General features: G+C 38.3%; 6 non-coding genes across 6 annotated transcripts; all 6 read left to right on the top strand.

Annotated features, from left to right (window-relative positions):
• The first annotated feature begins 16,794 nt into the window (after positions 1 to 16,794).
• Positions 16,795 to 16,866, top strand: Trnae-uuc. Its single transcript has one exon. It is a non-coding gene; the product is annotated as a tRNA-Glu (tRNA).
• Positions 16,867 to 18,425: 1,559 nt separating this feature from the next.
• Trnaf-gaa lies at positions 18,426 to 18,498 on the top strand. Its single transcript has one exon. It is a non-coding gene; the product is annotated as a tRNA-Phe (tRNA).
• Positions 18,499 to 19,116: 618 nt separating this feature from the next.
• Trnae-uuc lies at positions 19,117 to 19,188 on the top strand. Its single transcript has one exon. It is a non-coding gene; the product is annotated as a tRNA-Glu (tRNA).
• A 2,577-nt stretch (positions 19,189 to 21,765) lies between these two features.
• Trnae-uuc lies at positions 21,766 to 21,837 on the top strand. Its single transcript has one exon. It is a non-coding gene; the product is annotated as a tRNA-Glu (tRNA).
• Positions 21,838 to 25,175: 3,338 nt separating this feature from the next.
• On the top strand, positions 25,176 to 25,247 carry Trnae-uuc. Its single transcript has one exon. It is a non-coding gene; the product is annotated as a tRNA-Glu (tRNA).
• Positions 25,248 to 25,908: 661 nt separating this feature from the next.
• Positions 25,909 to 25,980, top strand: Trnae-uuc. Its single transcript has one exon. It is a non-coding gene; the product is annotated as a tRNA-Glu (tRNA).
• The last annotated feature ends 46,109 nt before the right edge of the window (positions 25,981 to 72,089 follow it).

Genomic DNA, 72,089 nt, shown 5'->3' on the forward strand with positions numbered 1-72,089 from the left:
TTTTTGATCCTTTTCGTTGCAATTAGTAAATACTGAGTGCAGGAGTCTAACTATGCAGGTGTCATTATCGTTTTGCCGATGGAAAAAATCTTTCTTTTGCGGTAAAAAGATCGATTTTATTCCAGCGGAATTAAGAGATATTGAATTGTATCACTTCTAGAGTTACTGTGCACGTGCTGTAGCCTTAGGTGCAGGAGCCTCATTGCTTGTAAGCGCACGGGAGCGCTGTACATCGTGAGACCTTTTTTGGTGCGCCTCATTTTTCTTGAGATGTGTCTCACTGCGGTCTCATGCGCTCCGTCACATGTGCTGTTTAAAATTCAGCGCAATAATTGAAGTGATTACAAAAGTTTTCAACGAGGATCGAAATTGTAACTTTTGAATCGCGAGTCTTCGATCATATCATGTAGGCCATCTAGACACCTGCATAGGCGAAAATAGCTGTAGAGGCTCTTCGTTACTAAGCAGTTGTTTCACAACTTCGATACCGATGGCGAGCCATAGCGCCGAGCAGCGCATGTGACGAGTCTCCCCGAGAGCACATCACCTAGCGCGCGCTTTTAGAATTTTCGTGAGCCTCCATCTAGCGCAGCACACTAGGATTCCGATGAGCTGAGAGACGGTTTGGTTGGAGGCTCGTCAGTACATTTATGTGCTCCTGAGAAATATGTAACTCTAATCACTTCCATTGAAAATAGGGTAAAATGACCATTAATAGGCCAAAACCATACGAAAAAATAACGTGCAGTGAATTCTCACCTCACTATCGTTTAGCCTATGAAAAAATCTTTCTTTTGCGATAAATACATCGGTTTTATTCCAGCGGAATCCAGAGATATTGATTTATGAATACATCATTTCCATTGAAAATAGGGTAAAATGACCTTCAATTGACCAAAACCATAAGAAAAAATATCGTGCAGTGAACACTTACCTCACTATCGTTTTGTCCATGAAAAAATCCTTCTTTTACGGTAAAAAGATCGATTCTATCCCAGAGTAATCCAGAGATATTGATTAATGAATACATCATTTCCATTGAAAACAGGGTAAAATGACCTTCAATTGGCCAAAACCAAAAGAAAAAATATCGTGCAGTGAACACTTACCTCACTATCGTTTTGTCCATGAAAAAAATCTTTCTTTTGCGGTAAAAAGATCGATTCTCTCCCAGAGGAATCCAGAGATATTGATTTATGAATACATAATTTATATTGAAAATAGGGTAAAATGACCTTCAATTGATCAAAAGCATATGAAAAAATATCGTGCCGAAAACACTCACCTCACTATCGTTTAGCCTATTCTTTTGCGGTAAAATGATCGATTTTATTCCAGCGGAATCCAGAGATATTGAATTATGAATATTTCATTTCCATTGAAAATAGGGTAAAATGACCTTTAATAGGTCAAAACCGTACGTAACAATAACGTGCAGTGAACACTTACCTCACTATCGTTAAGCCCATGAAAAATTCTTTCTTTTGCGGTAAAAAGATCGATTTTATTCCAGCGGCATCCAGAGATATTGAATTATGAATGTATCATTTCCAATGAAAATAGGGTAAAATGACCTTTAATAGGTCAAAACCGTACGAAACAATAACGTGCAGTGAACACTCACCTCACTATCGTTAAGCCCATGAAAAATTCTTTCTTTTGCGGTAAAAAGATCGATTTTATTCCAGCGGCATCCAGAGATATTGAATTATGAATGTATCACTTCCATTGAAAATAGGGTAAAATGATCTTTAATAGGCCAAAACCGTAAGAAAAAATAACGTGCAGTGAACACTCACCTCACTATCGTTTAGCCTATGAAAAAACCTTTCTTTTGCGGTAAAAAGATCGGTTTTATTCCAGCGGAATCCAGAGATATTGAATTATGAATATTTCATTTCCATTGAAAATAGGGTAAAATGACCTTTAATAGGTCAAAATCGTACGAAAAAATAACGTTAAGCCCATGAAAAAATCTTTCTTTTGCGGTAAAAAGATCGATTTTATTCCAGCGGCATCCAGAGATATTGAATTTCAAGACATTTTTTTGCAGAAAAGTCCACTGTGCAGTGGTGTTACTGGGGTTGTTGGTTTCGGAAGGTATGCGGAAAACAAAATACACCCAAAAATTGAGTATAAACCAATGGGTGTAACCAAATCTCAGAAATCGAAAATAGTAGTTTACGGAACAAGTAGCAGAATGATGATGTTTACAAGACAAGTCGTAAATTAAAATAGTTGCGTAATAGGAAAGAGTTGCGTAATGAATCATTACAGCACTTGTTTCAGTTGCGTAATGACTATTCCCGCACTGCATACTTCAGTACAGGAAACTAGGCCGTTCCATGACAGATTGGCGTGATAAAAAACAGCCTATTACGATGAGAAATTGCAAAAAAATGTTTTTGAACATAAACAAACGAAAAATATTTTAAAATTTGAATAAACATGAGTTTATGGCCTAAATTTAAGCATTTGGTACTAAAATTGAGACAGGGCTTTACCTAGGACCCTATTCCTTTAAAAATACCTGCAAAAATCTTTGAGGACCTTCTGAAAAAATCAATATACCGTTTAGATTCATATTCCGAACACTTAAGGCCAATAGTGCCTTCAAATGCATCTGATGAGCATAAATTATCTGATATTTGTGAAAATTTGAATTTCTACGCAAGGTCTAACTGTTAGCTGTTTGGTGAGCCGATAAAAATGTTTATTTAAACTTGTTTGGTACTGTTTTTACGTTAACGAATGGAACAACATTTTGACTCAAATACCGAACACTGTGTTCAATTTGTCTCATATTACGAACACCTTAATTCAAATTCCGAACAGCACGAATGATAAATGACCTCAAACTAGAGAATCATCATTTTTCCCGAGGTATTAAATAGATTGGAAGACTTTAAATTTAATTAGAAGTGACTGCAATTTTCTGGTAATTTGGTGACATATTTCAGTGAAACACTTCAACCAAATCATCATATAAATACCGAGTGTTCGGAATATGAGTCTGTTTGGAATTTGAGACAAAACGGTATCTCCCGACAAAACAGAAAAAAACCTCCTGAAATAATGCACAGACAATGACATTCTGCATGACCTACTTCTTGGTAGAATTCTTAATTCTAATTTTTGACATATTCCTTGCGGATTAGCGACGAAGATCTTAACCCCTCTACCGGCAACTTCATTTTTTACCGCTAAAAAAATATTCAAATCGCGATTACTTTTTTTTTCTCGATATTTTTGCACCATTTTTTTACAGGATCTCAAAAAACTATTCTAGTTTAAGAATCCGTGTCGATATTAATCATTGCTAGTCTAGTTTTTAAAATATTCCAATGTTCCTTGGGGGACCTACTTTCTCATATAAAATGTCTTTGGCGGCCATTTTGTTTTCGGCCAATTTATCAAAAAAATAAAATGTGTACTATACAATGGCAGGTAATAAGTAGCTACCCTGAAAAAATCATACAAATCTGTTCAGATTTCTTGGAAAAATCTGAAAATCACAAAATGAGGGTTTTTAGAGTTTCCATGATTTTTATTTGTCCAGCTCGGTACCAAAAACATAAATGCTCATTACTCAAAGACGGCTGCACCAATATGCTTCATTTTTTTTCACAACATACTCTCATTAATGTATCATTTCGTGGAGTGAATATCTGAATACGATAAAAAATCTGGTGCCTGAGATATTAAAGTGAATTATGACTACGCGTCGGTCTTCCAAGGAATTTTGGAATATCTCCGGATCCTGAAGACCAATTATCAATATCGACACATATCAGAAAGAAGCACAACAATCACGAAATTAAACTAGAAGAGTTTTTTGAGGGCTTGTGAAAAACTGGTGCAAAAATATCGAGAAACAAAAAAGTTATCGCGATTTGAATATGTTTTTAGTGGTAAAAAAATGAAACTACCGGTAGAGACGTTAAGCAGAAACATGATTTTTGAATGGACACCGAGAAATTGGTTATGACGTAATTTTAATGAATATAAACGCTTTGAACAGTTCAAACAAAATACTAACTACTCCCATGTGATCCGGTATTTGCCACCGCCTGGACATGGAACAATGGGCACGTTTTTCGCGAAACTTACCGAGCTTCTATCCTTTGACTTAACAACTAAGCCCATCGAGCACAAAACAGAGCATCCTTTTCCACGGCGATCGAGGATCTGGAAGAGCATATGAAAATCACAATAAGGCATAACCTCAGCAAATCATAATGTGTATTACTCTTTGAACTTGGAAATTATATGTACACCGTATAGCAATTTTCCTGGGCGCGACCGCATGAATACCGAGAGACAAAGACGATTGACGACGACGAAGACGACGACGCTTTACCGAAAGGGGCTTCTGTGACGGGCTTCCGACCATGCACTGCAACAGGGGTGACGACGAAAACAATCGACGATGGATGATCCTCGGCCTTGCTCGGGCGGCGGCGATTCGGAACGGTGGTGGTCCCCCTGTTCTACACCAGACCAGCCAATCGTGCGCGACCAAACCTCAGGTTCGTTAGGTTCAATGATGGGGATCTTGCTCCGGTATGGCAACGGTTATAGAGTGCTCTGCATTATCCAGAAGTCATATTGCATGCATTTCGTTGCAAGGACGGGACGGAATCGTGAGAAAACGGTGAACCGATGTGTATGGTTAATTTCGCGATCTGCATTGTACAAAAGAACACTGGATGACGATGACGACGACGGCCGAGAAAGAAGCACAACAATCACGCAGCTTCTGTGAATTGCTTTTTTGTGAGAAAAAGTGGGAAATGTTTAGAACTTTACTGGACAATTAGACTGAAGTAGTTATTGAGTTTTTGTTAGGTTGGGTTAAAGGATATGTTGTACCAAAAAGAGGGATTATTATTATCCGCACATTGTGTTACAATTTGTAGCATAATTGATAAGTGCACTCTAAAATAAATTAACGTAGTCGATATGCAAGTATCACACATCGATCGTAAATTCTTTCTCACATTTTTACTAATAATTGAACCAACACAATTTATTTCTGTAATAGTTACATTTCAGTTCTAATCAAACGATTTTTCTTACATTTGAATAGTTTAAATACTGTTTTTGAGATGAAATATTTGTAATTACATATGGCATCATAATCAACTTCAAAAATTATAATTATTATCTTTATTATCAAGACTTTTAGCCTGTAGCTGGTTTGTCTCTATCATTGTCAGACCCGATTTTTCTAGTATTGCGAACCAGTAGCGTAGCTAGAGGGCTGTGGTAGGTGCGATCCGCACCGGGCCCCGAGCTCATGGGGAGAGGGCAAGGGGTGGATCACTTTTGATGCATCTGTTAAATTTCAATGCATTTAAATGCACACTCAGCAAATTGGCAATTCATGGCTTGCTCCAATGTTTATTTTCTATCCTTGTCAAATTGTCAAAGTCATTGAGCGTTTCGGGGCGCTCAGGAAAAGCTACTGCTCTAAAAAAAACACTACCTGTGTTACCTCGTATTGTAACCGGTCTTGTCCTCGGTCCCGACTGTTCTAGCGACTGATTGAGGGTGATACCACCCGCTTACTCTACTCGTAGCCAGTGCGAAGGTGCTCGTAGAAGAGAAGTCTCAATAACTTACTGCGAACTGGCTGCTGTGTAATCGCTCCAACGATGCTTCAGACCAGCTCCCACTATTGTTTTTGCTGGCCGCAGTGAGGAAAATTCTAAAAACTTCACTTTCGGTCAGCTAAGAAATAAGTGCCTTGAAGAAGCCTCGGCCTAGCTACTTGTGCCACTCCCCGGACCCATTGGAGTATCGAATATGGAATCAATATAATTCTAATCATTCTTCCGCTTGAATATTCAGAACCCATATCTCCCGTCAGTCTGTAAGTTAGACAGTGTAGTCGCAGGGTATCCAGAAACGGATTTTGGAGTTTCTGTTATTTCAACGACTTTCAGACACCAGTTCTTTATCGTCTTCCTTCATGTAATCCAAATACAGCGGTGATTAAACGCTCCGACGTAGAAATGTACATTCTGCAAGGAAAGCAATACAGGAAGCAATACTTGAGAGAGAGAATATCAATTTAAAGAGCTCATCGTTCTGTCTCCAAGATCCACAACCGACATTGTAGGAGATAAAATAAGATGTTTGGACACAAGACTGTAATTCTAATCATCAATTTGCGAATCTATGCAGATTTCTATTTTCCGCTGGTAAGCTAGATTTCTTAGGAAGAAGTTTCAATCTACTAGGTACTTTTGATTAGTCCTCAGAACGTGCGACAATATATTCCTGTCAACCATTTATCCTTTCTCCACTATGTATGCATAGACTGTTCTTGACGGAAAAGTCCTCAAGTAATTTGATGCTTGATCTTAATGTTTCGAAGTTAAGCATCGGTCAGGATTTTAGACTTATTATATATTCCGGTTTCCAAAAAGCTTGATTATCTGAAACGAATAAAATTTGTGATTAGGTAGGGTAAGTGTACCAGTTATGGACTTAGTGGTTCCCTATTTCGCCATACGTGATAACTTTAATGTCTCCAAATTTTGGAAACTTTTGTGTGTTGCAGTAGTTAGATTTAAGATATATCTTGATGTTAAATCATTCAAAAATATTTAAAATGTGAAAGTTATCAAAATTTGACGTATGGCCAAATAGGGAACCACTATGGCCATAACTGGTACACTTTCCCTAGTTGAAGAAAATCATTGTAGAGTACTAATTACAACAATTTCATAACAATCACAACAAACAATGGCGTGTTGCTATAGCATTATACGATGGTGTGGGTCAGTGCTAAGCTGATGGGAATACCAAAAAATGCATTTGATGCAAATTGATGCACATCTGATGTGCACTGAATAAGTGATCCACCCCTTGGGAGAGGGGCATGTTACTGGGTAATCGGAAGGGCTTCGCGAACAACGTATGAAAACCAAGAATATTCACATTTTAAACATTTATTGAGCCCTTTCTGTGGCGTGTGGGTGTGGGTTGAACAGATTTGTATGGCGTGTAAGCGAGATAGGGAATTGCTAGTACTCACAACTGCAACTCGGTGACATCTCCTCAGTCGCGTTGGCCCACACGACTGCTCCTACACTACCGTGTGGCCAGAAACTCGCAACGAGGCTGCTCGGGATTGGTGAATTGGCTTCATCCAACGCAACGGGCCTTGCTGGAATGGTTTCAGTGGGCAGGCGTCTTCCTTCATTGGCGTAATAAGCACGGCCCAGGACGATACCGGAATGACCGACTTCCGAGATTTGTGCGACCTTCCGACGGCCATCTTGACTTCCGAGCCGCTGTGTGTTGACCGTTCTATTCAACGGATCAAGGTACTAAAGTGTATGGATATTTTCTGTCAGGGTTGTCAGTATTCTATTTCGGAACTAATTACCTGAACAGAGGCAGGCGAACATAACAAGATTCCACACACTTAAATTATTTCACCGACCTCAGTAAAATTTTTCGCCGAGAACCCAACAGCTGAGAGCTCGGTAAATTTTAACGCCGAATCTCGGTACTTATTTTACCGAGATTTCGGCAATCCGAATTTTTTGCCGAGATCTCGGCGAACGTTACCGAGATTCGGTAAACGTTTACCGAGATCTCGGTAAAAGTTTTACCGAGAATCGTCAAATTATTACCGAGATATCAGCTGTTGGGTTCTCGGCGAAACCATTTAAGTGTGCACCCTTTTAGGGGGATGGGGGGTTATAGCTAATTGCACTGCTTTTCACTACTTGACAATCTAAACACACGGAGGCCGGATATTACTCTGACCAATCTCCCTATTTTGAAGATGGCAGCGTCCAGCGATTTCTGTTTCATTTCGGCTATACCTTTAGCACCATTTTTGTGCGAGTTTACATAATTCCCTTCAGCAACATTCTTGTTTTTATTTACAGCGGTACAGGTTCTTCACTTCGATGTAGTCTACTGTTAGTATTTTTTTTCAACGTGAATTTTCTCAACTACATAATATCATACAAACACAAAAATTTAAAAATTGGAACCAACCGGTTACGAAGAAAAATGAGCATTGTAAGCATAATTTTTGGAGGAGACTTTGATCAGCAATGTACATGTTGATTATCCTTTATTTTTAATTATTTAAGGCTAAGTTTGAAACGGGCCGATAGGCCCGGAGAACCATACCTTTGTGCCCCCTCATATTAGGGGCCTGCACAGATATTTGTTTTATAATATATGTTCCTTATTGTTGTTAAACCAATTGCATGCATGAGAGAACTGAACTTTCTTATATTCAATCGACTATTTAGGCTATGAATTCCTAAATATTTACTTCATGAATTCTTATTTCCAATCAAATCTAGCCAAGTTTGTAGTCTTCCAAAAATCTGAAGCAGTTTTCTTTAAGTTTTCTTAATATACGATACAAGTTAATTTTACATATTTTTCTTTTGAACAGTGACAAAAAAAACATTGTTTCGCTCTCCATGTTTTTCGGTTGTTAACCCTTTGGGGCCGGCGCGGTCATATATGACCGCAGTACAAAAAAGGCTGTAAAAAAAGAACCAATGAACAAATGTATATACTGTCTTCGGCAAAGTTGTCCAAAATATACTCTTTTATCAGAGAAAAATATGAAGTATATGCCTTTATGACCTAATTGACAACCTAGAACATCCTGAACATCCTGAAGTTTGGAAAATTGAACTATAAGTACATACTAAGCGTGAAATTCTGTTTGTGAACATAAATGATGTTCAGGCTAGATAATACAGAATTACTCTTTTAACAAAAACACTATTTCACTTGCTTTGCTATGTCCTGGGATGTTCTAGGACGTCCAAACTGTCCTGAAGCACACTCTTTGAAATCTACAACCGTAACAGTAATTGTTTGGGTTAAAAACAATAACATTACAAATTCAAATAGAATCTACCAACCTCTGAGAATCTCAAGAGCTATTTCGAGGAACGTTTGGGATATTTCAGGCCCTCCAAATTACCCTACAGTTCAGAACTTCAGGTCTACACTTGTTCCAGTTGTTATTCTCGCTAAACTGAGTGAAGTTATATAATCTACAATGTTTACTGAACCTTGTCACGGATCAAAAGGCTACTTCAAGAAACGTTTGAGGTATTCCAGGCCCTCCAAATTACCCTGGAAATCTGAATTTCATGTCTACATTTATTCCAGTAGTATTTCTTGCTAAACTGGGTGAAGTTATATAATCTACCATGTTCACTGAACTTTCGCACGTATCAATAGGATGTTTTAAAGAACGTTTGGAGTATTCCAGCCCCTCCAAATTACCCTGGAGTTCAGAACTTCAGGGCTACACTTATTCCAGAAATTTATCTCGCTAAACTGAGTGAATTTATAAAATCTTTCCTGTTCACTAAACCTTCTCATACATCGATAGGCTGTTTCAAGGAACGTTTGGGATATTATAGGTGCTCCAAATTACCCTGGAGTTCAGAACTTCAGGTCTACACTTATTCCAGTATTTTTTCTTGCTAAACTGAGTAAAGATATATAACTTACCAAGTTTACTGAACCTTATCACGGATCAATAGGCTAATTCAAGGAACGTTTGGGGTATTCTAGGCCCTCCAAATTACGCTGAAGTTCAGAACTTCAGGTCTGCACTTGTTCAAGTAATTTATCTCGCTAAACTGAGTGAAGTTATAAAATCTAACATGTTCACTGAATTTTCTCACGGATCAATGAGCTGTTTCAAGGAACGTTTGGGGTATTCCGAGCCACTCAGATTACCCCGGAATTCAGAAATTCAGATCTACAATTGTTCTAGTAATTTTTCTTACTAAACGATGAAGTTTTTTAATGTTCACTGAGCTTTCTCACGAATCAAAAAGATATTTCAAGGAACGTTTGGAGTATTCCAGGCCCTCCAAATTACCCTGGAGTTCAGAACTACAGGTCTTCCCTTGTTCCAGTAATTTTTCTTTCTAAACTGAGTGAAGTTATATAATCTACTATGTTGACTGAACCTTCTCATGGATCAATATGCTGTTTCAAGGAACGATTGAGGTATTGCAGATCCTTCAAAATTTCCCCAGGACTTCAGAACTTCAGCTCTACTATTTTTCCAGTAATATTTCCTTCTAAACCGAGTGAAGTTATATAATCTACCATGTTCACTGAACCTTCTCCCAGACCAATTGGCTATTTCAAGGAACGTTGGTGATATTCCAGGCCCTCCAATTTACCCTGGAGTTCAGAACTTCAGGACTACCCTTGTTCCAGTAACTTTTCTCGCTAAAATGATCAAAGTTTTCCCTTTGGGGCCGGCACGGTCATTTATGACCGTAGTCGGAAAATGGCTGTATAAAAAGAACCAATGAATAAAATTTACTGTCTTCGGAAAAGTCTTTGCAAATATACTTCCCTGTCAGGGAAAAATTTTAGATGTATGCCTTAATATCCTACTTGGCAACCTAGAACATCCTGAACATGCAGAAGTCTGACAAATAGAATAATTAGTATAAAAGTAGCTTAAAATGCCTTGTGTAAATACAATTGATGTTCGTACTTGGTAATACATACCTATTATGTCAAGAAAAACGCTGCTTCACATGCCTTTTCATGTCATGGCAAAGAGTTTACCAAGTGCTTAACTGACAATAAGGCAATCCATGAGACAGCTGTGATCAGCTAATTTTTTTTGTTTACCATGATTTTTTGACAATCATCGCTTGGGGAACAAAGGAGATTGGTAAGCACTGATGACGCTTAACGAAATTTCGGTAAGTTTAGTGTTCACTGTGCTTGCACTTTGAGCTGTCAACCCAATCGCGAAGTGTCCTCATGGATAGTCTTATAGTCCACACTGCCATCTGTTGCAAGAACCGCGCGAAGCACTGTCTGCCATGATGGATTTTTAGTTGACGTTTGCCTAACACGCACACTACTACACGAATTGCCTGTAAGTTTTGTTCGCATCATTCAGCAACGTGTACACTATCAAAAGTCAAAGCGGTTGAACACTAGCGCCTCTGGTGGAACGATCGCGTCGGTCAAATGAAATTCAAATTCATCGTTAAACGCATGTACCTACAGCTTCTCAAGAGTGTTACGTCTGTTTGTCTGTGACAGTACAGTAGTGACGCTTCTACACGGATAGTCGTGTTGCACGATTGCAAAAAAGGAGTAGAGCTCGAGATTTGTATGACGATTACCGGATCTTTTCGTAAAGGAAAGAGTCTTGACTTCCTTGGGCACAGAGTATGGGCGCATGCCTGCCACACGATATACCCATGCAAAAAGGTCATTAGCTGAGAAAGATCTCAGATAATAAATGTGGAAGTGCTAAACTAACACTAAGCTGAGAAGCCAGCTTCCTCCCAGTGGGAACGATATGCCAAAAAAAAAGAAGAAGATTCGTCGACAAACACATATATTCAAAACGTGTTTCTACTCGTTTACGCATTTAGACTCTACTGACGTTTTCACAAATTGTTCTCAAACAAAAGGTGAAAAGCAGGGGGGTTGAAAATAATATATTTTTACGTGCTTTTATGGATGCTTCCTAATAGATGTCGCTAATTATGACTGGAAACTTTGTTGAATACACCATGTTTCGGAAGTGCTTCGTTTCGTGGTTATTAATTTATTACCACTAAATCCTGACTCTCATCGCGTTGTAGATCTTATGTACTGAACATCCCGACAAGTTAGATAATCTAGAACATTCGAAATGATCTGATAATATTTGCTGAACACTCAGAAGGTTCAGAATATACGGTAGATTACAGTTCATCACCTTGTATGATGAACAAGGTTGTTAAATATTACAAGCATAGACTTCAAGTTATGAACTCAAGAGCAGTTTGGAAGACCTAGCACCTCCCAAAAAATATTTGTCATCATTTCTTGTTATGTTAAGCATTTTGAGCACCAAAACTATTGAAAGGCGTTCAAAAAACTGTATAATAGTTCTTGGAAAAAATCAGGCCCCAAAGGGTTAAGGTTGGGTTTCTTGAATTTGAAAACCCTGATAGGGTTAACGAAAAATTATTGTTTCTCCATCCAAATTTTTGAATTTTTGAAGGACATGATGACATAAAAAGAAAAAAAATGCATCAACCTTACCTCAAAATCAATCATCTAGAGATAAATACAGGTATTTCTCCAGCGTTTCTGCTATAAAGTGAACCAATGGTTTGCTAAAATTGTATAAAAAAGTGTTTTGATGATTCCTCGACCGGTTTTACTGAGTTATCCCCAATGACTCCTCCATGAAATCTATTGTATATCAAAATTCCGTCATGTATCATTTTTTAGGTCCTTTAAAAATACCTCCAGAAAATCATCTTAATTTATTCTCGAGTAACTTTAAATAATGCATCAGGATATGTTTTTAAATAAGCAAAATATTTCATTATACGTATCCACCATTTCGTTGAAAAAACGCGAAAATAATTCCAAGAATTCCAAGCAATTCTAACAGGATTTCTTCAGAAACAACATTAGCAACAAATCCAGGGTTTTTTTTCTGCGGTTCCATGTAGAAACTTTACAGAATATTTGGAACCACTAATTGTTCCAGCAATTTGTGAAAGTATTGCTTGTATTTGTGTGTATTGTAATATTGTAAGTTCGGCCAATCTTCAGAAATGACAGGTATCCATGCAAGATACTCTACTTCGAAAGTAAGGCGCATTAAAGCGGATTCGAATCAAATGCACCACCTCCGAAGTTGCGTATCTCTCATAGATACTGAGATGAATCCAACTTCGACAAGAATGCATTCCTACCTTTTTTGACTAGTAGTAACAATCCAATCGTTCCTAAAAATTCAACAAGAAGTCTTCTAAATATTCTTGCAAGATTTCTTTTAAGGATTCTCAAAAACAATCCGAGAGTTTGAAGATTTTCAAGTTTTATGAAAAACTGTTTACTTCAAAAGAATCTGTACATGTGTTTTTTTAAGCTATATGCCAACATTTTCATTAAGTTTGCCTCTATGAGTATAGCTGGAATTTCTCATAAAATAACATTTTATTTTGACTGTCTCCTAGATCTGCATCAAAAAGCACAACAAAGAATGTTTAGGTGATTTGCGGATTACTAGAATCTCTGGAAATTATCCAGCGATTTCACAATATATTTCCCTAAAAGTTGTTCCAAGATTCTTTTTCACGAGTCGTCAATGAGTTCAACTAGGAGTATCCGTAATCATACTACTAAATACCATACAACTTACGACATATAGTTATCCAAATATAGCTTTAAAGATCCTTTTAAACAGAAACATACAGAAACTTTTGAATTGAAAAAAGTGATGGCTACCTTTTTTTTTTGATTACATAAGACATATGTCTATATAGCTATGTATCATTAAAAATTACTCCTGGTGGATATCCTGGCTAAGCCCTCGTATAGGTTAATGTTTGTACCGCCAGAATATTTTTTGACCTTTTAATCACGAAATTTTTTTTACAAATGTTCGAAAAACTTTTTGAAAAAAAAACAAAAAATTAAGGTAAGTTTGAGCTTGACATACAGTCAACTCTTCACAACTCGATGAGCCCCTCAAGTTTCTACACAACGTGTTTTTCATAAGTCGATATTTCCATAACACGATATTTCCACTAGTCGATGTCACGTGGGAGGTAAACTTCTCTCCATAACTGGATTGATTCACAAATTTCATTACGCCGAAAATAGTCATTTGTGACAAACCAACAAAGTCAACCGCCTCGTAATGATTTTTGTATAAACTAATTTTTATTAGCTGTTACATCTTAAGGACACCCACCTATGTCCATCAGCGTTATAACCGTAGCCTTATGTTACATGAATAAAACTGAATAAATAAATACAGGTCGGACTCGATTATCCGGAGATTCGATTATCCGGAATTTCTTTTTTGATGTTTTTCAATTTTTATGCATAAACCTGAGATAATTTGGCATTGCAATATACAATATGAATAGTTTTGCAGTTTTGAACGTATTTGAGAAAACGAAGGTTTGAAAAAGTGTTTTTTGTGTATGCTGGTCAACATTTTTTTTTCTTGTAGAGACCTACACCACCGCATCATATGAATAAAACAACGAAAAAAGATAATATTTAAGTTCTTTTATCGAAGATTTCAATTATTTTCCCAGTGATTCGATTATCCGGAGGGAATAAAAATCGATACTCCGGATAAACGAGTCCGACCTGTATATAGTTAGGAGCGGTGGGTGCCAGTGCTTGTCTTAAAAAGATGAAACTTATTACATTTGTATTGTGAATTTTTTTGTGAATTGAAAAATTTAAGAAATACTCAAAAAATGATCAATGTTACATCGGATTACGGTCCCTAGTTTTTGAACGCAAGCTGATTTTGTGTAAAATTTAAGCGATATATGCGACGAAAAAGTTTTGCAAAGGCGATGCATTTTAAAACAGTTTTTGAAGACAGATTGTGATTTCTCATAATTAATTTTCTCAAAACCGTATGAAAGTTACTTACGTCGATTTGAAAAAGTAATCTAGATTTGGTCGATTTCGTGCGCTTTCTGAATACAGTTAACTCTCCCTTACTCGATATTCCGTATCTCGATATCGAGTTAGAGAACCATAGTAAAAATTGATTTTCATGGCTACCTCGATGGTCCCTTGGATCGCATTTGCACTGGTTTTGTGTTCTATAACTCGATACCTCCCTAACTCGATGGTCCCTTCAATATCGAGTAAGGGAGAGTTGACAGTATCAACTATATGAAACCGAAATTCATCGATGACTTCTTTATTTGAAGAGATAGAGGATATTCAGCAAAATACGTGTTTTAGAATATCTAGCAACTTTGTTGAAAGCAAAAAAAATAAAGCAAAAGTAAGAAAACTTCCGGAATAAACATCATAAAAAGTCCACACGTCCACACAGTCTTCACCCATCATTCGAAAGGTGAGTGGAATCGTACTGAACTATTTATTTTATTTGCATTTTGATGGATTGTACTTCACTGAGGCCTTAAGGATCCATAGTATGAATCAAAATAGTATAATCCAAATAAACTATACCGCCAGAATCAGCGGTTTGGGTGATAATCAAAAAGTGCACGAAATTGACAACATAAATCACAGTGGGATCAAAGTATGCTAGATTTAAGCGACCACGTATTCCATCGAGTTAGGGAAAATATCGAGTTTCACAAATAATCATTTTTACTTAAAAGAATAAAAAATGGCTAAGACAGGTGTTCTCAACTTGTTAAAAAAAAACAACAAACCACAAAATCCTTTTCCAAGGAATTTAAAGCGGTTCTTCTGGGACCTTGGCAAATCATATCGGTTTCCAATGGGTTTTCAGCGGTTCTCGAAAAGGTGCAAGGGTTTTTTTTGTGTAACCAGTGGATACCCTATGGTGGTTTCAGTGATTCTCAAGATGTTTCTGAACCTCTTGAAAAATCATTTAAATTTATATGAACCCCTTCAAGAGGCAATTAGGAATCTTTTTGAACCTTGGAAGTCCTGAACATTTCTTGGAAACTCTTGGAAAAAACTTAAACACTTTCAGAACCCTTAGTGGGTTCATGGAAGCCTCTTGAGAAACTTAAAATATATTGACAAATGTTCACCTATATTATGAAGTTATTTGATATGAATTATTATCAAAATTTAGTAGGCAACACAGGCAAAACATTTAAAAAATAATTATCTTCTACTGACAACAGCGTTAGTAATTTTGGTACGTCTCCAAAGACTAAAACATCTGCAAATCCTACACGCAAGAACCCAAACAAAAGTCGAAAATTACAGCAACGCAAAAGATTTGTGGTCTCCAGAATTCATTGTTCGGTAAACTACCGAGCACCAGACACCATCATTTGCGCGAACTTTGGGCTTCCAACCACCAGCTCAACGCCACCGTAGATGATTAAAGGGTTGCTCCTTTGGGTCCAACGAAACGATTCCATGTAGCGAGTAGAGGCAGCAGAAAAAGTTTTGAAAAAATAATCAATTCAATGCGAGTCTACCTACATAGGGTAAACCCTCTTTTAGTGGAAGTAGCATCAATAGTCGAGGTTTTGTGTTTGGACTGGTTTCACTAATTAATTGCAGTCAACTCACCATAACTCGATGTTTAAGGGACCATCGAGTTAGGGAGGTATCGAGTTTTAGAACACAAAATCAGTGCAAATGGGATCCAAGAGACCATCGAGGTAATCATGAAAACCAACTTTACTATGGTTTTCTTACTTGATATCGAGATACGAAATATCGAGTAACGGAGTGTTGGCTATAGTACCCATAGTGGTCCAATAAAAGTTCAACGGGTTGCGCTAGCGAAAGAACAATGCTAAAATATACCTGCGCTATAAGATCAGTGTTCCTAATATTGGTGCAAGGATTTGTATTTTCATAGAAATTATACAAAAAGTGTTATTTTCTTACACTTCAATGATAAAAAGAGTTTAGATCTATAGACTGATTCGCTAAAATTACGTATTCTGTTAGTCTATCGGCATATTATAACTGTTTTTCCTTAGCTGCTCAACTATTGGTATACTTTCCCTATTGGCTTAGCCGGGCGAAACGAGCGATAAATTACTTACTCTATCCCGAGCGTACCAGTGCAGTGTACCGAGAGAAGTATGTAGGTATCAACAGAATGAAAAAAGGGAGGCTGGCAACAAACTTCTAGGAACACGATTATCGTTAATTGAATCATGATGTATTGAGTGGAATGATCGATGTACAATCGCCGTGCGGAGGTTTGACGATGTATTGTAGATAGCAAGTTGCGGCAGTTGTTCGATCGATGGCGATCGATTACAGGATCAGGTAAAATTGTAGTTAATTTGACCATCCCATATGGTCTAGTGGCTAGGATATCTGGCTTTCACCCAGAAGGCCCGGGTTCGATTCCCGGTATGGGAAGAAGTTTTTTATGAATAGGCTTTTCTACAATGAGAAGATGATCTGAATTGATGATTGACAGACGAGACTGGACTGTGACTTTTGACCATTTCTGCATTAGGACTTCATTTAGAACTTTGTAGTAGGACTTCGAAAATTTTGAAGTAGGGCTTCGAAAACCTTGAAGCAGGACTTACAAATCCTTAAAGTAGGCCCTAAAAAATCATGAAATAGGGCTTTGAAAACCTTGAAGTAGGATTTCAAAAACCTCAAATTTATGATAGTAGGAAATATGTAATAATAGTTTTAAAACAAGAAAATTGTGTTCAGAAAAAATGTCAAAGTCAGACCTTATTATAAATAATAATTAAAAATCTTCTGATAAGTGCATCAGATTACCTAAGAGATAATCACGATTGACTTTTGCAGACATTGGTTTAAATGTTATCGCGTTTTCAATGAGTGTTCTAATTATGGATTTGCATGATGCAATAAATAGAATTTCAACCATCCTTCGTTTGTACTTTACCATAGATTGTCAACCGTGAATGACCTTACGAATCAGAACGAAACATCAACACGAAACACACCTCTCATAGCGAACCGCGTGTTTTCAAATTCTGTTTTAATCGCTAGCCCTACCAAAACCAACCAGCTGATACGTTTGATATTCCTTTCGCTTGGTTATACACATTCTGCGCTGTACCACACACAAGTGAAACGCCAGCGAGAAACGCCACTCAATGGTGCGTTATCTGTTGTAGCAATAAGCATGTCTGTAGAAGGCACGTACAGTAGTGTTCAAAATAATAGTGGTGATAGATGATTTTCATACAAAATGTTTATCTTTGACATGCTGTAACCTTAATTTCTTATGAAAAATTGGCGTCAAATTTTTGACAGGGACCAACAAATATGCTCAATTTCATTATCAACATTTTCACATTTTCGAAGCTTCTATTAGAAAGCACCAGGAGGAATCGCTCAAAATAATAATAGTTTTATTAATTGCATTTTTGCTACATCAAGATTTAAAGTCTATGTATATACTTAATAAAGAGTTAATATTATTTCGAGTGAATTCACCTGGTGTTTTAACTTGTGAACAAGAATATCGAAAAATTTCAAATTTGTTGATGACGAAATCGAGCATATTGGTAGTTTTCTGTCATACCTTAATGCAGATTTCCATTTGAATACAAAGTAACAGAACGTCAATATTAATAGTTTAGAATGAAAATCGTCTTTCACTAGTCACTATTATTCTGAACACGACTGTACTTGTGATGTTTCTTTTCTACTATAGGGAGCAAAGATTGCCAACCATATAGACTTTTTTGATTCTGGTTCGTCATTCCTTTACGATCAGCTTTGTGCGCGACGCTCTATTCTCTCCCTCTCAGCGTTATTACAGCTGCGCCGTTCCTAATGTTACAGCTGAAACTGAGATTGGCCAAGAGAATGCTGTTCGATTATAGCACTGTTCCTGTGTGAATCGGTGGTGCTCGTTAGTGTGGTGAGGTTCACTGGTATAGAAGAAGTGGAGGGCGATGCGAATTGAATGACGTGAATTTCAACTTGCCGAAATAGCTCAGTTGGGAGAGCGTTAGACTGAAGATCTAAAGGTCCCCGGTTCAATCCCGGGTTTCGGCAAAGGAAATCTTTTTAAAATTATTAACGCTGTTGTAAGCTACAGCGAGCAAAAAAAGTAACAATAAATAAATTAATAATTGATAATAACGACGGACTGATGTAACAAAATCCGTCTAAAAAATCATAGAGTGTTTAAGGTCTGAAGTAGCCTGTAATACACAAGATCAAACATTTGATTCTAATAGGAGAAAAAGACTAACATTTGTTTGACACTTTATTTTTTTGTTAATTTTCAATAAAGTGTACTATATGCTTCTCCTGTTATGTTGCATAGTTTGTAAACTAGTATAATTTCTCGAGTGTCAAAACAATGTCCTTCAATTAGCTTGTAAAACAGGTATACAGCAATTAAAAGTAATTATTATAAATCAAATTTATCAAATTACAAATGAAATTATTGAAAATCGACTAAATTAATTGTAGTTCTCTACTGGACTAAACCAAACAAAAAGTAATACAATCTAATGGTTGTAAAAAAAACCCTAAACGTTTAAATTAATCTGCGTTCGCCCTAGACTGTCGAAATATCTGTAAGTTCTACTATTTTCACAAATAAATTTTAATAAAACAAAACAAAAAATCCTAGAAAATTTGGTCTGTTTTCCATGACCATCGGTGTCCCATATGGTCTAGTGGCTAGGATATCTGGCTTTCACCCAGAAGGCCCGGGTTCGATTCCCGGTATGGGAAATATTTTATATTTATACAGGTCGTACTCGATTATCTGGAGACTCGATCACCACCATCCGGTGACTCGATTATCCGGAATTTCAGACTCGATTATCCGGAATATATTTTTTGATATTCTTGTTTTTCAGTTTTTAAGCATAATTTCGAGATAATTTAGTATTGCAATATACAATATGAATGTTTTAGCAGTTTTGGACGTAGGGGAGGTTTGAAAAGAGTTTTTTTTGTATCTGGAGGCATCCAAAAATTACGTAACGCCCTAGGGGCAAACATTTCCAATTTTTGCGTTACGTTATAAATGGAAGCTGCCTATGCAGGTCAAAAATTTATTTTTCTTCTCAAGACCAATGATCGACAAGAATGTTCGAAGAAATAGTTTCTGGCTACGCCACTGCATCATATAAATAAAACAACGAAGAAAGACAATATTTCAGTTCATTTATCGCAGATTTCAATTTATTTTTTAGTGATTCGATTATCCGGAGTGAAAAAAAAAATCGATACTCCGGATAATCGAGTCCGACCTGTATCTACGAAATAACTTGACTCTCAAGCTTTCATGGAATTAAAACACCAATAGTATAATGCATTATTGTAGAAACCAAGATATCTAGAAGGGAGGTGGTTCAATCTGTCAAAACACTGCAATGTCAAACAACGCCATGTTGAAACCAGGTGACAGCTGACGAGTTTGTCTTGGTTAGAAGAGGCTAGACATAAACATTTAAATAATTTGCCTGAATGTTTTGATTGGTTTTAAGCATTAATTATTGGATCAAGTTCTTCAAACAGGCTTTTATTCACGATTTCAAGATTCACAAAAACCACAACAGTCTTATTTCGCCAGTCACGTACGAGGTACTCTCAAAAATTTTTCCCCTCAATTCAGATTTGTTCGCTTGATTCAATCATCCATACCGTGGGAGAAATTTAGTGTCTCAGAGGCTTCTTCGCATTTTAAGCATTGAATCATTTACTTTTCATATCATTTCAAACACAAGAAGAAGACAAATTTAACTCAGAAGTGTGTAAGAAAATTTTCACTTCAACGGTAGGATTTGTTTTCTGTTATATGCAATCCCTGAAATCCCATAGAAATTATACATACAAACATACTTGCCAGCTCGTCAGCTGTCACCTCCATCTCTCCCGCAGCTGACCTTACCTCGCCCCAACTGACTGCTTAGATTGATGAACCTCCCTTCAAGAAACCTTGGTAGAAACCAGAGCTTTGGCATTTATAACAGCTCTGCCCATAACTGCATATTTGTAACATTCGACAATAGTAGGCACTGAGTAAATGGAGTACCAACTGTGAGTTTTTCGTTAGTATGGGAAGGCCAAATAATTTCAAAAAAAATCCCGAAAACTCAACGATGCTAATATCAAGCCGAAATTTTGTACAGCTCATCTCGCATATTGGGTGAATAGTCAGAAAAAAATTTTGATAGAAATTTCTTTGCCACAATATTACGAGGCCCATGTATAATCTCAATGTGTCTGTTATGCGATTATATTTAACAATGTGACAAAACAACTTGGTATTTTTTCCGTACTTTCTAGAACAATCTCACAGATTTTATCAAGTCAGACGGAGGTATAGATGATTTGATGACGTTCCCCGGTATTAACTTAAAAACGTCAAAAATGTCGAATGTGACAAACATGCGGTTATGGGCAGAGCTGTCATCCAGCAAATATTGTTATTGTGTACTGCATTTGTTCATTTCAATATAACAAAATGTGTCGATAACCGATCATTTCAAATTTTCTTTTTAAACCAAGCATGTTTTTACTTGACAAAACTTTAATAACTGAAATCTAACAGTGAGAAATAGACATATAGGGAAAAGTTTACCAGTTATGGCCATAGTGATTCCCTATTTGACCGTATTTTAAATTTCTCTAAGTTTCAAAAATTAAATCTTTTTGAATGTTTTAACATCAAGATTTATCTTAAAGCTTGCTTTTACAATACACAAAACGTAATCACGTAATCACATATGGCAAAATATGGAATCACTATGTCCATAACTGGTACACCTACCCTAGTACGATCTAACTTACAACGATGATTTTCATGTATTGCTGATTGCATTTGAGATGCAAATCTTGACTATACGTCCTCCCAATGCGGCTACAGATAACAAAGGACACCTAGCAACGAATATATAAAACACCGCCGCCCTAGAAAGAAAAAAATATCTTTGACACCGCATTTCATGTGAAAAATCTTCCCGCATTTGATATTTGCATTTGAAACTCACACAGCAATAAATAAAATCATAGAAACATGAATCTAACGACAACATGACAAGTGCTTCTACAAAACGGTCTGTCCATCAATTACATAATACAATTTTTGAGGTTACTCAACACTCCTCCCCATGGTATGAAAATTAATAATAATTTGAAAGGCGCGCAATAAATCCCAGATTTCCTCTCTTAAATCTTTTAATAAAAAAAAATTGTCATTATTGTTTCACCACAAAACATGATTTTTTCAGTGTTCTTTTGAGTATCAATTAACGTTATCAAGTGAACACTAAAAAAAAATAGAACCTCTCATTACCGACATCCCATATGGTCTAGTGGCTAGGATATCTGGCTTTCACCCAGAAGGCCCGGGTTCGATTCCCGGTATGGGAAATATTTTAATTGGCAGTTCTTTTCAGCCAAAATTATCTCTTAAATATTCTCCTTGCACAATGGTCGGAAAAAATTGAAGTTTGGCCAAAACTATTTTCATAGCCTTAATCGATGAAATATGTAATCTGAATATGTTATTTGGCGTTTTTATTGTTTCAGAAGGGTATTCACATATTACAAAAAAAGTTTTTTTTTAATTAAAATTGTTATCAAACTGGGCTAAAAGCACAAATTTTGTTTGTATTTGATCAAGTTTGATCAAAATATGTATAAATAGTGGTTAAATATATTTTAAATAAACTTTGTATGAAAAATATCGTCAAAATATATGTAAAATATTGAATTATTTAAATAGCTCTAACTTGCAAATCAGCAAATGACTGTAAAAAATTTAAAGGTTTTTTGTAAGATCTAAAGATGCTTTTTGATGTGCAATATTCAAAATGGCGGCGACATGACGCGACAAGAGTTGTTTTTCATGTTCAATATCATCAAAATTACTAAAGTGTAATATTCAATAGTATTAAAACTTCAACCAAATATTTTTTTCCATCCTCATGCTCGATAAAAGAGTTGAACCATAAGCTTTCAGACAGTGCATAACTTTGGGGAAATATTACATTCCTTAATTATAAATTTTGTACTTTATTTTATTGTTACATTTTTCAATTTTTTGACCTCAGCCGATTTGCTGGCATAATATTCATCTACACCGACAGGTTTGGGATGAGAAGGTTGGTCAATCTTCCTTTCTCTGACAATCTCTCGTATGTTTCTGATGTTTCTTCGTTGGTAGCACTCGATATCCTCCGCCCAAGTGATGCAAATGGGGATAATACCGACTATAACGCATACAGCATCTGAAGAGGGAGGCTCAGGGAGGCCTCCACACACACCTGAGACCCTACATATCGAACCGATCAACACATGGGCCGGGACCAACAGGAAGGAAGGAAGACGTGATCAGAGAATTTATGCCTCAGAAATTCCCGACGGCATCGACGATACCATACTGATACCCGACCGACTGGGGTGAGAGGCAATCACGCTTACCACTACACCACCGACGCCGCTGCGGCTCCTCTTTGTTTCCAGTGCCATGTCCTAAGCAAAGCAGGAACTCCATACCTCAGTATCGATGACGAGATATTAGCTAGCAGACGGCTCGTCTTGGGCTGCCTAAGTTTGGCATGATTCTCACTATTGCATTCAATGGCTTCTCGAATTTTCGCATACGTAATCAACTTGGCTGTTGAAATTCAGCTGATCGTCAATCATTATGCAGGCCACAGACGGTTTGACCAACATTGACTCCGCCCCAAGTTAGTCAAGCCAATTTATGTCGATGCAACTGTTTGACCGAATGTCAAAGTTTGTTGCAACAACATGATATTTCTTCGGCAACATCCTCTACAAGCTCGTTGTTAGACACTTGCCAGTCCTCGACGATTGCATCTGCTTCTTTATCGTACGGCGTTGGTGGCCAGGACGTTGGGTCGTGCTTCGGGAAGAGACCTTCCACGATCACCTTTAGCTTATCTGTGAACATCTCAGCTGGCGTCGAAGGGCCTTTGATTTTTGCCATAACGAATCGATACCCATTACCTTGTAGCAATTGGGTTTACTAAGCTTCAAGTCTCCCGTTTGAGTGTGGTCCTAGGCTATCTTATGCGAAGACAATTATCAGTATGGATTACTTGTCTGTATTACATCTTGTAGGTATTACAATTTCTAACAAGAGATTTGTCCTTCTTTTAACTATCGGCTACAGGCCCGGATTTGGGGTCAGGATCGAACGTGTTACGCGCGAAGTGCAGGGAAAAAAAAGTGGCGTGACTCGCGAATCGGTTCAGTAATGTGTGATCCTTTGACTGCGACGCTTGCTCCTACGGGGGCGGGTGATGCGGTCAGGATCGAACGTGTTACGCGCGAAGTGCAGTGAAAAAGTGTATAGTATTACGGAAACCCCAGTGCGGCGACGGAGAAAAACTGCTTCACATCCTGGTAAAATCGTTCTTTATTATTGTTTACTTTACTCACTTATTACCAATTCAAACCAAATACGTGCCAGGGTCGAAAATATAATTTTCGATTCGGGAAGTGTAAAAGCATTGCATATATCCATTTGATATCTGGATGTTTTTATGCGGGGCTTACTGTAAATGAAAATGACCTCAGAATGTGTGTGTATTTACTGCCATTCTTGAAATGGGTCGTTGGAATTTCAGTAGAGCTATCACCTTTCATCTCCTGGGCTAAAATTGTCTGCAGATATAAAGATATCGAAGGGTATCATTAAATACATGCATACAATTTTCTTCCATAAAAGCACTGCCGGCCAGTGGGAGGTGGATTGTATCACACACACACACACACACACAGCCGATTTGCTGGCATAAAAGTCACAGAAATTTAAATTTTAGTTCAATTTCAATTAGGGATCATAAAAATATAACACATAAGGTATATTTTGAAATGATAAAAACCATAAAAATCTCAAAAAAGTTTTTGATAGTTTTGGCCGCCCCTTTATATAGAGCCCGACCATTGTGCCTTGATGAAATAAAAGAGATAAATTGAATATTTAACATGCATAAAACAAATTGAAGAAATTCAACCGTTTCTACTATTATTATTATCTATTTGTGGAAAAGAATATTTCCTATGTGTCATCAATGCGAAGGTGATGCTCTTCTTGAATGGTGATTAGTTCATCCTAGCTGAAGTTACTACTGATAAATTTTGTGGAAAAATTACCACAATAATTTTACTGATAAGATTTTGGAAATTCAAAGCACAAAGAATAGTAAATATTCATTTGAATTCGCAAAATTTTCGCAACATATTTTCACATTTGATCGTCAATAAATTTTGGCAGTTTGTTAACTTTTGCAGTTGTTAAAAACCATAATCTTTATAACATTACATTTCGCATTCATACAAACAAACAATGGACCGATGCACGAGTTCACTAATTTGACGTTTAAGCGGTGCCGAATTCACTCGTTACCATGACCACATAAATAACACGGCACCGCTCAAACGTCAAATAGTGAACTCGTGCATTGGTCCATTAATTAGCAATAATGTTTGTTATTATGAGTAAGACCGATACAATTGTTTTTCAAACTTTTTGACGCCCCCCGGCATTCGGATGGTTGTGGAAAGAGGATATTTAAAATTAAGTAAAAATAAATTTTGTATCGACCTAATTATCCAAAATTTGGATTATCGCAGTCCAATTATGTTTAAACTCTTTTTAAATTCAAAGTTTTTAGTCTCTAAAACATTTATTAATAACAAGCGAAGCTGAATACCTGCCAACTTCATTATCAATATCCCATATGGTCTAGTGGCTAGGATATCTGGCTTTCACCCAGAAGGCCCGGGTTCGATTCCCGGTATGGGAAATATTTTAATTGACAGTTCATTTCAGCTAAAATTAGCTTGGAGATTGTCCTACGAATGAAATATTTAAATTACATAAACAAATTGAAGCAATTGATCCGTTTCTATTGCTGTCATCATTATTATTATTATCTATTTGTGGAAACTAGATTTTGACAAAAACTTTGTAACTTTTGGAGTTGGTAAAAAGTTGTTTAAAAACTATAATAAATATAATAGAGTTCATTCACAAATTACATAACGCCAAAATTAGCCATTTTGAACACCCACTCATCTCCTCGCAACGCTTTTTGTTAGAATGTTTTACTAATTTTGTATGAGCTGTAACACCATCAGAACACGCACCCACCCCCTTTTTCGTTATAAAATTTGTGAATGGGTCCATATACACTATATTTTACATTGATATAAACAATCAATCAATTGTCAATAATGTTTGTTATTATGAGTAAGGCCGATACAAATGGTTTGAATGGATGAGGGATAGTTAACAATAAAGTTCAAAATTAAATTTGTATCGGCCAAAATATCGTTGTATCAGCCAAAATATCGTTTATCGGGTTCCAATTATGTTTATGCTCTTTTTAAATTCAAAGTTTTTAGTCGTTTAGACTTTTGTTAACAACCAGCAACGCCGAATACCTGCAAACTTCATTATCGATGTCCCATATGGTCTAGTGGCTAGGATATCTGGCTTTCACCCAGAAGGCCCGGGTTCGATTCCCGGTATGGGAAAAGTTTTTTTTTCTATTGTCATACGGATATATGTATTGGAGTAGAGTAACCAATATATTTTGGACCCCTTGGACCATTTTCCTACAAATTTCCCAGTTTACATCAATAGAAATTAATCCAATTTAATCGGTTAATACATGCAACTATTACACACATAAATTGAAGATGTCAGAAAATTTTGAACTATTAACAAAACTGGTTTTTAAATTTATGGACTCAAAGCGTGGAATGTATTCGGTTTTCCATTGTCAATTGATTGATTAGACTAAGTATGGACAAGCATATTATACAACCAGTATCTGGACTTTGTTGTAAATCGAATATAAATGCCGGGGGTCCAAAATGCATTAGTGTATTCAAAAAAAAAATGAAAAACAGTGCTTCATATTTTATTCATTTTCGACGTATTTTGGATCAAATTTGGCCATGTGAGTATTTTGATCTCAAAGAAAAAGTTTTTCTCTACGTTTTGGCATGGTATTTAAGTTGGTAACGCAGCGCAATTAATTAATTGGCCGGTGTCCAGTTTTTCTACATATTCTGATTCTACGTTTAAAATTGAGTCAGAACCTAAATTTTCATAATTTTTCGTACGCTGAAACTATATTTAAAACAGGTTTGAAGTTGGTATGGAAATCTCATATGAATGACCCCTCGGCAAATTTTACTACGTGACTACCCAAGAAACAATTTTTGCTTTAAGAAAAGTTTCTCAGAACTGTTTTATTAAGCTGTTAGTTGCCTAATGATTGACTTAGTTAATATTAAACTATTATTCAAGCCTTATTCGCCCAAAAATGGAGAATCTATTCAACAACAACAATTTTATTAACGTATTTTAGTGACTCTATGACACTACCCCGAACGCCACTACCCCGAATGCCACTACCCCGAACGCCATTACCCCGAAAGCCATTACCCCGAATGGGTCATTACCCCGAACGCCACTACCCCGAATGGGTCACTACCCCGAACGCCATTACCCCGAATGCATAACATTTTGAGGCATATGCTAGTTAGAGAGTGGGGAGATAATTGTACGATTCCTTATGAGTATTTAACGAGTTAGGCTCAACTATGTATTTTTCAAATATCAGAAGATAAAAAAACAGCTAGTTTTTTAGCAAAATTTTTTGTCATACTAAGTTTTCTTTGGGTTTGACCTTTAATTTTGGTGAGATTCGCACAGCCACATTGCAATGCTCTGAAGAACAGCCTATTCAAAAAGAAGGGTGAATTTATTATGAAAAGGATAACTATAATATGCACAAAATTAGGATGTAGTAAAATCTCTTATTGGAAATCGGTACCTACTTCTTCTACTCATTTGTGTAGGTGTCAGGCTACTAGCATTAAGATCTCCATAAAGATTTTGTTTCGTAAACGATGACGATGAAAGATCACCCTGAGATAGTCACTGCATGTGTTGTTCTATGGAACACGCTTAAAGACCAACCTGATAGACAATCGTTCCGCTATAGCTAGGAAACGTTAATACACTTGTACAGGTTATAAAAAATGGCGGCCTCTGATTGCCACTACAGTAAAAGTTTTCGTTGATTTGTGGAATCATTAGTTTAGAATTTCGATGAGATAACCACAAATATATTTTTTTTGATTCAAAACAATGAAGAAATTATGATGGCAGTAAAGTGGTGAGCAAATCCATAAGAGACCTGTCTGTTTTAATACAAAAAGATAAAATAAGGGAAAATTTCTGATTAGAATTATAGGATTCACTTTAGTGAATGCCTTCAGGATATATTCCTTTAAAAAAGCTGTTCTATGTGGAAATACTAGTGACTAGCTTATCAAACGAATACTTGAAAGAACAGCCTATTTAAGAAAGAAGGGCAAAAATCTGGTGAAATGTTTGCAACCATGACGTGAATGGTCACTGTAACAACGTGATGATATGGCACACCTATATTCAAAAGGAAAATATTTGTTTAGAAACAAAATTGAAATAAGAACACCACCAAGAAGTCCAAATACCGGTGATCACGCAGCTGTTCAGCAAGACCATATCGTCCCCTTAATGCTACAACTAGATAACTCGAAAATCAAAATTTTGGGATGTGTAACTTTGAAAATATGACCGTTTTACAAGGTGATGGTTAATCGCAGAGAAAATGATTGAGAATTAAACTTTAACATGTGTATTTTGAATCACACGCTTATGAGCTGCGGATATTTTGCAGTCCAATTAAGAATAATGTTTTGCCATATTGAAGTCAAAAATTTCAAATTTCGAGTTATCTAGTTGTAGCATCAAGGGGACGATATTGAGGGTTACATGTTCGAATTCTTCCAGTGGCGGATCATATGCATTATACATGTCCTTGGCGTCCCTGGGCATAGAGGCACATATACAAGAATAGTAAATTGACAAGGAATGCTCTCAGTCAATAAAAGGCTTATTTTATAAAAAGCCCATTCACAAATTTCATAACCTTGAAGGAGGCAAAAAATGTTGTGGGTGGTTGTCTTCAAAATGTTACAGCCCATACACAACATGCAGAATTTCCATACAAAATAAGGTATGAGGAGGTGGGTAGGTGTCAAAAATGGCATTTTTTTTTGCGTTATGAAATTTGGGAATGAACCCTTGAACTACGAAAGTACCCACTGAGCTGATGAACAGGCACTGTCTGTCTGAGAGGAAGATAGTTGCCAACAAGATATTTTGAATGAATAACTGACATATAAAAGAAGGGAAAACATATGATGCATATTTTACCGACGAATTTTACGCGCCATTAATTACCAGATTTTATTAGAGACGCATTTTTGCCCGCAAAATAAGATACTGCACTATATCTCATACTATTCGGGGTAATGGCTCATTCGAGGTAGTGGCGTTCGGGGTAATGGCTTTCGGGGTAGTGACCCATTCGGGGTAGTGGCGTTCGGGGTAGTGGCGTTCGGGGTAATGGCGTTCGGGGTAATGGGATGGAGCCATTTTAGTACATGTTTATTCAATGACCTTACCTGGGCTGTTAAACAGTAGTAACATTATAAGTAGACTTTATAATGTTTATTCAACATTTTATCCACCAGGTGTACAGCGAACATCCAGAGATGCTTATTAGGCGTTTGTTTGACAGGATTTCGTAACGTGTTATCTCTAAATTGCCGAAGAAAAGTTGTAGATGCCATTATTACTCATGGTAACAAGTGTACAAAATAGTAGACTTTGTTCAGCATTAGTTCAACAACAACACATGCTGAACACAATCTGTTTAAGCGTTTTGTTCTACTGAATTGGACATCATATTTATTTATAGAATTAATTGTATAAACGTACAAAAAGAGGTTTGTTCAATGTTTCTTCAACATTTATTTTATAATGGAAACAGCAAAAACATTAGTAGTTATTTGCGCACTTCATCAAATACTCATATCTGGATGCCTAGGAATTTGGCACTTCATTATTAAATCAAACATTGTTGGGATGTCGAGACTCGAACTCAGGACCTTCCGATTTACAGGCGCATTCTTCTCCACTGCTCTAACCAAGGTTACATAGAACAGCAGATAAAGAGCAGTATTTAAAGATATAACAAGATAATCTAACAAATTATCGTACATATGTTGTTTAAACATTGTCTAAGTATTTTGCTTGCCTACGGTGTATGTAAACATCTTTGTTGAACATTGCTTGTGAATGGTCTCAAACGTAAGACTTATTCAAGCTATCAGTTTTATTATATTTTAATAACAGATGAATAATCACCTTATCAAAACATACTGTTGAACTAACACTGTACAAAGGCTATTTTTGGAATGACGGTGATCATAAGTAATAAGAACTTCTTCAACTATTCTTCCACGATTTAGTTATTACTCGTTATAAAAACGTTGAACAAGCATTTCTGAATGATCGATAGATAACTGGTGGTTTACTTGTAGAATACACATTGTAGAGTCTATTTACAATGTTATTAATGTTTAATAGCCAAAGTAAAGTCATTGAATAAGCAAGTACAATACTGTGTTAATCAAATGGTTTATTATTGAATAGATTCTCCATTTCTGGGCGAATAAAGCTTGAATAATAGTTTTAATTTCATCAAGACAATTATTAAACAATCAGTAAAACAGCTCTCAGAAACTTTTGTCGAGGAAGTAATTGTTTCTTGGGAAGTTGAACAATACTTGTGATTGAGAATTTCAATCTTAGTCGGTAATAATGGTTACTACCACACTTCCACAAGGTTTGAACAAGGATGCACCTACAACTATGTTTTAGAGCTTTTATATTACTGGTGGTTGAAAAGTTGAATTCAAAGCTTTTCAAAGCAAACATATTTTCACTGCAGTTTTGTCCCATTTAGGTATTGTTGAAAAGTGACGAAACAAGTGTTGCTAAAAATTGTAATAGCTTGTTATTCAATTGTTTGTCGCATATGGAACAACAGAGTCTAGATCTTGAGAAACAGCACATCTTCAATTATTATAGAGAGGCTCTTATACAACTATACTAAATTATCAACCAACGTTGCTTCAACTTTGGTTCTACTTGCTATTAAAATGCCATGAAAGTGAGGAACAAAAGTGCTGCTAACAATATATGCAACATTTGATCATCACTTTGTACAACTTATACTTTTGTTCAACTACCACGGCTGCTGTAAAGCTTAAGTTAAGCAGGCAAGTTTATTAATCGCCTACAATTGTTTCTTGGGGAGCTGTCATTATGAAAATGTCATTGAGTCTACAAATTGAAATCTTCATTAATCATTCATTATGTAAAAACTAAGATATTGAAGCGCAATCGATCAAGCTACGTAAACCTGTGACTTTTCCATCGCTTAACAACCCAATTGGGATAAAAATAAACAAAATCACTTCCTTAGAGGGTGCAAAATACGTTACCCTACATGGTAAGAAAATAAGTGAAAACCGAATTGAGTACAATACCCTGTTCAATTTAAACTAGAATTTGCAGCCTTTGACATATTTCGACCCCAACTGTACACGACACTGAAGACGGTCTCAGAGTTGAGGTACATAAACGCATGTCTGTCAAAAAATATAAATTCTTGTTAGAATTAAACGGTTTAGCACTAAATTCGGATTTCACTCACTTGCAGATAACCCAGACATGCAGGATTTACGTACAACTAAATCACCTTTTAGGCTATGCGATGCTTAATGCAAACCAATCTGAATCTTGTGCAACCTAATTGACAAAGTTAGTTTGACTGCTGCTACGGATTGATCCGACTTATTCTGTGCGTGTATACGGAATGACACAAAATGCATTGATGAACTCAGAAAAAAGTGCGTTTCGTCAGAAACCTCCTCAAAGAAACAATTTCATCCACCGTGTTGTGCTGGTGTAATTAAATTTGTACAAGTAAACAAATTTTCGAACTGTTTTATAAGAACATCACAAAAAAATATGTTGAGATTTGTAAGCGATTTTTCCAGAATTTCTGGGAAAATGTTGACAAAATTTCTTGATTATTACGTTGGAAATATATTCAAGAATTTCTTACGGACTTACAGAAAACATTTTTAAAGACCTGCCTTATAAAAACCCCTGAATTTTGCACAACCTCACTGCCGTGAATCGCAAGTCTGTGCCATCTGTAAAAAGTAGGCATTGAGAAAATGGACTGTGAAGTTCACAAACTCATTTTCCTTACGAATATTCAAAAAAAAATCCTGAAGATTCAAACATGCTTGAATCTCAATGAAAGTTTCACAGATTGCTTTTCAATCCGATACATTTCCGAGAAAAATAGAAATGATCAAAACATAATTAATACTTGAGTCATATGGTGCGGAAATCTGTAGTGGGACTGACATGCGGTTAAATTTCATTATGGGACAATGCGACTTGGTGTTTTTTTCTTATTGTACTGAACAAAATATGTTGCCTCGTTAATGCAGCTAAAAGATCATAAGAAGATATGACTGGTATCAACTCATTTTTGACGGAAATGCAGATAGGACTGACCTTCGATTCACGGCAGTTCAGGAATTATAATTTCTTTAAAATTATCTGTACCGTGGTGAATCAAAATCCAGACGGTACCAATATCCGGAAACTTTGATAATTATCATTAATTAAATGTAGAAATGAGCAATCTTTTACATAATTTTATCCATAACTTCTTCTTTCAAATCTATTAAGCACTAGTGGTCCCGGCAAACTTCGTCTTGCCATCAAGTAGGCTGTTGAAAAACGCTATGAATCGTCCCATACAAACTGACAGTTCAGTGCACTCTCGTTTATTCAACTTTCCCGGTGAATATCCCGGGATTTTTATACACACAAACACGTCGGAACCCTTGACGAACAAAACGGAGAAGGAATCATTCAAATCCGTTGACCCGTTTGTAAGTTATTTCGTGACATACAAACACCATTCCATTTTTATTTATATAGATTTAGTTACATTCATGATCTAGTTATCTTTGCCTGATAATTAATAAAAATATAAACAAAAAGGTTGCTCCAGCTTGACGTGATTTCTCTGCAGTGTTGGTCATATTTGAAAGAGAGCCATGACGAACGCACACTACGCGTTGCAATGTTCAGTTGATAATAATATAATTATAATTAAAATATTATAATTAACCTAATTTTCGAAGTGTTCAGAATAATAAGCAAACGTAACGTACATTTCGATGCCCTGAAGCACTACATTTGTGATAAAACGTGAAAATATACTCGAAGTGGTATAAAATGAGACTGTCCGGAAATGCAGACAAGTAGCTAGAAATCCGGACATCATTGAAAAGCACTGTATTTTACTTTCGTTAGCCAATACTTTTCAAGTTATTATATTAGAAAGGCAGAAAATATTAAAATAAAGTGTTACAAGTGATTATAAGTGCTAAGAAAATCAGTGCGATTTGTTATTTGACGCTTATTAAACACCAAGTGTCCAATCGGATGTGTTCGCAAGACTCCTGAACGAGTAGAGGTAAATGAACCACAAACTAACTGAAATTTGTTTTTATATGCATCACAGATCAAACGCCTGCATCAAATTTTCTATCAAATGATCCTTTAAGTTAATTGAAATGCAATTTTATCGATTTCATTCCAATAATTTATGTTGCGATACAGGTGCCCGGATTTTGATTCATAAATGTCCGGATTTAAAACCAAGGTATGAGTCAGATGTCCGGATTTAGGGACAGGACATGTTAGATTATTTCAATGTTTTTTACTATATTTTCATAACTTTTGACATGAAAATCATCGTTTATACTAAGATCTGGTATATATCTAAATGTGTCAATATTACATTTCAATTTAAATCGAAAAATACTTGTCTGAAACTGAGTTCGAATACTTGTATCTACTTAAATGTCCGGGTATTAATGCATCACGGTACCGGGTATCCATTTGTTTAACCACTTTTAATCTGAACACTTATTTATTTGACGCTTATTAGCACATCGTTCAAATTAAAAATGGTTCAGACATCATTTAGCTAATGGAACGCAACGAAGTGAAATGGAACGTTGTGAAACGGCATGCAGAATAAATACAAAACAACCAACGAAGTAACCAGAGACACGATTTCAGGGTGACTAGAAGTTTATAAATTAACCACGCTGGTTTGGATGAGGTATCTTTCAAACTAGCGGGAGTTCACGGTACCTACTTTACTTACTTTTGATGGTGCTACGTCCTTCTAGACATGACTTGCGTCACAATGTCACACACTTAATTTCGGAAATCGAACTCGGTAATCGGATTCGACGAGAACCCAGCAGCTAAGATATCGTTGAATATTTGCCGAATCTGGTTTGCCAAAATCCGGTAAAATAAATTGAAAATACCGAATTCTCAGCTGTTCAGTTCTCGGCGATTCGTTGTACACCCAGACAACCAAAATGTACGTATAACGAAATCACCTGGAGGCTTTGTATGTGCAAAATTTCACTTATAGGATGTCGCAAAAAGGCCTTCTACGTACAAAAGTGGAGGCGATATGCGTGCATTTATTATGTGATGAATAATAACATACATTGCGAGTGTATACATATTCTACCGAACTAACCTGTGATCTTATGCGACTTAACATATGACAATAAATGTTGATTTGACAGCTGCTACGGATTGATTTGACTTACTTTGTACGAGTGTACGGGACGAAGCAAAATGTACAAATTAACTCAGAAAAAAAGTGTTTTAAACGAGGAAACTCATCAATCTGACAAGTTTATCCACGGTGTTTTGCGAGTTTGATGTAATTAGTAAAAGTAAACGAGTTATAACATGAACTTTCATGCGATTTCTGGTTGTCTGGGCAAAGGTCCGTGAAAAAATTTAAGTATGCATACTAAAAAAAAATGGTAAATAGATGTTTGCCTAGAGTTTCTTTCAAGATCATGTTGCACTATGGTCTAATTACTTAGCTCGCTATGCTCCTCTTCATCTTGTCCCAAAACATCAAAACGTATCCCGCCCAGGCATTGAAAAATTTCAGCTCATGAGCAGAAATCAGCTGATTTTATGCTAACTTGATGCTCATTAGAGAGGTAAGCCGTGAGCAACACAACTCGGTGAACTTTGGCTTTAGGACATTTGGTCGAGAGACATTTGGTTGAATGACGTTTGATCGAATGACATTTGGTCGAAAGTATATTTGGTCGAAGGGACATTTGGTCGAAGGGACATTTGGTCGAATGGACGTTTGGTCGAATGACCTTAAAACATTATTTTGTGCGAAATAACGTTTGGTTCAACAGATATATTTTGCACAATGAATGATCTTAAGTTTATTTTGGGCAAACATACCTTATTCAGATGTCAATGATGAAACTATCTAAATTTTGAATCTACGCTTTAGAGCGTGGTTAGCATGCATGTATTAGTGCCTGTATAGAATTAATTATTCTTGTACATGTACTCATTCATCATCCAATTTTGAATCGGAACACGAGACATTTTATTTTACAACATTTTGCAGAAGTTCAAAGGTATTTGTACTCACTGTTTGACGTTGGAAACATAATTCTTTCAAAATATCAAATGCTCAGTTATTGTAATAATTAACATTGTTGAATTCATTATTCTTTAAAATGTAATCGTTCTTAATATACAGTTGTTGATCTTTATCCTATGACAACTTCGAGTGTAAGTGCTTGGAAGATTTATTACGTATCATGCTTTAAAGTGTACGACCGTCGGTAAGAATTTGGAACGCAGGGTCCAGACCTGATGCGTTTGAGCATGGTCACGTTAAATTGTCTTTCAATTAATTCGTAGAATAATTAATGCACTTTAATTAATAAGAGGACGAGTTTTAGTGGCCTTGGCTTTTAGAAAGCGATTTTGATGAAGTCCATCGATTATTATAGTGCCTGTAAAATAGTTGCCTACTCATGGTGAATTAATCATATAATTGTTACTTCCAGCTAAATCACATAACTTGGGCAAACTTGTGGGTTTGATAGTGGAAATGATGATTTCTATCGACTCGCAGAATAAGCCTGAATAAGAAAAATTACATCATGTAGCGTCAACAACGTCAGGGGTCAATCGATTTTGTGGAGAGTCTGGATGGCCAATTGGAATCCCAAAATATCTTGAAGTTAATTCAATAAATACCAGTAAACCAATGTAGATTTCTTGCACTCTATCATGATGTTCTTGCACCTGCAACCTCCAGTAATAGATCCTACCATACATGCTTTCCGCTCTTTCAATCCCAATCCCTGTGTATAAATGTCAAAATGTCACTCTGTAAAACAATCTGAAAAAGCCCTATTTGACCAAATTTACGACTAAATGTCCTTTGAATCAAATATCATATGCTTCCCCAAGTAACACAGAAAACATCTTCTCGGTCAGCACTCTGAAAATTATGTTATAGTCAGGTGTTACAGGTGAAATCCAATACATCTTCTGCTTTAATACCGTTCTGATGATGTTTTAGGGAAACATATCTATTAGGCAAGCGCAGAAATATTATTCACGTTATATTTCTGTTCGATTATTGTATGTATAGCTTAGCTAAAACACTACTCATGACCAAAATTCAGCTGAGGTAACTAAGTTATAAAGCTGCATACGAAAACATATTGCATACATCTCTGTTTTGATTGTTGTGATTATGATGTTATAATAATGCTTTTTTCTGTCAATCGAAAAACAAATTTAGCATTTCAGTTTCTCTTTGGCATCTCAGTTTCTCTTCGAAGATTGATGCAAAACAAAATATGCGAAAAAACTTTTTGCGATATGGTAATCAATGCAAGCGGAAAGGGGAAAATGAATGAAAGTGAATGTTTTAATTAATAGTGCACGAGCAGAAAACTTGTCAGATGTTGTGGTTTGTTCCCGATGGAAAAGATTGTTTTGTCTCAATGACGATGCTCATATTTACAATGAGTAAAATAGCATGTTTATTTTTTTCATTTCTGTTGTTTTAAACACGTATTTGATACTTATTTAAAACTTCATTCCAATACCTGTTTTTTTTATAGCTACAATCAAAGCAAGGCCATGTAACAGAACTGCTCAGAAAAATGATGACACATGAATTAATTTAAATATTTGCGATTTTAAGCACGCATAGTCAAAAATAAGTTCGACCCAGTCACCGTTTAATGTTTCTAGTATCACATCCTCAAAATATACAAATCAATTGAATTATCATCGATTCATAAACAAATAACCACTACAAAACTTTTTGACCCGCACTGTGCGCTGGTGGTCAATTCCACCATGTTTCTTGATTGTTCGATCTGACGAAAATTGGACACAACCCTATAGATTTTACGAAAAGTAAGTAGCAACTGCACATCTATAAGCGGCGCGTAAATAATCAATAAGTGCAACTCTCCGTTTCACCAGAAATCTTAAACCGCACATAAAAAACACACAAAGCTCACCTTATATTTTCCAATTCTGAACATGATAAAAAAAATCCCAGCCAAGTTTTACGTAGCAAGACATTTCTCCTTGATGACGGTACTTGAACTTGAATTCATTGACGAATCTTTTTCAGTTTTGTTTATTTTTTTCCAGCTGTCAAAACATTTCAAGCAATACACAATGTGCGCTTGTACTTTTGCATGCCAGATTACATCTCGATAACTTGATTATAACTTAATGGTTATAATGATGTATGATATAACTTTGATATAACAAATTCGAATGTATGAAAAGTATGAAATAGGTATTGTAAAACATCCAGTTGAACTAAGAAGATGTTTTAAAAGCCTTCCGTTCTTGCGCTTTTTCGGTTATAAAGGAGTATGATATTCAGTATTGTACATTCGAACCAAAACAGCGATAATGTACGAATGGTGTATTTTGAGCTCATATATGACCAATTGTGTTACTTGGGTCTTGAAGCAATTAAATACTTTTCGACGAAATGTCCATCCGACCAAATGTACTTTCGACTAAATGTCATCCGACCAAACGTCATTCGACCAAATGTCATAGATTCGTGAACTTTGACGTTCATCTTCACAACGACATGTGATCGTCTTTGCTCATCAATAAAATCCCACTGATCTGACTGGTAAACGAGTACATTTTGCTAACTTGAAAGCATCAAAAGGTATTTGTATTGTAGAATAAAATAATGCAGCACCTAATTCTAAGTAATTTTGTATCACCCCCATTTGTTGAAAAGCGAAAAAAAATCGGTAATGTGGAATGTCCCAAAAACTATAAAGATAATCTTTGAAAGTAGCATCAAACCGGTATAAACGATTTAATTGTCCGGATTAAGCCTGATCATTGGAAACGATATCAAATCTGATCTGTGGCTGCAGTTGAACAGTCAATGCACCATGTTAGCGGAACGATCCTGACAATCTAAGGCGAGATGGGATGTCGCAAATTCCCTATGTTTTATATTATCTTCTACTTGATGTTGATGGTATCATCTCATACCACTGTAAGACGCCTAGGAATAAATTGTACAAGTACGAAGAAATTGATTAGATTAAAAAAAATGCAAAGGATATAAAATTTAGGGCTATTCAGGTATTCATAGTAGAGTTCATCTTTTTATTGAACTGATTAATCGTTGACGTAGACAAGAATCCTATGATAACATCTGATAATCACTTCGCTTTTTCCAGTGCTTATTCCTCTGCAGGATCACCAAGCTTCATGGGATTATAATTACGCGAATGAAGAGCCTAGAAATGGAACATGCAATTTAAAACTATCCCTATTAGTTTTATACACAAGAGAGAGTGTCAGCATAAATGTGTACTTAGAACATCTTCAGTTGCAGCTTCAACATCGGTTCCGTTGAGCAATGCATGCATTTGTGTGATATTGTCAACGTACGTTGTTTTTTATGCATCTGATATCATCTGAATCTGAATGCGAAAATTACAGCTCATTGTTTATTATAGCAACGATTTCTCGTGATCACTGATTGTAGTGTGACTATGATCATCGTAGGATCACGCTCACAGTGCTCGCTCGCAACTTCAATGCCTGACCCTTTCTGAATACTAGAATCGCTTTAGAATTACGCAAGCTCCTTATTATTTTTTCCTCTATAGGGTAGATGTACCAATATTCATCCGGTATTGTGGACTAAGCACGACTTCCGGAAATAATACGTCTTCGAATTTCTCAGCTGCACCGAGTTGCTTCGATTTGCCGGACGCTTTGAAAGCCGTCCATAATCTCCCATAGCTCTGTAGGCCTTCAAATTGCTGAATAGGCTACTTATACATTAAGAACATTACACTTTCTCCACAGGTAGCTGATCCGTATCCCATGTCCTGACTATCAACCGGTGCAAACAAGTAGCCAACTTATACGGGCCCACCTGAATAAGATGCCGTCCGATATCTTCTTTTTTTGAACTGTTTGATAGCTTAGATAACTATTTCTTATGCCATATTGGCGTTCTGCCTCCGCACCATTCAGGTGTGCACCGTAGTGCTGCGTCCACCTTTCAATCACATAATCCTCGACCAGAATTGCACGTAACTAGTGACCAGATCAGGTTACCTGAGGATTGTACCCCGTTTGGCATAAAGTCGTTTGGCATAAGGTCGTTTGGCATAAAGCCGTTTGGCATAAAGTCGTTTGGCATAATGGTCGTTTGGCATAATGACCGTTTGGCATAATGGTCATTTGGCATAATGGCCGTTTGGCATAATGATTGACTTGAAATAAATATCGGCATTTTTCAAGCTTTTACCGAGATCAACACCACCGAGCCCACAGCAAAAAAATTTGGTAGGTTCTAAACAAGCGTGGTGTTCGTTCAGAGATTATCCGAGCTAAGAATTTCAAAAATTGTTGTGACATTATAGAGCATTACTAAATAAAACTCGTGACGGGTCTCTTCATCTCAGAACATAGAGTACCCTTGAGCTTGTTGCGATATACATATATGAAACAGTAAATTGGCAAGGAAAGTTCGCAGTTATTCATCAAGGGAACGCTCATAGAATATTTCGCTGCATATCAAGCTCTGTCCCAGTTTGGACGTAACACTCGCTGAAAATTACTTGATAAAGAATGATTTTTTTTTTTTTGCAAAATATCATAAGCTCTAATCAAAAGATCTATTAATGCGACCTAATGCAAAAATAGCCTTTATACGAGAGCAGATTATTTTTCGTTGAAAATGTTTCAGACTCTAACGCAAAAAAAAAATCCTTTCATAGCACAGCTCAAATGAACAACACATCTTTAAAAGAAAATATTTGTGGCAAAGCTTTTCAACGGTTCAATATAAATTCTAATTTTGGAAGTGTACATCAAAACACCGTCTATTATCGAGAAAAGGGAAAATTTGTGATTGAAATAATATATTTTCCAGCATACCTCGTAAGGAGATCACGCGTTTGCCCCAAAAAAAGTATATATTGAATATTGGCAGGTTCTGAAATAATTATAATTCTAACAACACATCTGGCAAGAATTGATAATAAAAATGGTTCACAATTACCTTAAATAAGTAATAAAATTTATAACAGTATAAACGTAAAGAACAGCCTATTTTTAAAAGAAGGCAAAATTTACAATTAAACCAATACAAGAATTGACGCCAAAGATTATTGCGGCAATGACTGGTTCCCCCGAAAAGTGGTGACGAGAAAGAACGATAAACAGTCAAAAGAAGGAAGTATTCTGTCATTCTCGGCTATACACATGTTGACAAAAATGCTGAAGATGGTAAATTTCGAAAGAACCGCCAATTAAATAAAGAAGGGTGCATATTGGTCAGTTCGTTCACCCCCCTGAAATGTTTATAGTTACGACAATTATGGATGCTAAAAATTTTCCGGGGGAGTGGGCTAGTCGAGGAAACGGGATATTCGGGAAATGGCATTCGGGGAAACGACATTCTGGGAAAAGAAGCACAACCCATCAAAGTAACTGCAGTAATCGATTTCTCTTTTCGCTGATTATTTGAGCAGATCAATGTTATCGATTGCCGCCCTTTTGTCAGTTGTATACAAAAATACTTAAAAAATATAGCTCCAAAGAACAGCCTATGCATAAAAGAAGGAGAAATTTATTGAAATTTAAAATCAACAGTTTTCATACCTATAATAATGGTCACATCATATTTAGGAAAAAAAATAGAACAATTATTAGAAGGGTAAATATATAAAAATCTTCAGTGCAAACATTTGTTCCAATAGCGAAACTCAAAAGAAGAATTAATATATGAAAGAAGGGTAATTTCTGGATAAATAATAAAATACTATTGGCAATAACTTTCCTAATATGCTTAAATTTATTCAAGAGCGAATGATTGTTGAATAGAGTGCCATTTTGTATCAATTGACTCCAAAACAAGCCTTGTGTCATCAGAAAGGTTCAATAGAAAGGTAAAAACGAAAATTGAGAAATTCTTGGTTTCAGACTCATTATGCCAAACGACTATTATGCCAAACGACCATTATGCCAAACGACCATTATGCCAAACGACTTTATGCCAAATGACCATTATGCCAAACGACTTTATGCCAAACGGCTTTATGCCAAACGACTTTATGCCAAATGACCTACCATCTTACCTGAGTCCCTCCTGTTTATACCGTGGCGGACACCAATCACGTATGTTACTCACTGCTAAGCCTGTTTTTGCTTGTATGCCGGCGTGCTCTAATCTTTCGTATTATCAAATTCAGACTCATTCAAATCTATTCAACCATCAAAACCAACACCAAAGTTGTTACTATTAATGAACACAATTCACCTACTTAATACTATCGAAATTGTTTTCATGTTGAAACTTTTAAGATCTACTCAATCTAAAGTTCTCATCATGCAGTGAGGGTATGATATTCATAGATCTGAAGTCGTAGATCTTTTGATCTTAATGTTCTCTAAGTGCCTAAGTACGAGGAAGCTTGTAAGATTCATATTGATTCTCTTGAAACATACAAATCATCGTCAGGTTCATCGACAATGAGTAATTTGTATACTGTGCTACTCAGTGAACCCATAGATATCCCGAAGTCATAAATTAATATTATTCCAAACTTTAGAACATCACAAGTCTCAACCAGGTCTCAACGTTCCACGCCACTGCAGTGTCAAAGCTACCAGGACGCAAATCCGAAAGATCTAAACGAACTTTATTACGGTCCCCCCCAGCAACGAAAATCTGAAATTCTTCCGAGACATGATCACCTCAGTTCCCAGAACTCACCATGTATTGGCCAAAGCGCTCTGAAGAATCCCCGGCACCTCCAGCGGGCCTGTCATATTCTTTCCTAATTCGATCCGCTCGCGAAGATGAATTATCGTTTGATTATAGATTGTCAACGCTGGAGATCTTGTTTTTTGTGTGTTAGCAGCGCTCTCTGCAGCACCGATTGACCGCAGCTCGTTTCAAAGAGACGTCGTCGTCGTCTTCGAAGGTATTGTTCTTTCCCGCACAATTTTATGCCGCGCGATGTCCAGCGCAAAAGGGGCTTCGTTCGCTTATGGCATTCCTGACCGTCAACCGGTGTGTCAGTCACTTGCGGGAGAGAAACGAGGGAAAAAATCCGAAGTCCAAGTGTGTGGCATGATGGCATTTTTCTGTTTGGTTTGGCTGTGTGCGCACGCGGTTATTCTGAGGGGTTAGGATTCGATACCTTAATTTACGGTACGCCGAATCATTTCAGCTGCGCCGAGTCACCCTATAATTAAATCGACAACGTTGACGACGAATACGACGCTACATGAGCTTAGCCAGAGGGGGGCAGGGGGTATATTTCCCATTGACTTAGAAGAACATCATAGTTTTCAAAATTGTTTTGAAGTTCTAATCCATCAATCCAAGACAATCCAGGACTCGTAAGATTTTCTTATTGTTCAAAAACAATTTTTTATATCATTATGTCGTAATACGACCTATGATGCCTTGATATTAAAGGACTAAAAGTAATTTAAACACATGCATAAAAAAGTTACACAAAAGAAAATTGTGCATTATTTTTTCACACATAGTCTATAGTAACGCCTTTAAGGTCGTTCGCCCCTCATCATGTAAATCCTAGCAACACCCATGCGACGCAATGTTTTGGAAGTCGCGCACAGATCCCGACTCGTATATGGACACAACTGGTTGTCCCCGGCGGGAATGATTGTCATTTGAATTGGAATTTAATAGGCGTTTAATAGTCGGCGCGCGGGGAGAAAAAGGTTTCTTTATTCGGTTAGGTTGTCAACTTTTTACCTGTTGTTGCGTCGCACCTCGGATCCAAGCATGCTGGCTGAGGCGATGTCGGCGTTGTCTTCCCATTTTTTGACAGTTGATAATAGATGACGTGGGTTGTTCGTAGATTTATTTTTCGGGGGGTTACTGAGCCCGCTGGGTCACGCTCGTAGCGGTGACCTTGATCTAGTACGTGGAACTCTCGTACGGAATTGGCACCGGTTTGTTTCGGTGCGATTTATTGGCTGCAGTTGGTGTGTTCACCGTGCAAGGCATAATTCATAGAGGTTCAATAATTGATGACAGATCGTAATGGCCATGTGCTTCATGACGAGCCAGAGCAGTAGGCTGGATCGAACAAACCTCTCTTGCAGCGATGCTAGATCTGTGGACATTTACGTAAATCTACGGAATTTGAAACTTGCTACAGATCTACGGATTCCGTAGACAAGATCTGTGATATACAGTCGACTCTCCACATCTTGTTGTACTACATGTCGATTTCTCTCTGTCAATGATTTGATTGGTCCTTTCATTCAAATCTACGGAATCGATGCGCCAACAATCTGGCATCGCTGTCTTCTTCTGGAAGACGGCGACGATGGCGCTGTAACGAAACTGAAACGACACGGTAATTGACGAAGCAAGCAAAGAAGTCCACACATAGGGGAAGGTGATGAAGAAAGAAGTTATCTTCTGCGAGTGCACCGTGAAAAATATTGTGTGAGACTGCCGAAAAACCCATCAACACAAAGGTCTTTTGAACCAGTCCACCACCCGAAAATCATTACCACACCATGCTCAAATAATCCAAATCGGTCCGGGTAAATCAAAGGACTCTCAGAACGTGACCAACCTAAGATGACGAGGACGAGGACGACGAGGATGGTCCTTAGTATCTACCCATCATTACGGGGCGGCAGGTATTCTGGTCGGTCACAGAGCGGATATTGGTGATTGTCTTGTCTTGTGTCCTGCTGACCGCGGTTGAGATTCAATCGGCCCCACTGAGATCGGGCGAAAGAGCGACAACGACAGAAATTCAATTTCGTAAAACACAGACGGACCTCGGGTTGGATGACGCAAGGACCAGGACAAGGATGGAGGGGTGGATATGATTAATTTTTGTACGGCACGTTTGTCGTCCATACATACAACAGAAAACTGCCGACGCAGTGTTGATACTTATGGGAATGAATGGGATATAATGGTTGGTATCATGTCGAGTACGGCTGGAATCATTAGACGTTACCAAAGTTGCGTGACAGGTTGATCGAATCGCACTTAAAGATAATAACGCAACGAAAAGATTAAATTAATTTTCAGCTGTTATTCGCATATGTAACCCTGGAACCAAGACTTTACACTAAGGGATTTCTAATAAGCTTTGTTACTAAAACATTCTGTGTGTCAGGATTCAACAAAAATTTGAAGGATGAGTTCATATTTTTTCAGATTTCAGTTGGAAGAGCTAATATTTTTGTAAAAAAAATACAGTTGGAACAGATTCTGCCATGCATTCTTTCAAAGATACAGGGCTTCAAAAATAGATAGAAATACTACAGTCAAGTCTTATGTTTAAACTTTTCATTCGTTCAAAGAATAATATATCATTTTCAGTATGGACCGTTCAATGTATCTTCAATTCCTTGGCGTAAAATCAAACGGTATTTTAATAGAATTGACACGTTTCGCTCTTCATATTAATTACATAGCTATTACGCAAACTTATTTTAGAGCTGTATCTAAACTTAAAAGAGATTCAAACTTTTTCGTTTATCGTAATGGATGGAACATGTACTGGAGTTGCAATCATTATTCATAGCCGTATAAAACATCAACTTTTATCGTCATCTGATACAAAAAAATGAAACTTTGGGTGTGTCACAGGGTGCACAGCTTGGTAAATATACTTTCATAACTGCCTATTTGCTTTATCGATTCACTGAGCAGCAATTTAATTTGACTCGCAATAAGTCAAATATGTTTGTCATTTGTGACTTCAATACCAAACATCCCTCATGGCATAATTCGCAAAGCAATTCCAACGATAGAATTGATTTTAATGAGTGCTCTTCGGGATATTCCTCAATTCATCGTCCGATATCCCTACTTGCTTTTCCTCTTCTAGAAACCTTGCTACGATTGATTTAGTCTTATCCGACTTTAATCACCTTTGTAGCCAACTGGTAACTTATGCTGATTTTGATTCTGATCATGTCTCTGTTACATTTCAAATATCCCATGAAGCTATTCTCAATGCTATCAGCTCCATTTTCAATTATTTTCAAGCCCACTGGAATATATATGAAACATAATATATTATATCGATAGTAATCTTGATGTTAACTTTTCTTTACAAACAAAACTTGATATTGACAATGCTCTTGAAACATTAACAAATTCCATTGTTGAAGCCAAGAGCATTGCAATACCAAAATGTAAAATTTGAATCCGTGATCAAGAGAACATTTTCGAACATTCCTGGGAGACTGATTTTGAAGAAGTGAGAACTATAATCAAAAAATTCAAAAATATGAAAGCTCCTGGCGATGATGGAATTTTCTACATCCCTATCAAGAAACTTCCAGAAAGTAGCTTATCATTCTTAGTTGATATATTTAGCAAATATTTTCAGTTGGCATATTTTCCTGACAAAAATGTAACGAATTTGATACGTTTCAACAAATCTGAAGGCTATTCTACTGGTCTTGATCTTTTAGACATAGAAAAAGCATTAAACAGTGGTTGGCATGAAGGCTTGATCATAAAATTTAAAAACTTTTATTTCCCAACATACATTGTTAGAATAATTCAAAGTTATCTGTCAAATCGTACACTTCAGGTTAAATATCAGACCTTCAGGTCTGAAAGACTTCCTGTAAGAGCTGATGTTCCTCAAGGGAGCATTTTGGGACCAATATTATACAACATTTTCACATCTGACTTCACATGATACAGACATATTCCCTATTGGAGGACGGAACAGGTGCGTGCAGTAGCGGGTTCTGCTACCACCTCTACGAATGCTGGACGATCTGTTTCTAAACAAGGATCAGATTGGTCTGAAAATGCAGTTCACCTAAAATGAATTTTTATCGGTATCCAGGCAAGATACCCTGTTTCGGAAGAAGGGCGTATTAGAGCGCATCCGGATGCGAATCGAATGCACCACTTCCGAATCTAGGTATTTCGCATAGATTCTGAGAAACATCTAACTTTGGCGAGAAACTTATTCTAACTTTTTAGCGCGCCGATACATCACCAGTCTTGTATCTGGATCTCACATCACATATAAAACTGCTTTGGCAGAATAGACTGGGATATTTGGCTGACGCCTCCCAAACAGTACTGAAAAGTGCTACTGTTCAGCACCGAACACAGTGCTGAAAAGTATCACTTTTCAGCATTGTTTTTTCGGTAGGAAAAGTAGGCCACTATGTAGTGTATCTTACCAATGAAAAATCGATTGATTTGCAACGGAATCGCAAAAAAAAAGAATTATCATAAGCATGAAACGATCTCACCAGTTGGCAATTTATCCTCGGCTGAACATAAAGCTTTTCGCATTCAAACTACACGAACCGAACACGATTGGTCTTGATTCCGTCGCTCGTCCCGCAGGAACATGCAACCAAATCAAAAGACCACGAACTACTGTCAATTCTTTTCTCCGCACTCGAACAACGCGAACCGAACATGAATTTTAAGCAATGCCAAAAGACAGAAAACACATACGGTATTTACGAAATACACCAATGAAAACATACAAATTATTCTTTGTTCAGTAAGCTTTCTACTGATGAGATTTCCGAGACCGAACAAACAATTTCGCGAGAGATTTCATCAATTTAAATGAATACGTCTCAAAATGCGGCTGATTTGGAGCTGCCGAAGCGATTCACCTGTAGTTCTTATGGGAAAGCTGCCGAAGAAAACGAGGCTGCCGACAATAGTCACACGTTCAAGAGATGTTCGAATGTCAGATGGTGTCCAACAAAATTGCAAAAGAAGCGCGAGAATAGTAAAGGCCGAAAGGTAGACAATCAATTTGAGAAGAAATTTCGGAACAAAATGAGACATGTAAATAGGATTCAGAAAAAAATTGTTATCAATTCAAACCCTATTAACGCCCCTTCTGGGATGTCCATCTTGAAAATTATGCAATAGAGATCATTGAAAATGTTTTTTCGGCACCCATTGCAACAGAACAACGGTGCCATAGTATATGGGATTTAACATTGTAAAAGTGTTGCTGCTCTGTCAAACACACAATACTGGTGGTGCTATCTATGCTTTTCATAGTGGCCATTTTGGTCATTTTAATTATCCATTTTGACTTTTGTGAGACCCCTAGGACACTGTTAAACTTCTTCTAACTTTATAAGCTGTAATAATAATAGCAAAACGACCACTATGAAAAGCATGTATAGCGCTACCGTAGTCTTGGTTGTTTGACAGAAAAATAATAAGGAAGAGGATATTAAGGGTTTACGAAATGGTGAAATCAATACCAATACTTATCACACTCCTGCTGGAATTTTTTTTTTGTTTTTCTTTATTGCATACATAGCTGAAAAGTTAATACAAACTGTGTACAGCTACTTATCTAGCGAATTCAATTATGTTCAAGTATCACTAAATTAACTTAAAATACGCTAATACACTTAAAACTACAATCCATTTTCAAAAACATTTATCCTTAGGTTTCTTTTGAAATTTACTATATTTGTCTCATTTTTTAGTCTTTGAGGTAGTGAATTAAAATTAATGACTCCAGTATAAAAAATGTTTCTTACTGCCAATTCAGTACGAGGTGTACTAGTAAAAAATCTTTCTCTGTTTCTAGTAAAATGTGAGTGAACTTCTGTAGCCGGCATTAATTAAATGTTGTGTTTGATAATTCCATTTTTGATTTTGTATATAATAAATACAATGCTGTATTTGTGAAGATTAATTAGAGATAAAATTCTTGGTGAGTATAATGCAATTGAAGGGGAAAGAACAGGCAAGCGTTTAATAATTTTAATAACTCTATTGTGAAGCACTTTCAAAACATTTAATTGACTACTAGCAGCTGAACCCCAAAGGCAAATTAAATAAGAGAGGTGAGGTAAAATGTATGAATTATATAAAAGCCAGCAACTTTGTAAACCAAGACATCTACGCGCTTTTCTAATAGCAAAAATGTAGGGCATAATTTTACTTTTCACTTTTTGTATGTGTGATTGCCATCTCAGCTTAAAGTCTATAATTAAACCTAGGTAGTTTGTTTTGTAAACTTGCTTTAAAGGTTTGTTATCTATCATTAGGTTTAAACTAGGAACATCGTTGGATAACGTGAATATCATGAAATTGGATTTACTTGTGTTGACAGACATCCTGTTACTGGAAAACCACTGATTCATCAAATCAAATTGCATCATTTCTTTTAATGAGGCTAAACTATTTGCTTTGTACTTACTGGCTGCGTCATCAGCATAGCATTGCAGCATTCCTTTAAGAGGCAGTTTTAACAAATCATTTATGAAAATGTTGAACAAAATTGGTCCTAATATAGATCCTTGTGGTACACCAGTACGGATTGACATGGAATCACTTTGTCATCATTCACAGCATATCTGTTGGCGATTAGAAATGTATGAGCTTACAAGCGCAACAGCTTGGTTAGTTAGGCCATAATATGCAAGCTTTTCAATCAAAATATCATGAGAAATGCAATCGAATGCTTTCTGCAAATCAATAAATATACATGCCACAAACTTTACATCATCTAAGCCTCTGATTACAAAGTTCACCAATTCTAACGTCGCAGATTCTGTACTTGATTTGGGTATAAATCCAAACTGATTACTATGTATAAGATTATTTTGAAACAAGTAGCTACTTAGTTGTTGATAGAGAACTTTTTCAGAAATTTTGGATAAAGCGGGTAAGATAGGAATGGGGCGATAATTGATTGTATTTAATTTGTCACCAGATTTGAACAAAGGAACTACTTTGGCTTGTTTCAAAACATTGTCAAATACAGAAGAATCAATCATATAATTGACCAGTTCAACTATTTTTGGAATTAAATAGTTCTTACATTTTTGCAAAAATTTTGTTGATATTTTGTCTATACCACTTGCGGCACTGGAATTAAGATTGATAATGATGTTGTTTATTGTATCTTCTTCAATATGGTGAAAACCAAATTCAGTTTCGATTTCTTGTGTCATAAATGAATGAAAATCGCCTAATGTTTGTGGTGGTGAAGTGACTTGCCCAACATTTATAAAAAAGGTATTGAAACAATTGGCAATCAACTTATCGTTATTCAACAAGACACCATTTTGCATAAGAGACAACTTTTGAGAGGATTGCTCAATAGTTTTTCGTTCAAATATTACTTGCCTTAGTAGATCCCATGTTTTCTTAGCGTTACATTTGTGATTTTCAATTTGTTGCTTGTAATAGTTTTCTTTTGCTGCTTTTGTTTTATTTCTTAGTCTATTTCGCTCAGTTATGTATTTCCTATATAGTTCATTTTTTATCGCAGAATTGTCTGGAGCATTTTTATAACTTTTGTACAATCTGTTTTTATGTTTTATATCCCTCAGTAACGCTGTGTTTATGTACGGCTTCCGTATTTCAAAAGTTTTTTTGTATACTGTTTCTTCTTTGTTTTCGCTGATAATTTGAGAAAGATTTTGAGTAAGATGTTCAAAACTATTACACTTTTCGATATTATGATGTAGCGTTTCATTAAGAAATATTTCATACTTAATAACATGCGCGGTTTTTTGCTGTTCAGGTTTTTCAACACGAATTTCAATTGACAAAATAAGAGTTTTGTGATCCGAAAGATGGCTTTCAGTATCTTTTGTGATTAGTTGCATTTTGAACTGGATCTGATTTGTAATGAAATGATCGATGGTTGTTGAAATAGTATTAGATATACGGGTTGCATATTTTGAATCTGAGCTATTTAGTATAAAGAAACCTAAGCTTTCAATGCGGCATCGGTAGTTTTGCACAAGGTCATTTGATACGTCTAACAAATTTATATTAAAATCACCACATATGTATAGTTTTTCATGATTAATAATTATCTGCTCAAATTTATCAAGAAATTCAAAGACATTTCTTCCCGGATTATAAACACCCATTACTTTTATACCAATATCTATTAGGTCTACAATCAAGAAATTGTTTACATCATAGGTGAGATTTAAAGTCAGTTGACTTCTCAAACTACCCAAGACAAATATGGAGACACCACCTCCACGATCTTCTCTGCAACTATGATATGAAGTATAATCGGCAATATTACAAATTTCGTTTTCATACAACCATGTTTCAGAGAACACTATTACATGAATAGTTTTATTTAGTTCATACACAATTTGAGTCAATTCATCAATTTTATTTCCACAACTGCGAGTGTTTAGATGAAGAATATTCAAAGAAGTGCTAGATAATTCAGAAATATCATTATTGTAATCAATTTTTATTTCGTTGATAATATTTGGACAATGATCCACTACGATAATAATAAATTCAATAAGGAAAGATTTCAAGGAAATCGAGTTTAAATTATTCCACATAAATCTCGAACATCTGAAATTTTAATTGCTGTACAATCTTCATCTTTTCGCAAGAATATCTCACCATTTGTAAACCAAACGAACTTGAAACTATGTTCCCTTTTGAATTTTCGAGCAGCAGCCAGAAGACGTTGATTAGCAGGTGTTAGGCGATGATTGAAGAAAATGCGCTGCTTCACTCCCAAGCCGATTTCATCACAGCAGATTGGACGCTCTCGTGCTGCCCTCATCAACTTGTCCTTCGTCAAAATGCTAGCAAAACGGACCAATATCGGTTTAATTCCATTTTGATTCGATGAAGATAATCGTCCTACACTTAGAATGCCTTCAGGATCATAATTTATGTTCAACAAGGAAAACATATTCCTCAAAAGTTCACTAAGATCTTCTTACGCTACTTTGATTACATTCGAAATAAGCATATGTCCTTCGAAATTCGCTTGCCTCAAAACGTTCAACTCATAATTTAACTCCTCAACGTGTTGATGAGTAGTTACACAATCAGATTTGATCGAAGTTACATCCTTTTGGAGAGAGCAAATTTCCTGTTTATGCTGGGAAATAATATCCTTCATACCATCGAACTCATCTGATATGTACTGCTGTGATGTTTTGATGCATTCCATTTCTGATTCTAGCTTCGATACAGACTGCTTTATTTCGACCGACATTTCGTCGATACGGGCGTTACGCATTACGCATGTCTCTCTTGAGAAGCACCGTAAATGGTCCTGGAACGTAATATTGGCCCTACTAAGCACCGTTGGACATTGTTAAACTTCTCCTGACCTTCATTAGCTGGTGTGAGAGGGGGTACTTAATGGAGCCTAGGGAGCTTGGTAGATTTTTAGGCAATTTGAGAGGAATTTTGAACAAAATAAAATTGAGGATGTAAATGAGTACAGAAAACTTTATAATCAATCCCAACCCCGCTTGCACCTCTAATGTAATCATGCATGCCCCCCTCCCTAAAAATACTAAAAATGATCATGGTAAATAATTATAAAAAATTTCCATAACCATACCTTCATAAGCTGGTGTAAGCAGGGGATCATAATGGAGCACACTGGCGCACGGTGTGCTGAAACACACATATTATCGAACTTGCATGAACCTCCGATCTTTTTTCACTAAAAGTTAGCCTTGGTAGTTAAAAAAAGCTTGCGGCATATTAAAAAATCTTTCATTGGCAAAAATTTGACAAAAGTCAATTTTTGTATTTTCGCTTTTTGCCCATATAAGGGCTTATGGACCAGTGCACGAGTTCACGAATTTGACGTTTGAGCGGTGCCGAATTCACTCGTTGCCACATAAATAACACGGCACCGCTCAAACGTCAAATAGTGAACTCGTGCACTGGTCCATAGGAGAATATTAGAGTTACACTAATTTAAATGAATTTTCAACGGTTAACGACCAATTTAACAGACATTGAACACGATTGAAATAACAGATGTTTCAAAGTGAGCATCATTTCCAACTTACACTCATACAATATGACCAGCCCATGGTGGTATGCCGCATTTAATATAATAAAAAATCACTATTCTTTTCTGGATAGCTAGCTATTTATGCAAACGCTATGTATTCCTCGTTCCAATTTGGACAGGGACTGTTAGCTTATGCCAGTTTTTCTATCAGGTATCTACATTGTTTCCATCACTAAGAAGCTGATCATAATAGCTGAATCAAAGCAGTACTTGTATATTGACGTATCCGGCAGAGTTTTCCAATTAGAATAGGAAATCCGATGCATGAATACATGTAGCAAATCGATCCAACGTAATTTCGCACTTTTATTTACGACTTTAAACTCTCGGAGGGGATAGTTTGCAAAACAGACACAAAAAATTCAATAACTATTATAGTCAACTCTCCCTTACTTGATATTTCGTATTACGATATCGAGTTTGAGAACCATACTGAAAATAAGATTTTATGGCTACCTCGATGGATTGTATTTGCACTGGTTTTGTGTTCTATAACTCGATACCTCCGTTAATCGATGACCCTTTTAATATCTAGGTTTGGATAATTGAGTGTGACATGAAAACATAAATTTAAGTATTTAATTTTAGATAGGTGAATGGAACTAAGGATACGAGCGACTGCAAGATTTCAATACGATTCCTTGTTGAGCTACCGTGCGAGACAGTCGATAGTTCTCGTGTGTCCGGGTTCACCCCCGTTTTTCCAAATCTTTGGTATTTCAACGCCTATTGCAAAGTGTTTTTAGTGCAGTGAAGAGCCTTAGATCGGCTTGGAAGCGGAACACTTTTGGCGAAGCCATTGTGTTGCCGTTTAATCGAGTTTTGCGCAAAAGTATTGAACGTTTTCGCCATTGCGTGGTTATTTTCCGATCACGTGTATCGTAGAAGACAGCTTGCACCTCGTCCCGTGTGCTACCTGGGTGATCATCGTTTGTGGTGTGCGTATAGCGTGCACAGCGGTGCGCTCTCCACGCCGACAGTGGTCACCATCGTTATCGACGCCTGTGTTGGTTGGTGGCAGGCAGTGAGAGACCAACCACACATACACCGTACCAGCGAACCAGGAAACAGACCGTCCTTTTTTGATCACGTGTATCATCGAAGGCAGCTCGCTCCCCGTCCCGTGTGCTACCTGTGTGCAGTGCAGAATTCATCAGTGCGATCATCGTCTGTGGTGTGCGTATAGCGTGGACAGCGGAGATCAACCACACATCTACGCGTCCCAGCGAATGGTCGTACGTTACTTGCTACCTCTCCCCAAGCGTAGACGCCCATCGGTTACAGCATCGACGACGCCAGCGTGGATAGAGTAAAAGATAAGTACCTCTCGTTGTTCTTCTCCTCTTCACGTCTTTTTTGATTAGTTTTTACTGCGTGTGGAAGTTTTCCCTCTTCCCTTTCCCCTTTGTATGGGTTTTTTTCAGTTTGATTCAATTTCCATTTCTGTGAATAGTGTTAGTTTGAGTTATTCGTGCGCCCTTTGCGGTGTTAAGCTACCGCAATGGGTGTAGATGATGATGGCGGGGGAACGTCGTATCCCCTCACTGAGTCTTCGAATGTGTTGAACCAACAAAACACAAACACCTCTATGCCCAATCCATGTGTGTCCCCTCAATCTGATGTGTCTCAAATGGACACCAATATTCTACCATCTCCGACGTCCCCTCGCCTCAAGGCCTACCCACCCGACTCTGGTGGGCCTTTTGTTGTTTTCTTTCGATCCAAAGGCAAACGGTTGAACACTATTCAGATCAGTAAGGATCTGACTAAGCGATTCTCTTCCGTTGTCGCCATTGACACAGTGGGTTCTGGTAAGCTGCGCGTCACCGTCAGTGACCGTAAACAGGCCAATGAGATTGTGGCCTGTGAGCTCTTTACTCGTGAGTACCAAACTTATCTGCCAAGCCATCGGGTTGAGATTGCGGGAGTGGTCACCGAAGGCAGTATGACCTGCGAAGAATTGATGCAGGGTTGTGGTCGCTTCAAAAACCCTTCTCTCCCATCTGTCCCCATACTGGAATGCAAGCAATTGCATTCCGTATCCCTGGTGGGAGAAAAGAAGATCTATTCACATTCTGAATCCTTCTGTGTGACCTTTTCCGGATCTGCTTTGCCGAATTTTCTTGTAATCGGCAAACTTCGTTTACCTGTGCGGCTGTACGTACCGAAGGTAATGAATTGCACAAATTGCAAGCAGCTGGGCCATACTGCCCAGTATTGCTGCAATAAACCTCGCTGTGCTTCTTGCGGGGAGAGACATGTGGATGGTGCATGTAGTATACCGCCAAAATGCGTTTATTGCAACGAAAGTCCACCACATGCCCTCGAAAACTGCCCGACGTACGTACGCCGGCAGCAACATCAGCGACGATCATTAGAGCAGCGCTCTCGGCGTAGTTTTGCCGAGATGTTGAAAAAGGCTGCTCCGTCTGCTGAATCCCAAAATATCTACTCTTCTCTGTCTCTTGATGATCAGGGCTCCGACTCTGAGGTTGGTGAAGGAATTTCCTTCGTTTTCAAGGGTTCATCGAGGAAGCGTGTGAGACTCCAGAGACCCACAAAAAAGCCTCGGAATCTGTCTAGCAGTGATGACCCACCAGCCATGAAAAATACTAAGCCTGTCGCGAAAGTCTCAAAGCTTTCACCTCCTGGATTCAAACTCCAAGAGGAAAGAGACTTTCCGCCACTACCGGGAAAATCTAAAATCCCAAATATTCCAAAATTTCAAACTGCTCAGCCAAAAGAAAGTTCGCATTCGGAGCCCCTAGGGCAACCTCAGGGCGTTCCAATGTTTACGCTTTCTGGCATTGTAGATATCATCCTTAATTTCTTCAATGCTTCTGACCCAGTGAAGAACATTGTCAAAGGATTGCTTCCATGTGTGACTCCTCTTTTGAAGCAACTGGCTTCTAGAATGCCCCTCCTTGCAACGATCATATCTTTTGATGGATAAATTATCCACAGAGATCGAAGATATGATTTCTGTTCTACACTGGAACTGTCGTAGTATTATGCCTAAATTAGATAGTTTTAAATTTTTAATTAGTAATTTACAGTGCGATGTTTTTGCGTTATCAGAAACATGGCTAACACCTGATGTGACCCTTCCTTTCCATGATTTTAATATTATTCGCCTGGATCGATCCGACTCATATGGAGGAGTGCTTTTGGGGATCAAAAAGCATCACTCGTTCTACAGAGTCGATCTGCCGCCTATGTCAGGCATTGAAGTCGTTGCATGTCAGGTGACTATCCGAGGCAAAAGCCTCAGTGTCGCCTCCATATATCTTCCTCCGAGATCGGCGATATCTCGCAGAGATCTCTCTCACATCTGCTCTGTTATGCCTGAACCACGGTTGTTCATTGGGGATTTCAACTCCCACGGAACAGGCTGGGGGGAACTGTATGACGACCACCGATCAACGTTGATATATGACCTCTGCGACGACTTCAATATGACAATTCTCAACACTGGGGAAGTTACACGAGTGGCACCTCCAGCTCAAGATGGAAGTCCTAGGGATAGCCGTTTAGACCTCTCAATATGTTCAAGCTCGTTATCGCTGGATTGTTCATGGAGGGTAATCCAGGATCCCCATGGTAGCGATCACTTGCCGATCGTAGTTTCAATTTCCAATGGAACACAACAGTCTTCATCCATCGATCTCGCCTACGACCTCACAAAGCACATAGACTGGGGAAAGTACGCGGAAACGATCATTGATGGAGAACAAGCGGTAGAAGTACTTCCTCCGTTGGAAGAGTATCGCTTTTTATCCGAGTTGATTCTCAACAGCGCTCTTCAAGCCCAACGCCGTCCTGTGCCTGGTCCGTCGGTTCGCAAGAAGCCTCCCAATCCGTGGTGGGATGAAGAGTGTAAGGCACTCTATCGCGAGAAATCCGCCGCGTTTAAAGACTTCCGGAAACGTGGTTCAATTGACAACTATGAGCGCTATTCTTCCCTTGAACGCAAGTTTAAAAGCTTGGTCAAAGCGAAGAAAAGCTGTTATTGGCGTCATTTTGTGGAAGGATTATCACGTGAGACCTCGTTGAGAACGCTTTGGACCGTCGGAAGAAGAATGCGTAATACATCGTCGGTTAATGAAGATCGAGAGAGCTCTCCTCGGTGGATTATCGATTTCGCTAAGAAAGTTTGTCCGGATTCCGTTCCTGTTGATCGCGTGCGACGAGATATTCCGGTGGATAGGGACGCCATGGATAGACCTTTTTCGATGGTTGAATTCTCACTTGCTCTCCTTTCATGTAACAATTCCGCTCCAGGAATGGATCGAATCAAGTTCAATTTGCTTAAGGGCCTACCTGACGTCGCAAAGAGGCGCCTATTGAACTTGTTTAATCACTTTCTGGAGTGTAACATTGTTCCGGATGACTGGAGGCAGGTGAGAGTAATAGCCATCCAAAAACCCGGGAAACCCGCGTCGAACTATAATTCGTACCGCCCAATTGCGATGTTGTCGTGTATTCGCAAGTTGTTAGAGAAGATGATTCTCTTTCGGCTGGATAAATGGGTTGAATCGAATGGCATGCTGTCAGATACACAGTTTGGTTTTCGCAGAGCCAAAGGAACGAACGACTGTCTTGCGCTGCTTTCTTCAGAAATTCAACTTGCCTTTGCCCAAAAGGAACAGATGGGTTCAGTGTTTTTGGATATTAAGGGTGCTTTTGACTCAGTTTGTGTTGATGTCCTTTCAGACAAACTCCACGCAAGTGGCCTTTCATCAGTTTTGAACAATTTTTTGTACAATTTGTTGTCCGAGAAGCATATGAGTTTTACTCATGACAACTTGTCAGTTTCACGAATTAGCTACATGGGTCTCCCCCAGGGATCATGTCTGAGTCCCCTTCTTTATAATTTTTATGTGAGAGACATTGATGACTGTCTCATGGAAAATTGCTCGTTAAGACAGCTTGCAGACGACTGTGTTGTTTCTGTCACAGGACCAACAGCAGCCGAACTACAAGGACCCTTACAAGATACCCTGGACAATTTGTCTACTTGGGCCTTAAAGCTGGGTATCGAATTCTCTGCGGAGAAAACTGAGATGGTTGTCTTTTCAAAGAAACACAAACCTGCCAAGTTTCCGCTTACACTCATGGGTAAGACAATCACTCATAGCATGTCTTCTAAATATCTCGGGGTCTGGTTCGACGCCAAATGCACCTGGGGGAAACACATTGTGTATCTGACACAGAAATGCCAAAAACGAATCAACTTCATGCGAACTATAACCGGAACATGGTGGGGAGCCCATCCGGAAGATCTGATCAAGCTGTACCAAACAACCATCTTGTCGGTCTTAGAGTACGGTAGCTTTTGCTTTCAATCCGCGGCGAAAACACATATGCTGAAGATACAGCGGATTCAGTACCGCTGTCTTCGCATCGCGCTAGGCTGCATGAACTCGACTCACACAATGAGTTTAGAGGTACTTGCAGGAGTACAGCCCCTGACAGATCGTTTCGCGGAGTTAACACTCAGGTTCCTCATCCGTTGTGAGGTTCTCAATCCATTGGTTATTGAAAACTACGAAAAGCTGCTTGAACATAACCCTCAAACTCGTTTCATGAGTGTGTACTACTGGTACATGACGCTGGAGGTTAGCCCATCTTCGGTTAACACCAATCGTGATAACTTCCTAGAATTCGACTGTTCCTCTGTAGTATTTGATTTGTCCATGAAGCAAGATATCCATGGTATACCAGATCACTTTCGTTCAAAGTTTATCCCTCCCATGTTTGCAAGTAAATTCGGGCATGTCAGCGAGAGCCGACAGTTTTTCACTGATGGGTCAAAAATGGATGATATCACTGGTTTCGGTGTTTACAACGTTTCTCATAGCGCCTCTTTCATGCTTCAAAAACCATGTTCTGTATATGTTGCTGAACTAGCAGCTATACATTACACCTTAGAGTACATCAGTTCTCTCCCACCCGAGCACTTCTTCATTTTTTCCGACAGTTTAAGTTCTCTGGAGGCTGTTCGGTCAATGAAGCCGGTGAAGCACTCAGCGTACTTCCTGAATAGAATACGCCAGGCATTGAGTGCTTTGTCAATTCGCTCTTACACTATTACCCTAGCTTGGGTCCCTTCGCATTGCTCCATTCCTGGCAATGAGAAAGCGGACTCTCTGGCTAAGGTAGGCGCTAAAGAAGGCGATGTTTACGAGCGTCAAATCGCCTTCGAAGAATTTTTTGCATTGGCCCGTCGGGAGACCTTGATCAGCTGGCAACAGAAATGGAGAGACGGAGAAATGGGTAGATGGCTGCATTCCATATTTCCACAGGTGTCGAAAAAGCCATGGTTTAAGGGGTTGGGCATGAGCCGTGATTTCATTCGTGTCATGTGTCGGCTTATGTCCAACCACTATTCGTTAAGTGCGCATACCCACCGTATTGGGCTCTCAGAAAGCAATCTCTGTGTTTGCGGCGTGGCTTACCAGGATATCGAGCATGTTGTGTGGGGATGCGTTGAGCATCGTGGCGTCAGATCTGAGCTGACTGAAACTCTCCGGATCCGAGGAAAACAGCAGAAACCTGTCAGGGAAGTGTTGGCGGGCCTTGATTTAGAATATATGAATTTAATCCATCTGTTTTTGAAGCGTATCAATATCCGGGTTTGATTGTGTTCGTTCCCTGTCTTTCTTTTTCCCATTCAAATTGTCCTCTTCTCTTCGTGTCTCCCACAAACCGTTTCTGTTTAGTTTCATTACAGATCTGGACATCCTGTCCCTTCAAGCTTCATCAGCTTAGTAGTCTAAGTAGCTTAAGAAATTCCAAAAAATCCATTCCTTTCCTGTTTCAAATGTATCCACTAACCTTACAACTTCCGCAAACTAACATAGTTTTTAAAATAAGTTCAAATTTCAAAATGTAAATAATGTAAAAAAAAGAAAAGATTTCGGCTCTGTTATGCCCTACGGCGCCTGAGCCTGCCAAATAAACGAGATAAGTAAAAAAAAAAAAAAAAAAAAGATTTCAATACAATTCTGCATAAAAACTTCACAAATATCGCATTGTATTGTTACACTTACATGAAATGTAAGGCTTTTTGGGATTTTTTGTTTTGAAATTCTAGTTTTTCAGCATTAAATCCTTACATGTTCTGTATATGTAAAGATATTTTACAATACAGTAAAAATGCGAAAATTGTTTGAACGTGAATATATCATCCACAAGCGATATTTTCATTGTTTTTGCTAGTGAATGTTATATTCTGGCATAAGTTCGCTATCCAGGACATTTTTTGTCATGTTTTTCTTACTGTCCTAAATAATGTAATAAAGCAAAAAAGCTCAAAGGTTTTGTCCGCCCAAAGCAAGAAACAGCGTCTGATTGTCATATACTCTGGTGATAATCTTTCCACCTTCAAAAATCACACTTTATTGTTGAAAATTTTAGTCTGATACCAAACAGAGGATAAAGGAGTTCTTAGAGAACGTGTTTTTCATGATCACAATAAAATATTTTGCCAGAGTCATAGTTTTGAAGGCATTTTCGTCTTATAGGTTTGATATGCCTTTATTTTTTGTTGAAGTTGAATAAAAAATATATACGGAGGCCTATAACAGATTTTTGAGGAAGAAATTTGTTCCTTCGGTTAGAGACAGCTTATATCAATACTAGCTCATAGGCTTTGAGTAAAACGGAGCCGCTTATCACACTTATATGAAGGTTCAACGAAAGCTCCCGGAATGAGCAGTTTTTTCGAAAATATGTTTAAGTCTCCAATGACCCAGATATGAACCAATTCTATCATTTTATATGGGCGCATGCTGGAGACAAGGCTTGTGAAGAAGCTGACGTCATCGTTAATGTTTTAGAAATGCTTCCTATTCCTCTCTGGTGAGGTGAAAGTAACAGATTAAAATCATGTCCAAAGCGAAAACTTAGTCTAAATAGATTATACAATACAAGTATAGAATAATATTTATGTTTCATTCACATTTTCTTTGTAAAAAACTACTATAAAACATGATATGACGATTTTCGCATTTTTTATGGGCCATACTGTATTTGTATAAGCACTAGTTTTGAATGAAGACATACCGTATAGAAGAAGAAACATATTAGAGTTGATAGGTATTTGATTGCCTTACTAGTAATTTTTAGTATTTTAATTTTTCTTTTACAAAAGTGAAGTGTGAAAGTTCAATTAATAGGTTTTCTGCACCAACTTTTCGATTATTTTTCGACATGATCGTATTATATGTGATTATATAAATTTAAAATAAACTCTTCGCTTGCTATGCATTCAAAAATCAATCCGACCCACGAGCCGCACCAATTTCTCGACTTATCTGCATCACTAACGAAGAGTTTGATATGATGTCAATTTTTTATACATGGCTCATTCAGATATAATACCAAGCTTTCATTAAAGGTAATAATTTCTCTGGTCGGACTATTATAACGTACGCATCAACGATTTATGTCTAAAATGATCCAAAAAGGTTAGGTAGGCCTGGATTAGATTGATGAGTTGTAGTGTGTTTACTTTAAATTTCTATAAGGTTATGTCAATAAGTGGAGTCTTTATAAAACGGAATACTACCATGGGCTGGTCATATTGCGTGAGTGCAAGTAGAAATGATGCTCAATTTGAATCATCTGATGATTCATTCGTGTTCAAGATATGTCAGAATGGTCTTTAACCATTAAAATTCATCAAAATTAGTGTAACTCCAATATATTCCTAAGAACCCTTATATGGCCAAAGGACAAAAATACAAAAATCGAGTTTTTTCAATTTTTTGCCGATGAAAGATTTTTTAATATGCCACAAGCTTTTTTTGACTATCTAGGCTAACTTTTAGTGAAAAAAGATCGGAGGTTCATGCAAGTTCGATAATATTTGCGTTTCAGCACACCGTGTGGCGTATTGGGAAGTATGATGAATTTTAAGGCGATTTCAAAGACTGTAAATATAATAAGGAAGGCGATATAAAAGATAAACAAAAAATGTGCAATCAGTCAATGTTCGACATATCGTTATCTTCAAAGTTTAATGGTATCAGAATGTGAAATCCCCAAATAATGGGTTCTTTCGATCTACATCGAGCAGGAGCAGTGCTGCTAAGTGAAGCCAGAATTTTAAAATATTAAAGGTCATTTTTTTAGGTTCTCGATTGATGCTTCAACTGTGCCGAATGTTTTGGATCCGTATTTTGCAATTAATCGCTGCATTTTTCAAAAACATTACAATTTAACGGAGTCGGAGTTTAGTTTCTACCAATATGAAATATGAAATGTTCCATTGGTAACTCAACATCATAATTTCACTCATCTTGTGCCTTAATTCCCATCTGACCCCGCAATCCATCATGCGGCAACTACGCGGGTGATGACAGTCCGTAAGAGGCCTCGATCTAAAAAGCTACAAACGAGTCTTCAAGTGGAACATGAACTCCCTGCTTCTGCCTGGAGAGCATTTGTGCCTTAAAACTTTCCGGTAAGATGCGTACCTTTTGCCGGATCTGTGGCAGCTCTCAAACGGCTACAGCTATAAGGCACCCACAGCTCGAGGAAGAGGGTGGATCATCGCAAGAGCCCATTCGAGCCAGCCGAGTTGAGCGAAAGATAGATCGTCACGCGGATCCATTCCGGGCTGCTGTCGTTGATGATGATGACCATGTCGTCATCGTTGTCTTCGTCGTCGTCGCAAATCTGTTCCAGCCCAGCACAATCAGTCGTCAATTGGTACAAGGAATGTGTGTCCCTGGTGTAGCTAGGGGTTTTGTCTAGAGGGGGCCTAGCGGGGACCACAGGGTTCTAGTGTCAGAGATGTAGAACTGGGTGGCTTGCAGAAATCTGGGTTGGGAGATCTGGCCTCTCGACCCCCCTCTGCTCCTACACCTCTGGTGCCTTCATGTTCTCAGATAGATCACATGAAGTCTACCAACTGGACAAGTTCGCTCTGGAGGCCACCACCGAGATCGGGATGTACGAGGAGGAGGGGAAAGATCGTGGAAGACGACACACCATGATGGCCATGTCCAATAGTGATCCTTTCATGTAACCTCACACGGTACTCTTCTCGCTGTCAGGTAGAGAAGTACACGGTTGACGACGACTCTGAGGTGGAAAACGACACGGTCATCAACGAAGACAACGACGACCAGCAGCAGCAGCATCGTACACGATCCATAATGTAACATCGCGTCCTCTGTCGTGTTCCACCGGTTTCGGATCAGTCACTGTCCACCGCGGCCGGCACCTCCTGTGGGTGCGATTGTTTATATGTGAGTTGAATCCGACGAGTTGACGACTCCCTCGTTGTAGATGGTTGGACTTCTGCATTGCACAGTGGTATCATGCAAAGGCCAAAAATTAAAAAAAATATCTTGTTTTTCGCTTTAATGCCTTTAATTCTTGAGATAAAAATTGATTCATGATGCAATTTTTATCTCAAGAATGTAGAAATAACGCTGTTCAGTAAAAAATGAGAATGATTTCAATAAATTCTGTAATTTCGCTCGAATGATGTCAGTTCAGTCTAAGATGGCGTCGAAACTTGCCCCAGTGCCGTTCCATTGATGAGTTTTTCAGTTCCCTCAGTGCCCTAGTGTACAAAAATAATTGGCGGGCCAAAGATATGACACAGTTGACCATGAGGATCCGGAATTATATCCGGAAGATGGACGTCAGTGCCTGTAGTGTCCGTAACGAAGTCATTGAATCATTTTAAAATATTTAAAATGTTATTTGATTCATAGGTTGGTAGCTTTTTGGATGTATTTGGAATCAGTGATAGTCGACATAAGCAAAGGACAGCTTTGGTGAAATGAGAAAGGCTGTCGATTCCAATGAATCTTCGAATTGTGAAAAATCACGAATGAAGCGAGTGCGCTGAAGGAGCACAGATATATGTGGCTCGTTGGTTGGAGAGAGAAAGAACGACATACCATTGCACAGTGGACTTTTCTGCAAAAAAATGTCTTTAAATTCAATATCTCTGGATGCCGCTGGAATAAAATCGATCTTTTTACCGCAAAAGAAAGATTTTTTCATGGACTAAACGAAAGTGAAGTGAGTGATCACTGCACGTTATTTTTTCGTACGGTTTTGACCTATTAAAGGTCATTTTACCCTATTTTCAATGGAAATGATATGTTCATAATCCAATATCTCTGGATTCCGCTGGAATAAAATCGATTTTTTTATCGCAAAAGAAAGATTTTTTCATGGGCGAAACTATAGTGAGGTGAGTGTTCACTGCACGTTATTCTTTCGTACGGTTTTGGCCTATTAAAGGTCATTTTACCCTATTTTCAATAGAAATGATATATTCATAATTCAATACCTCTGGATTCCGCTGGAATAAAATCGATCTTTTTACAGCAAAAGAAAGATTTTTTCCATGGGAAAAACGATAGTGACACCTGCACAGTTAGACATCTGCACTCAGTATTTACTAATTTTGATTCTGACGAGGTACAAAGATATACTAACGATCTTTGTACCTCGAAAGAATAAAAAAAAATCAGCGGAATCAAAAGAAACGATTAATGAATATCTCAATCCTATAAAAAATAGGATATAAAAAAATAATCGTACTCAAAAATCACGTTCCCCACCTTCTCACCTCAATATTGTTTTGCTATTGAGAATGTCTTTCTTTTGAGGCAAAAATATCGGTTCTATCTCTGCAAAATTCAGAGATATTGATTATGAAGCATATAATTTCTAACAAAAACAGTAGTATGACAATCGGTCAGACAAATTCGTGCAAAAAACTCGTTTGCCGTGAATACTCATCCCACCATCTGTAGTAGATAATGGTTTTGTGCTCATTGCGAAATAATAATAGTGAAACATAAATAGCGAAGTTTAAGCGTGTTGAATTATATTAGAATATTTTTGAACATCCCTGTACTGTAAGGGTTCTTCTTGTGTTCAGGGTAAGCGAAAAGCCACGCGCATTTGCCCGAAGGTACAATTGCGGTAGTTGACAACCAATGAGAATATATACTAAGGTGTGGAAGAAGAAGCAATGGCTGTGTATTAGTAAGGAGAAAAAACGTAAACAAACACTTCGACGAACACCTGAATGGCGCTGAGAGTACAGGCAATGAAGGACGGGACAACGGAGCCTTCTTCAGTACTGAGGGCGATGGAAACCAACCAGCCACCACTTTAACCCCTCTACCGGCAGTATCATTTTTTACCGCAAAATTCAAACTATAACTTTTTATAACTTTTTTGTTTTTCAATATTTTTGCACCATTTTTTCACAAGTTATCGAAAAACTCTTCTTATTTTAGGATCTGTGTCGATATTGATCATTGGTCATCTGGATTTGAAGATATTCTAAAATTCTTTGGGGGACCGACCCGTAACTAGAACCCCCCGTTAATTTCTCAGGCTACAGAATTTTAATCGTATTCGGATATTCACTCTTCGGAACAATACATTAATGAGAGTATGTTGAGAAACAATGAAGCAATTTGGTGCAGCCGTATTTAAGTAATGACCTTTTAGATTTCTGGAACAACGCTGGCCAAATAAAGATCTTAAAAACATCAAAAAAACATCATATCGTAATTTTCAGATATCTCCAACAATACTGAACCGATTTGTATGATTTTTTTCAGAGAAGCTCCTTATTACCTGGCATTATATAGCCCACAATTTATTTTATTTTTTTTTTTTTTTTTGATAAATTGATCAAAAACAAAATGGACGCCAAAGACATTTTATATGGAAAATGTCGGTCACCCAAGGAACATCGGAATATCTTTAAAACCAGATCACCAATAATTAATATCGACACGGATTCCTAAACTAGAAGAGTTACTTGAGAATTTGTGAAAAAATGGTGCAAAAATATTTAAAAACAAAAAGTTATAATGATTTTACTATTTATTTTGCGGTAAAAAATGAAGCTGCCGGTAGAGGGGTTAAGGGAGGTTATGGATGCCATACCTACAGTAAACGAGTTCGTGGGAAGTTATCAAGCCAGCTTCGTTGACGGCTGATCGACAACGGACCAGATCTTTACTGTACGATAAATCCTCCAAAAATGTCGTGAATACTAGGTCCCAGCACATCACCTTTTTATGAAGGTTTCAGGCGAACACTCCAGTTCATTTGGATCCCGCCGGGGACTACGACAAGGTGATGGACTCTCGTGCCTGTTGTTCAATGTTGCGCTAGAAGGTGTTATGCGGAGAGCCGGTCTTAACAGCCGAGGTATGATTTTCTCGAAATCCAGTCAATTTGTTTCCTCCGCGAACAGGAGGGTGAAATGAGCCAATAATGAGCTACCCAACATTGATTCAACATGGCGTCCAGTGTCTTTGTTTTGATTATTTTGGGATCGATAAAACATATGATTTTTTGGATACGAGACATCAATGATACCTTACTGATGCGTAAAACATTCAACAAAATATTGAAAAGAGGAAGAGCGTCATCAAATACGACGATTCAACACAATATATTCAATTGCTAGAAACTAGCACAAGCAGCACATGAACCGTATACTCGACAATCAGGAGAAAGTTAGGGCAAACCGACCAGAAAGTGGGTACCAAAACGCGAAGTACCAAAAACGATGTGAGGAAGAGCCGAAATGTATGCAGGATGACAGCAGAGTCAGTCCTCTGTCCGCAAATGATATGGACATTGTCGGCCGAACATTTGAAAAGGTGGCAGACCTGTACACCCGCCTGAAACGCGAAGCAACAAAAGTTAGACTGGTGGTGAATGCGACCAAGACAAAGTACATGCTAGCTGATGGGGCCGAGCGCGACAGGGCTTGCCTAGGTAGCAGTGTTATGATAGACGGGGATACGTTGGAGGTGGTCGACGAGTTCGTCTACCTTGGATTCTTGCTGACGGCTGACAGAGTTCTGTTTGTTCCTTCGACCTTGACGCTTGCTCCTGGGCAGTGCGTCAAGAAAGCCCGAGCAGTCATCAGTTTTTTTCCTCTCGGGTCACGCGCCTATTTTTTATGAGTGCTTTTATATAGCCGAGCAAACGAGTGAAGCTGAAAATGGATTGTGGCTACTCATCAAGGATGATGGATCAATTGGTGAGCTCGTTTCATGCTACTATTTCTTATCTATAAAATATGTATGACTGCACATTTAATCGTTACAACGGTGCAACGTAAATATGATTTTTGAGCAAACTATGAATGGTTCGTCACTGTGAGTGTCGACATAAACTCTGATTCATGAATTATTCATGTTTAACTTTTTTTTTCAAAACACCCTTTTCTTTTTACCTTTATTTTTGTAATTAAAAAAAACTTTGAATGGTTCGACACTACAAGTGTAGACTTGCGAAAGTTTCACTTTATTCAACAAACTTTGGATGGATCGCCACTGTAAGTATCTGCTTAAGAATAAGAGTGTTCTATGATGTTCCAGCCAATCGAGTTTTTTTTTGTTTCTTTTCAAATAAGTAAAATATAATAACACATGCTTTCATCCTGACAGCTGTAGGAATGTTACATTTAGGTATTTGTTCAACAAACTTTGAATGGTTCGTCACCTCAAGTGTCGGCATAATTTTCCTCTACATAGAAATTGTTCATATCAAATGAAAATATTATATTTTTAGGGGGGTCCGTAGCCTTGAGGTAACGCTTTCGCTTCATAAGCGGAAGGTCATGGATTCAATTCCCAGCCCCTCCAAAAAATAAACCGTCCAGCCACCAGAAGACGCCGCACGGAGGACCGTGCATAGGGGAGCACATCCATCCTCCGTCAGTATCAGATGGTGACTGAGACAAATTGACCCACTTCGCAGGCAGCTAGCCTCAAACGACTCAGGAAAACGGCAAAACGAACCACCGCAAAAGAGCAACGGACTATGGCTTATGGAAATCGATTGGACCAACAGCAGAGCACTCTCCTACCTGCTCGGTGTGAGAGCAAAAGAGCAGAAGAGAGTGAAAGCAAATGTAAATATAGATTAGTTAAAAATAGAACTGCATCGGTAAGGAAGATACAGATAAAACTGATTCCGGCACAGTAGTGGCCACGAGCACGGAGTGCCTTAATAAAAAAAAAAAAAAAAAATTGAAAAAAAAAAAAATAGCAGCCATTTTTAAAAAATATTATATTTACATATAAGCTTGTTCATATCTCACAAATAAGTATTTATCATGGTCTAATCGCTTATCAAAGTGAATCCTGTGACCCAACGATCCTCCCCATTAACAAACATCCCTCCCAGTTACTTTTGTGGAGATGCAGAGGCAAACACGGTCTCCAAATAGCAAAGGTTACACACTAACATTCCTTCCCCCAATCCCACCTGACTGCAAGGACGTGGCCGGCGCCGTTATTGACCCTGTATAAATAGAGGCACTGAATTATGCACATTGAAGAAGATTATGGCCAATCCCAGCCGAACTTGTAGTTGATTTTTTGTGCATTTTCACTAGACAGTTTCACAAAAATCAAAATGTCTGGGATTCAACCAGTCACCCCCTAGTCCTAGTTGCAATACTAAAACAAAGTACCAGACAAATTTTCATCCAATTTGGAGAAGATTAGGAGGTGCCTCAAGTCGAATTTGTGTTTTTTGGCTATTTTTTACATTCAAAAAATTCTAACGAGAATTTGGAAAAATTAAAATCAAAATAAATACCACTAGTTGAACGTATTATTAGTACTTTACAACTTTTGTGAACACTATATGCCGATTAGAGATGGTTTTGACCTCATAAAATTGATTTCTGTTCATTAAAGTACCTGTAAAACATACATTTCTCTACAGTTTTTGTTCTACGAGATTCTTAACCTCATGCCTAATCATAAAAGTTCAATCGTAGTATCATTCCTTTGCCATTTCTGAACATTATTGTAGTATATCATTTTTGTATCCGAATTACAGATAAATTGTAAAAAATCATCGGAAATACGATAATCCTCATTCCCCTGCATTAAGGGGACACGAGAGACCGTGTTATTTTCCCTATCTTTTGTCTCACTCTAACAATTATCATCAAAATTTTGCCGAAGCAAATCTCGAGTTTTAGTGAACCGATGAAGCTGAAAATTTAATCGATTGTGCACCACATATATAGAATATAGTGATAAATTTTTCACATCCATATATGGAGTGGTACTTGAGATCTGCTTCTTCAAATGGATAGGATGATTATGATGACGTCCCGTGCGGCCATAAGAGCTGCTGCCATATGGCGCAATTGCTGACATGTTACAAAATTGAACATAGTTGTAGAAGATCCATATGAAATACTTAATCCCGATCCTATCAACCAAACTCAATTTGTGTCACCCTAATGCCTTATCAATGTATTTCTTATATACTCACTACCCAGTTAGTTCGAGCGAGCGAGATGTAGAGATACGAGAGAAAGTAGGGTCACTCACAATGACCACTAGAAAGGTACATGTAATTAGCCGAGCGATCAGGGTCATCGATCGCTCTGATCAATATTTAGTTCAGTTAGTTCAATCCAACCGCTCAACCCGATAGGTTGATAATATACGGCCGTGCGCGTAAAACCCTAAACACGAATCGTTCTAACGAGTCCGAAACGTTAAGTGCTTGTCCGCGACTTTGATTACAAGGTGGGAAAGCAGATCCCGGTTCGGTGTCCGTATTGCGCCAAGTGATAGTGCTAAACTTGTGCTCTGGTGAAAGAGCAAAGCTAGCGAAGAAGTTCCCCCCTCCCCCAATCGTAGCCACACCGCTGGCCTTCCTAATTGCCGTTGCGATAACGGCGAAGAAAACCCTTCGATTCAGCGTATACAGCCGATTGGCTCGTACATTTGGTCCTTCGAGCCGGATCGAAGGATACCCCGGTTAGAAGGTACGGTGTGTGCTAAAGTGCAAGTTTTCTGGTCCGAGTGACCACCTGAAAGTCGGCAAGGAGGCCGTGAAATTTCGTCATTGGTGGCTAGTGATTGCGCCAAGTGCGGTGTGGAATTCTGTGCGCGCCAGATTCCATTTGTTCGACCAAGTGAATAGCCATCATTCCATTTTGTGGCTGGTCATTGTACGATCCCCGTGGGGAAAGAATAGTGTGTGGATTGGCGCCTAGAAGGTATTGTGACTGAGCGTGGCTTGGGAAGAGGCAAAGTGTGCTGTTTTTAGGCTGGTCGAATTGGTTGAAGTGCGGCAAAAATTAGAAGTGTGGTTGCAATTTAATTGCGTAAAATACTCCTTGTTGGCGGCAAGGGAGTGGTGATAGGGAGCCACAGTGACCCAAGTCACAGTGCTTGCATCGATCCGCGTCGTAATCCGCGTAATTTCGTCCGCGTCGGGAAGGAGAAAATCTTTGCGTCCGCGTCGGGAAGGAGCAAAACCGTTTTCGTTTCCGCGATCGTTTAGATCGGTGCAAAAATGCCGGACAAGAAAAGTGAGAAGAAGGTGGCCGATTTGCAAATCGTTCGAAAGGGCCTGTTAGTGACTTGTAACGGCGTCGAACAGTTCGTGAAAAACTTCGACGAAGACCGTGATAGTTGCCAGATTCCGGTTCGGCTTGAATCACTAGACCGAGTGTACCGGGACATTTTGAAAGTGCAAGGTGAAATTGAGAAGTACGATGCGGCTGAACATTTAGACGAGCATTTGTGTGAAAGAGCCGCCTTCGAAACCCGTTATTGTGTGGCGAAAGGTTTTCTGCTGTCCAAACGAGCAGTGGACCTCAACCAAACTATGTTCGATGCGACGGTTCACCACCCACCAGCTGCGCATGGCAACTTCCACCTCCGGTTGCCACAGATAGATCTTCCCAAGTTTTCCGGGGATTTCTCGAAGTGGCTGTCCTTTCGAGACACCTACACATCGATGGTGCACTCGAATGCTGATATTCCCACCGTTGCGAAACTGCAGTACCTGATCCAGTCCCTCGAAGGCGAGGCACGCAAGCCGTTCGAGAGCGTAGACATCGAGGCCGACAACTACGCTGCCGTGTGGGACGCCCTACTGAAAAGGTATGATAACCGACGTTTTCTTAAAAAGCAGCTTTTCCGTAGCATTTACGACCTCCCGACGATCAAGAAGGAGTCCGCTGACAACCTCCATGAGCTTGTTGACGAGTTTCAGCGACATGTGAAGGCCCTCGCTAAGCTGAATGAGCCCGTCGAGCATTGGGATACGCCTCTAGTGAATCTTTTGTCCTACAAGCTCGATTCCTCAACTCTCCGTGCCTGGGAGGAAAAGACAAGCCATCAAGAAGACGTCCAGTACAACGATCTCGTCGAGTTTCTGTACCAGCGGGTACGAATCATCAAATCCGTAGCATCCGATATGTCGCAGCGTTCCCAACCGGTTCAAGCAAAGGTGGCCGGCAGTAATTCATCCCAGAGAAGCCAGTTTTCCTCCAAGTTCGTCGCTAGTGCAGTTTCATCCGATACCAAGTCGAACGTCCCATCCTGTTTCGCTTGTTCCGAGCGGCATTTCCTGTTCCAGTGCCAAACTTTTGCCAAGATGCCCGTCAGCCAGAGGAGAGAGCTGATTTCCCAAAGAAAGCTGTGTTGGAACTGTTTCCGAACCGGTCACCAGGCCAGAAGTTGCACATCAAAATTCTCCTGCCGAACATGTCGCGATCGGCACCATACGTTGCTCCACGATCCATCCCAAGTCAAGAGTTCATCAGTCCCAGCTGCAACATCGAAATCCCATGAAGCGATGTCTGTTCCATCCACGTTTGCTACTCCCGGACCGTCTTCCACATCCCAACAAGTAAGCATGTCGGTCCAATCCCAGGTCAGCACCGTTCTACTACAGACAGTCGCTCTTCACGTCATCGATGTTCATGGCAAGTCTTTCGAAGCCAGAGCTCTACTAGATTCCGGGTCGATGTCGAACTTCATGTCGACAAGGTTGGCCAATCTGCTTGCTATTCCCCAGTCCGAAGCCGATGTGTCCGTTGCAGGAATCGGCCAATCCCATTGTAAGTTGAAGCGAGCAGTAAACGCCACAGTCCGGTCTCGAATTGGAACATTCTCCACCAAACTCCAATTCCTCGTCATCGATCATCCCACTGCCAATTTGCCCACCATCCATGTCAAGATTTCGTCGTGGAACCTTCCGAAAGTCGATTTAGCCGATCCGCAGTTCCATGTTCCAAACAAGATCGACCTTGTCATCGGCGGTGAAGTATACTGGGATCTACACACCGGTAAAAAGCGTTCTTTAGGTCCAGGTCTACCCTATCTCATCGAGACGCACTTTGGTTGGACCTTGTGTGGTTCGACATCCCAAGATTCCAGTGGTTCGGTAGCCTGCCAGTTGTCTACTACCGATGCCCTGTTAGACACCACCCTTCAGAGGTTTTGGGAGATCGAAACGATTCCCAAACAACCAGTGCACTCCAATTCCGAAAAGGCTTGCGAAGAGTTCTACGCTGCAACCACGACCAGAGATGAAGTAGGGCGATATATTGTTCGCCTCCCCAGAACCGACAACCCGGATATCGCCTTAGGAGAGTCAGATTCTATTGCCGAACGCCGATTCCTTGGTTTAGAACGCCGCCTCGATCGAGATGCCAACGTTAAATCCGCCTACCACCAGTTCATGGAGGAATACGAGCGTCTCGGGCACATGAAACGGCTCGACGAACCGGTCAACAATGCAATCCCTCATTGCTATCTGCCGCACCACCCGGTCTTCAAGATGTCAAGCACCACCACGAAGACAAGGGTAGTATTTGATGCCTCGTGTAAAACGACATCGGGTCATTCCCTCAACGACATCCTCCTTGTTGGGCCGGTCGTACAAGACGACCTGCTGTCACTCGTCATTCGTTTCTGCTTCCACCGCATCGCCCTGAGTGGCGATATCGAGAAGATGTACCGTCAAGTTCGCCTCCACGATGACGATCAACCCTACCAGCGAATAAAATGGCGAAGTGATGCGTCGGAACCCATAGCTTCGTACCAGTTGCAAACCGTAACTTACGGTACGGCCTCCGCCCCCTACCTCGCCACCAAAACTCTCCAAAGATTGGCGAGTGATGCGGGCAATAATTTTCCCTCCGCTGCAGAGCCAGTCTCCAAGGATTTTTATGTCGACGATTTGCTGTCTGGCGCCGACGACGTCGATAGTGCCATCCGTATTCGACGTGAAGTTTCCGCTATGCTCGACTCTGCAGGATTACCAATGAAGAAGTGGGCTTCGAACTCCGTCGAAGTCCTTGAAGACATCCCTCCCGAAGACCGATCAGTGCAGCCATGGCAAGACCTCCAAGATCCGCAGTCCGTTAGCACACTTGGGCTCATTTGGGAACCGGGAAGCGACATATTCCGATTCAAGGTTCAGTTACCTCTCCCAGCTTCCGTTCTCACCAAGCGTAAGATTATGTCCTACATAGCTCAAATCTTCGACCCACTAGGGCTAGTAGGACCAACCGTAACGAAGGCGAAGCTTTTCATGCAACGCTTGTGGGCATTGAAAAC

The sequence above is a fragment of the Aedes aegypti genome, chromosome 3 (genome assembly GCF_002204515.2).
Source record: "Aedes aegypti strain LVP_AGWG chromosome 3, AaegL5.0 Primary Assembly, whole genome shotgun sequence".
In the NCBI taxonomy this organism is placed as follows: Eukaryota; Metazoa; Arthropoda; class Insecta; order Diptera; family Culicidae; genus Aedes; species Aedes aegypti.